Source organism: Anolis carolinensis, chromosome 6 (assembly GCF_035594765.1).
Source record: "Anolis carolinensis isolate JA03-04 chromosome 6, rAnoCar3.1.pri, whole genome shotgun sequence".
Lineage (NCBI taxonomy): Eukaryota > Metazoa > Chordata > Lepidosauria > Squamata > Dactyloidae > Anolis > Anolis carolinensis.
The window spans coordinates 37,366,008-37,428,602 of NC_085846.1; the positions used below are offsets into that span (position 1 = coordinate 37,366,008).

At 42.7% G+C, this 62,595-nt stretch overlaps 1 protein-coding gene and 2 long non-coding RNA genes across 4 annotated transcripts; 2 read left to right on the plus strand and 1 right to left on the minus strand.

The window, feature by feature from the left end:
- Positions 1–12,677: 12,677 nt before the first annotated feature.
- LOC107983001 (uncharacterized) lies at positions 12,678–22,960 on the plus strand. Its single transcript, XR_001730452.2, has 3 exons — positions 12,678–13,243; positions 17,214–17,263; positions 22,392–22,960. It is a non-coding gene; the product is annotated as an uncharacterized LOC107983001 (long non-coding RNA).
- Positions 22,961–39,158: 16,198 nt separating this feature from the next.
- hexim1 (HEXIM P-TEFb complex subunit 1) lies at positions 39,159–42,292 on the minus strand. Of its 2 annotated transcripts, none has more exons than XM_008113230.3 (2): positions 42,211–42,292; positions 39,159–40,997 (listed from the first exon to the last, which is right to left on the minus strand). In XM_008113230.3, exon 2 carries the CDS (start codon positions 40,661–40,663, stop codon positions 39,647–39,649), a length of 1,017 nt encoding a protein of 338 aa, XP_008111437.2. In that variant the 5' UTR covers positions 40,664–40,997; positions 42,211–42,292; the 3' UTR covers positions 39,159–39,646. The 2 variants fall into 2 exon arrangements, with proteins under 2 accessions (XP_008111437.2, XP_003222575.3); XM_003222527.4 differs by lacking the exon at positions 42,211–42,292 and adding an exon at positions 41,934–42,155.
- A 48-nt stretch (positions 42,293–42,340) lies between these two features.
- LOC134299891 (uncharacterized) lies at positions 42,341–52,797 on the plus strand. The gene is made up of 2 exons (XR_010007141.1): positions 42,341–42,987; positions 48,994–52,797. It is a non-coding gene; the product is annotated as an uncharacterized LOC134299891 (long non-coding RNA).
- Positions 52,798–62,595: the final 9,798 nt, after the last annotated feature.

The window sequence follows — 62,595 nt, forward strand, 5'->3', positions numbered from 1 at the left end:
AGTTCGATCACTTGAACTGCCATGGCTCAATGCTATGGAATCAGGGGAATTATAGTTTGGTGAGACACCAGAACTCTGGCAGGGAAGGCTAAACTGTAACTTACCGGATTCCATAGCCTTGAGCCATGGCAGTTAAAGTGGTGTCTAACTGCATTAAGTCTAAAGTATAGATGCACCCTGATATGTGGAAAATCCAAAGCTAGATCTTCACTGTAGATGTACCCTCAGATTGCAACTGCTCAGATGTTTTGATTACAGAGGAAGCTCTTATATCAGGTCTTTTTCATTCTGCACAAGGGCAGCACTAGATGCGCCGAGATGAACCATAGCCTGCTTCATTATACATGTGTTATTTAACACATTGGGAAGCCAATGTGTCTGCCTGCCTCAGAAATTGCCAGCAATCTCAGCTCTCTTCTATATAGATGCTTCTCACAAACAGCTAGAAATACATTCTTCCTGCCTACACACTGTGCAGCACATAAGTAATATCCTCTATGTGCTTATTTAACTCAAAACAGATGAAAGGCACGAAAAATCCAGTCTCTATGGATAGCTGATTGGACCAACCTCATTGCAGTCCATTTCTGCTTTGAATTTGCTTGTGAACATATGTATCCCTTTGGTATGACTGCGTTAATCTGTTTATTTTGTTTTGTAGATTTCACCACTTACATCTGTGAGTAAAATAAAACACACTGCATAAGAGGATGGCTTATACCACCATGGATCTTTTCTAATTTTTCCTCCAAGTCATTGTTTAGCCTGTAAATAGTGCCACCTAGTGACAAAAGATTGCCTTACATCTTAGATTTAAGCAACTAAAGAGCAAAGAACGTTGCTCAAAAAGATTCCCTTTCCAAAAACAAGGATATGAGAAGAATCTTACTTCTTGATATATATTTACTAGAAACACCATTCCCTTGTGCTCCAATAAGAAGCTTGATGGATTTAATTCACCTTACCCAGCTGCTTGCTCTTAAGTTAGTGGTGGAATGTATATAATCGTACAATAGTGCATGCATGTTATCTTCAAAAACAACTGTCCTCATGGGGACTCCCATGAATTTTATGTCTTCTTAGGCAAGGAATACACAGTAGTTTTGCCTGTTCATCCCTCTCTAATATAGCCTCTGTAGGTTAGGTAAAGGTTTTCCCCTGACGTTAAGTCCAGTCATGTCTGATTCTGGGGGTTGGTGCTCATCTCCATTTCTAAGCCGAAGAGCCGGCGTTGTTGGTAGACACCTCCAAGGTCATGTGGCCGGCATGACTGCATGGAGCGCCGTTACCTTCCCGCCGGAGCGGTACCTATTGATCTACTCATATTGGCATGTTTTCAAACTGCTAGGTTGGCAGAAGCTGGAGATAACAGCGGCCGCTCACACTGCTCCCGAGGTTTGAACCTGGGACCTTTTGGTCCGCAAGTTCAGCAGCTCAGTGCTTTAACACACCGCCACGTGGGGCTCCTTTGTACAGCACCTGATATTTGTTAGTGGTCTCCCATCCAAGGGCTAATAAAGGGCTGATCCTGCTTAGCTTCCAAGATCAGATTGGATCTGTTGCCTTTAGGGTATTTAGGACTGGATAGTATTACAGAGCAGTTACAGCTCTGTAATTCTAAGGCTGGATCTGCACCGCCATATAATCCAGTTTCCCATTCCAGATTATCTGCTTTGAACTGGATTATATGAGTCTACACTGCCATATAATCCAGTTCAAAGATGGTAATCTGGATTCAGAAACTGGATTGTATGGCAATGTAGATGGGGCCTAAATTACAAGTTGTCACTGCACTACTGAATGCCATCCCACATTTTAAAAGTCTACATGCACATAATGACTTTATCCATTCATGGTGTCCCTCTCCGTTTCCTTTTAATGGACAAGAAGAGTTATAGAGAAATTAAAATATTGATTGCCCAGGCTTTCTTTCTGTTCTGACAGCTGCCTGAGGATATGAAAAGCTGCTCAGAATAGTAAAAATGTAGCTTCATCACAACCTGGGAAGGCAGAAACAGACCAATCAATTAGAAATACATTTCCTGTGGTTGGGATATTGTGGTGGAAGGAGAGAATAATTGCAGCCATAACACAAAGAAAAGCCTTTTTCCACCCATACAAGATTTAAGTCAATGACTCAAAAGATGTTTATTTATTTCGTGTCAAAAGCACTGGTACAGCAAATACATTTCAAATAATGGAAATAAAATAGAAAAGAAAAGAAATCACAAGCAACTAAATAGTTTTGGACCAAAAGCGGGCAACAGCAACCGCATTGTCTGTAGCTTTAAACAACTCCTCCTCCGTACATGAGGCAGGGCATTGTGGGCAAGCATACATATGCTGAGTTGTTTGTTCAGCTCCACAGTCACACAAGGTGGAGGATTCCTCCAGGTAGTGCCACCTTGCCAAGTTGTCTTTTGATCTGCCCACTCCACTTCTGAGTCTGTTCAGGGACTTCCAAGTTGCCCATTCCTGGTTTGCCCCTGGAGGAAGACCCTCTTGGGGGGCCATCCAGTTAGAATTGCCAGGTTTAGCTGCCCAGAGGGACACCCTTGCTGCTGCTGGAGGAACATCAAGAGGAGTGGTGGTTCTCATGAAGCCCTTCCTTGATTTGAGTCTGGTGGGAGGAGGGTGATAGCCATGCAGTGGGTGGCTTTCACAATGTTCAACCTTTTTTCTCTCACCGTTAGCAGCAACTTCCCGTCGCACGTCAGGAGGGGCAATGCCAGCTAACTTGTAGAGTTTATCAACAGATGTAGGTTTAAGGCATCCCGTGATGATTCTGCATGTTTCATTCAGTGCTATGTCCACCTGCTTTGCATGGGCAGACTTGTGCCAAACAGGACAGGCATACTCTACAGTTGAGAAAGACAAGGCCAGGGCTGATGTTCTTATTACTTGTGGGTCTGCTCCCCATGCGCTGCCAGTCAGTTTCCACAGGATGTTATTGCGTGCAGCTACTTTGTGCTTGGTGTTCATGCAGTGTTTCCTATATGTTAGTGTTCGATCTAAGGTGACACCAAGGTATTTAGGATGGAAACAGTGTTCGATCTCTTGGCCTTCCCAAGTAACTTTCAGTTTCCTGTTGGCTTCGCGGTTACGTAGGTGGAAAGCACACACTTGTGTCTTGGCAGGGTTAGGCTTCAGGTGGTTCTCTTTGTAGTAGCTGGAGAGATCTTTCAAGGCATTGGTGAGTTGCTTTTCAACTGTTTCAAAATCTTTTGCTTGTGTTGTAAGGCCAAGGTCATCAGCATATATAAAGCTCTTTGTGAGTGGTGGTAGTGGCTGATCGTTCGTGAAGATGTTAAATAAAGTCGGTGCAAGAACGCTGCCTTGGGGTAAACCATTCTTTTGCCTCCTCCATATGCTTTTCTGGCCCTGAAACTCCACATAGAAGCTGCGGTTTTCTAAGAGGGTCTGGACAGTTTTTGTAAAGTCAAAGTCCCGGGTGATATGGTAGACTTTATGCAGCATTTTTCTATGTTGCACTGCGTCATAGGCTGCCGTAAGGTCCACAAAAACTGTTCCCGTGATGCAGCCTTTCTCGTAGCCTTCCTCGATATTTTCAGTCAGATGAAGAATTTGACCTGTACAGTTTTTCCCTGGTCTGAAACCTGCTTGTTGTGCAATAAGCTTGGGTTCGATAACAGGTTCTAGTCCATTTAATAGCATCCTCTCATAGACTTTATATAGATGACATAAGAGGGAGATTGGTCGATAGTTCCTGGCATTGGAGGCATCTTTACCAGGTTTTAAGATGGCAATTATCTTAGTTTTCCTCCATGCTCTGGGAATCTGTTTGTGTGCCAGGCATTGATTATAGAATTTCAAAAGCCAGTTTTCAGCTTTGGCCCCCAAGTGTTTGATTTGCTCCATCATCAGGTCATCTAGGCCAGGTGCTTTACCAGTCTTACATCGTTTGATGGCTTCTCGGAGTTCTTTTAGGTTTAGAGGAGAAGACAACTGGTGGGTTTCAAGTTCTGGCACCCTGTTGATTTTCATCTTTATTCTGCTGCAGTTGGTTTTCCCATTCTGAATTAGCTGGTGAGCTATCTGGTCTGGTGTCACATTCGTGTGTCCAGGGTTGACCAGAGGGTCGCTATCCAGGCGTCTCAGCAATTGCCAGGCTTTTCGGCTACTCTTGGACATGTCCAGGTTCTCAAGCACCACTCAAAAGATAAGTGGGACAAGGTAATCAATGTGGGTCTTCAAAGACACCCCCCTAAGGACAAATGCTTAGTTCCTATACCTAGAACAGCTGTGCAAGAGGCAGCTGGAGAGAATAATGCTTTTCAGGTATTGTTGGGTTACAGTTCCCATCAGTTCATCAGGAATTAACAGTGACCAGGAATGATGGGTTTGTGGTCCAACATGTTAGAGGGCCAGGATACTGGTGAGTTCTTGGGTATGGGGAAAATGTTAACCAGTACTGCTCATATTTCTTTTAAAAACATACTGGGAATTAAGCTTTACAAACTTTAACTCTTCACATCAGCCAAGAAGGTAGATATGGAGAAGGGGTTTGGAGAAATGTAATGGTCTGGATGTCACTGAAATAAAAATAAATCAACAAATGAAGTGAGATGGACTAAAAATGCATTTAAATGTAAATTAGCTGTAACAATCATTGATAATAATTCAATTGTTATAAAATATGGGAATGATCTGATTTATCTGCTTTAAATTAAAAAATTGATAAAATTATGTAACTTTCTATGGGGGTGAGGAAGAGATGGAAAGAATGAGAGCGAGATGGTCACCAACACTTTATTTGTGTATGTGCTTTCAAGTTTCCTGTCAATGTATTGTGATGCAATTAATTTCAAAGGGCAATTAATTTCTTAGGCAAGGAATACTCATATGTGGTTTTGCCAGTTCTTTCAAAATAGACTAGAGCACATGGTATTTCTTGGTGGTCTCCCATCCACTAACCAGGGCAGACCCTGCTTAATGTTCAAGATCACTGGGGATCTGCTAAGGTAAAGGTTTCCCCTGACGTTAAGTCCAGTCATGTCTGACTCTGGGGGTTGGTGCTCATCTCCATTTCTAAGCCGAAGAGCCGGCGTTGTTGGTAGACACCTCCAAGGTCATGTGGCCGGCATGACTGCATGGAGCGCCGTTACCTTCCCGCCGGAGTGGTACCTATTGATCTACTCACATTGGCATGTTTTCAAACTGCTAGGTTGGCAGAAACTGGAGCAACAGCGGGCACTCACTCCGCTCCCGGGATTTGAACCTGCGACCTTTCGGTCTGCAAGTTCAGCAGCTCAGTGCTTTAACACACTTCGCCACCGGGGCAAAGGTTATTTAGGCACCATCAACTCTTTATATATTCAATGGTAAAATTAGTTCTATATTTATTTATCGTGTCAGAAGCAAATTGAGGGTACAAGTTCTAATGTATTTGAAAACATGATGTTTAAAAAAACCTTGGCATTATACTAAATGTCCTTTGACCAGTAGCTGGCTACTTGGAGTGCCTCTGGTGTTGCTGTAAGAAGGTCCTCCATTGTGCATGTGCTCAGACTGCATTATAATAGGTAGTCTGTAGTTTGCTCTTCTCCACACTTGCATGTCGTGGACTCCACTTTAGCCCCATTTCCTAAGGTTTGCTCTGCATCTCGTGGTGCCAGATCGCAGTCTGCTCAGCGCCAAGTCACCCAGTCTTCTGTGTGCCCAGGAGGGAGTCTCTCATCCGGCATCAGCGACTGATAGAGGTCCTGCCACTTTTGGACTCTTGCTTGCTGAGGTGTTCTTGTATCTCTGTAGACATTAGAAAACTATTTCTTGATTTAAGGTGTTGGCGTTCCGGCTGATACCCGAACACGGGATGAACCGGAGATGTCAATGGCTTGGTCCTTTCATTATTGGCTGCTACTTCCTGACAGATGTCAGGTGGTGCAATGATGGCTAAACAGTATAATTTCTCCAGTGGTGTGTGGCACAGACATCTTGTGATAATGCGACATGTCTCATTAAGAGCCACATCCACTGTTTTATCGTGGTGAGATGTATTCCACACTGGGCATGCATATTCAGCAGCAGAGTAGCAAAGCGCAAGGACAGATGTCTTCACTGTGTCTGGTTGTGATCCCCAGGTTGTGCTTTCGTATGATGTTATTCCTAGAGCCCACTTTTTGCTTGATAGTCAAGCAGTGCTTCTTGTAAATCAGGGCATAATTTGTTCTATGATAACATCCTATTCCTGGAGAAATTCAGGTCCTTGTAATATGACCTTTTTAGTCTCTACTACCACCTAGTGGAAGGAAAGACCAGCTGCAGCTCATTCTTTTAAAATAAAACACAATAGAGCACATTGAGTGTATATCACCCTACAATTAAGCAAAGTGGATCCCCATCTACACTGTCATATGATGCAGTTTCAAACTGCATTACATCACAGTGTAGATGGGACCAAGGATGTATAGGGTTGCCTCTGGCAACTTAAAGACTCCTTCCCATACTTTTCCTGAGGGGTATCTTTAAATTTGATTCTATGGGGTGTACGTCCTACTCTTGAAATTCTATACTTTAGGCAGCAAATGTTTTACAAGAAAATCCTTTCTATATATGCTGTAAAAAAAAAATTAAAATGTAATGCCATTTTTCAGACATTGAGCTAGATTTCTTTGCACCTGTGGATTTCTTTGAGAAACAGATGACTTCCAAACAATGAAGCGAGGTTTGGCTTTCCAAACCTTGAATTGTATCATCAGACTTTGGACTTGGCATCTTCAGACCTCCATCTTGGGCAGTATTGGGTTTCACTTGTATGGTGCTTCTACCATGGTGGTCACTGCTGGGAGATTTGTTCATGTCAAAACCAGTTATGTTCTTCCTACACTTGTAGGGAATACTGGTGCAGTGTGGATAAATTGCCACTTGTAAACTGCATGCAACCTTCATGGCTGTTTTTATAGGGTTCAGAACCCACAAGTAATAAGAATATCTTTTGTCCCCAATATACCCTCGATTGTGGAGGGCTTTTCCATCATGTTTGGCCCTCAAGTCTATTTTTTGTTGCTGAAAAACTCTTTTTCATTTTTAAAATCTCAAATGTTGTGAAATACTCATTGGAGGCATAGGGGTATTTACACCACATCTCCCAGCTAATTTAGTCCAAAGAAACTTGTAAAAAACTGAGCTCGTGGTGAAATGCCCTCAAAGGGGTGTTTAGAAGCATTGTGGCGCACTTTTTGTGGTGATATTATTACTTGCAGGAGGTTTAAGTGGAGAAGTGCCACCTTCCAACATCCCTCTGTGAACTAATGCAATCCTCTTGCATTCCCCATTTAAAGAACATTAAGGAACGACAAATTTGAAAATTGGGGAAACTTTTCTGTGGAAGGTTTAGGTTGACAGATCAAATCTTACTACACAAAGTGGTGGTTCTGGACCAGTATCAGTTCCTAAGCCATGCAATCACTTCAAACTCTCCATTTTATTGCATTTGTTTCTCCCAATTGTAGCTTTGTTACTCTCTAGTTTTAACCCCCAGTGCGCCACCACTGCCTCCCCACTTGGCAAGTGCCATCTATTTGCACATTTTCCCTTGTGGTCTGCAGGACCTTGTCGAGTGGATTACACTAGAGCAGTCTTCAATACAGAAAAGAGAATCTATCCGACAAAATGCTTCATATAATTTCCAAACCTGTTTCAAACAGCAATCTGGGTCCCTGTTGTGAAATATTGATTTCATAGCCAAAATGCTAGCTGGTTTGTCTTCAGATGGCAATATCTCTATCTGTGATAGAAGCTGAATTTTGCAGCTTTTACAAATCTTATTGTTTAAATGAAAGGTACACCTCTCACCAATCAAAGCTACCACCCCACAAACTGAGTATTTTACTTTCACCATTTTCAAACTACAGTGGGTTCATGGTAACCACTGAAATCTGTTCCAGGACACACACACACACACACAATCCCTGGATACCAAAATCTGTGGATGCTGAAGTGAAATCATTTTGCTGTAATGGTGTAGTAAAATTGCTGAGGATCAATGAAATGCAGGGAAGCAGTTACAGCAGGGTCTGCCTACACATCAGCATAGTGGCTTTTTGTTTGACAAAATCAAGGTTTGCTTTTGGAGAGTTTTCCCTTTTTCGAACATTTTCAAACCACGGTTAGTTGAATCAGTGGAAGCAGAACTTATGGATAAAGGAGGACAGGCCGCACAGAGTCTTTTGCTTCTTTGGCTTTTGTTATTTACCACACCCTCTGCACCCAAATGATATGTAATCCTTTCCCCTTTCTCATCATTTCATGCATTCTAAGAGTTGATCTCCCTGTAGGGAATGGAAAATATCCAGCAGGCTTTGAAAAACATCAGCAAAGTTATGATTTTCAGCTACTTTCACACTAGCTCCCCCCCCCCTCCCGAACTGGCATAATTCAATCAGGTTTATGGGGAATCCAGATATTTTGGCCAAACCATTACATACCAGTGTTTTCTGATTTTCTTTACATCTTTTCCCAGCTCTGATTTCTAGTGGTTTTTACAATTGAAATTGTAATGGTACTGCTACCCTGTCCAAGTCCAGAGTAGACCTCTACTCATATTTCTGGCATGAAGAGCAGCCCTTTTTGAAAGCTAAAATTTACTGAGGCAGGGAAATAAATCATTTTTCTAACCAGTTCCTTTGATCATGAGTTTGGGGCCAATTCCCTTCTTCCTCAGAAACAGATGAAATGGAAAGGTCTCTTCCCCACTATTTGCCAAATGGCAAAAGAAACCATATTTAGATTATCATGGGAGATTTTTTTTCTACAGCCAGCTTTTGTATGTAACGTGCCAAAGCACAGGAAATTCAGGAGAGGAAATTTTATTAGAGCCTAGCTGAAAGAAAGAAAAATACTTGCAGCTAAGATGATCAGCAAAGAAAAAGATTTTGGCAAGTCTCCTGTTCTGGTCCAGAGGACAGAATTATTGAGCAATTTAGCGCCGAGGAGCTAAAGACAGTCAACAATCTTAAGAGAGAAATCAGAGTGGGTGTGTTTTCCACCTGTAATATACAATGATCTTGAAATTGTAGGATGTTCCTTTGGCTTGTGGCTTTTTTCTATTTCCACCCTCAAAGCTGCATCTCTCCGCTTAGTTACCCACTTTAACTAGAGGTTAGCAGGCATGCCTTCCCCAGCCCCTTCCGGTTTCATCAATGTTTCCATTGTGCAAATTCCCCATATTTCTCTCCACTGGCTGGCTTTCAAGCTACTAACATAGGTAGGAATTTGGCAGACCATAGCTGAGTCCACTAAAGAGAGGCAACTCTTGCTGGACTCCGGGTGACATGGGTTTAAAAAATAATTTTAATTGTTTGCTGTTAATTACTTATTTTATTTGTCTGATTCCTTATCCAGAAGGCTCTTTAACCACGAAAAAATTCAATTTCCTTAACAGCCATAGAGTCATAAAATGCATAGGTTTGGAAGAGACCATTGGGGCAATCTAGTTCACCCACTTGCTATGAAATACAATAATCATAATCTATACAATTTTGATGAGCAAATCTAAAGCTCCACCAACAGCACTGTTTTAGTAAATAAAGTTTGGGTAGGTGTCATAGCTAATGATGTGACAGAACTGTTTTAATATTTGTATATTTGTATAATTTAAGATGTATTGAAATGCTTTTAGTTGTGAGCTGCTTTGAGTCTCAGTATGGAGAGAAAAAGCTGGATATAAATAAACATAATAATAATAACAATAACAACAACAACAACAATTATATTAATGACTGGTAACATTAACAGTGCAACTTATCCCCCAAGTAGTTTAATCTTAAGAGTTCTGGTGTTCATCCTGACAATCTCCATAGCCTTGCCCCAAGAAGGCTCCAAAATAAAGGGAACTTCTGTTGACCGTAACATAACATACCTCTTCCTGACAATTTTCAGGTCTTTTGAAAAGTGACTGGGTCTTAATTGGCCATTCAAAAAGAGTCGTCCCCCAAAATACTTCCTATAATAATGAATGCTCCCAAAACATTATGACTTAACACAGAAAGTGAGGACTGTATGCTATTATATGGGATACTCTGAGGGGGGAGCAATGACTCCAAAGCACCACAGCCTCCAACTCTTTTTTGGTCTGTGGCAACAGTTCCAAACACACTTATGAGAAGCTTTTCTCAACCACTAATTTCCACGACAGGAAGGTCACACTCTCTCATCTTCAGAGGAAGGCTATGGCAAACCTCTTCTGAGTAAATCTTGCCAAGAAAAACCTCTGCATCAAGGCTGCTATTGATGAAACGTGGCAACAAAAACAAACCCCATGTCACAGCTGTCATCTGTGCTTCCACTGAATTAGGCCGTTCATGCAGCAGGAAGGTTAAGTACAGCATATAGAAGATGCCAGTCACAGGGGAATGCAAAATGTCAGGAGAAAATGCTGCTAGAACATGGCCATACAGCCCAGAAACCACAAAACACTCCAAATTTAGAGTTTATAAGAAAAGAAAAGCAAATGGGTGTGTATGAAGAGGCTAATACTTGCTGGGGCCATTTGTCCACTAAGTCTGCTCCCGAATGTTGTCATTTTTGGGGTTCATGGGGCAAAGGTCTCTCTTACACAATCTAGTGCAAGCTTCAGGAACGCTTGTGATCTTTTAGCCAGCAGTGCCACCGGACACTAAGATTTGGAACAAACCTTGTACTTTTAGAATCTCTGCTCCTTTTCTCTCTGTGTTACACCATTTTAAGAAAATGTGTACCATCTGTTCCCCACTGCACACATCTGCCACAACGTTGATCGCCCTGTTCTAATTTTTATTCCACTACGATTATGGCGGCATCTCCTGACACATCTCACCACCCACCCTTTTTTTAGAGGGAAGATGCATTCTAGGCCTGGAGGAGTTTTCTTCCCAAAAAGCCATTACTGTGGATCTCTTAGGCCCCATGTACACTGCTTGAAACTTCATTATATAGGTTGCTGTGTTTTCCAGGCTGAACGGCCATGTTCCAGAAGCATTTTCTCCTGACGTTTCACCCACATCTATGGCAGGCATCCTCATAGATTGTGAGGTTTGTTGGAAACTAGGCAAGTGGGGTTTATGTATCTGTTGAATGGCCAGGGTGGGGGAAAGAACTTTTGTCTGTTTGAGGCAAGTGTGAATGTGGCAATTGGCCAACCTGATTAGCATTTCATAGAATCACAGAGTTAGAAGAGACCTCGTGGGCCATCCAGTCCAACCCCCTGCCAAGATGCAGGAAATCGCATGTAATGGCCTTGCAGCTTCAAAACCTAGCTGCTTTGTGCCTGAGGGAATCCTTTGTTGGGAGGTGTTAGCTGGTCCTGATTGTTTCTTGTCTGGAATTCCCGTTTTCTGAATGTTGTTCTTTATTTACTGTCCTAATTTTAGAGTATCCAGATTTTGTTCATTTTCATGGTTTCCTCCTTTCTGTTGAAATTGTCCACATGCTTGTGGATTTCAATGGCTTTTCTGTGTAGTTTGCAAAGCCATTCAATGAATCATAGAATAGTAGAGTTGGAAGAGACCTCATGGACCATCCAGTCCAACCCCCTGCCAAGAAGCAGGAAATCGCATTCAAACCACTCCTGACAGATGGCCATCCTGCCTCTGCTTAAAAGCCTCCAAAGAAGGAGCCTCCTTCTTTGCTTCAATGCTAAGAAAGGTGGCCAATTGCAACATTTACACTTGCCTCCAACAGGCAAGAGTTCTTTCTCCCACCCTGGCCATTCCACAGATAAATAAACCCCACTTGCCTAGTTTCCAACACACCTCACAATCTCTGAGGGTGCCTACCATAGATTTGGGTGAAACGTCAAGAGAGAATGCTTCTGGAATATGGCCATGCAGCCCAGAAAACTCACAGCAACCCAGTGATTCTGGCCATGAAAGCCTTTGACAATGCATTATATGGTCAGTGTAGACTCATATAACGTGTAATAGTTTCAAAATGCATTATTCAGCAATATAGACAGGGCCTTGCTTTCTTATATGCCTAAAGCAAATATGTAGGCTTATACGGGGGAAATTCCAGCGCACGTGTCCCTAAATCACTTCATTGCTTTGTATTCACCTCTGGCCAGCCATGACTGACTTCCCTTCAATTCCTTACCTTTGTGTTATTTTTCCATGGCCTAAAAATACTACTTTTCCACGACCTGACCCTACTCTTCCTCCATGAAACAATGAGACACTATGATTGATTGACTGAATTAATATCCCACCTGTCTCCTGAAAGGCATCCTGTCTTCCTTTTAACTCCTTTCTTCCTTCAAAGGCCATAACAGATTGATCAAGTCGATTAGACCATGGCTCATAGATGTGTTGTCTAGAAAGACTTGGACCTGATTTCAACCCCTTCCTCTGAGAGGCTTCAACTCTGCATGTCTGCCTGCCAGCGAAGCTTTAAAAGCAAAAGGACGGGACAAGGCTTGATGGAGAATTTATTCTTCTTTCTTTCAAATCTTGGGAAAAAAGAGAAAGTAAACACTCCTCTTTCCTAATTCTCTACAGCGCTTAATTATTGGCAGGCACCCACTCGCTCAGCGCGCCCAAAATGGCGGGCAATTTTCCTCTCTTCTTCTCTCCGCACCCTGTTCCCAGCATGCAATTCCCTGCCAGCTCGGGTTGGGACAATGCATGCCGGGAAACGTAGTTTCCCCACTGTGTTAGCCATTTTGAGCGTGACGCCGATGCACTGATGGAAACTACGCTTTCCGACATGCATTGCGCCAACCCAAGTTGAGGGCAATCAAGCCGCCCTACCTTGCCTCAGATAGAGACTGTGAAGGCTTGTCTGCAATCAAAGACATAAACTCCACAAAATAAGGGAGAAGTGACCCTCTGTTGTTAAAACACACCGAACACTGAGTAAAAATGTGATATTAATGCAGTTTTATGGGCTGGGGCACACAAGCAAATGACTGAAACAGGTGAGAACCAACTTAGGCCCCTTGCAGACAGCTGAATAAAACCCCACATCTGCTTTGAACTGGGATATATGGCAATGTGGATTCAGATAACCCAGTTCATATTGTGGCGTTTTCTGCCTTGATATTCTGATTATATGGCTGTGTGGAAGGATGTGGGTGAACTACAACTCCCCCAAATCAAAGTGAATTTTCCCTAAAGACCTCGAGTATTTTTTGCTGGTCATGGGGGCTCGGTGCCAAGTGAATTCCAGGTTCATCATTGGTGGAGTTCAGAGTGCTCATTGATTGCAAGTGAACTATACATCCCAGTACCTACAACTCCTATAAATCATGGTAAGTTCCGTTGCTGATCAATTCCTCTGTTTGCTGTGTGCCATAGAAAAGAATAGGAAAGGGTTATGGGAGAGGCAGCGAGCGGGGTCATGCAAATTCCACACCAATTGAGAGAGTAAGAAACATTGGAATGTCTGTGGTGGAGGAAACACATAAAATCTAGGATGAAATTGTCCCCACATGAAAGCCTTCACTTGGGTGGTGGGCAGTGTGGTGTTTGTGGAGGACATTAGCAGGGCTCTTGGACGTGTTCACCGTGCTCGCTATAACCTGAAATGTCATTGGAGGGAGAGCCTTGGTGTCTCCTGCGTAGTGGGAGCTACAGTAGAATCTCACATTCGCTTATCCAACATTCTGGATTATCCATCACAGTCTGCCTCCCGTTTGGATCCACAGCAGTTTCTCTAGGCAGCATGGACTGAACTTTTTACGGATTAAATTTCCGACAATGTTACTGTAAGTTTATTTTATGCAATTCTATCTTTATTTGTAGTCAGTTTGTTAGTAGCCAATGTTTTCGTAGTCAATGTTTTCAATAATTTCGATGTTTTGCTTCTAAATTCGTAAATATAGTCGTTACTCCAAAATGTTACTGTGCATGGAACTGCTTTTTCTCTCCATTTGTTGTAAAAACATGATATTTTGGTGCTTAATTTGTAAAATCGTAATATAATTTGAGGTTTAATAGGCTTTTCCTTAATCCCTCCTTATTATCCAACATTTTTGCTTATCCAATGTTCTGCCGGCCCGTTTATGTTGGATAAGTGAGATTCTACTGTTTAGCTATTTGTGGAAGTGGGAGCTTGTCTGTGTCAGTGGACACCCCAGCCACATACAGACCTACATATTTTCACTTTTATTACGTGTATAGATAGATAGATAGATAGATAGATAGATAGATAGATAGATAGATAGATAGATGGCATTTGTACCCTGCTGTATAGCTGGAAAGGCTCTCGGGGCACATGACATACACTAGTAAATTTGGAATCGCATGCCCTCACCAAGTCATTCTAGTTCCAGAAATTCCATGGAGTGTCTAAAAAATTCAAATCACAAATGCAACTTCAAATCACAAATGCAAATGAAATACGGTGATGTTAAGGCAAAGTTATTATAAGGTTTTGTGCTATTGCTTTCCTCTAAGGCTGAGAGAGTGTGATTTCTCCGATGTCACTCAATAGCTTTCCATGAATTATATGTCAGTGTAATCCAGTTCAAAACAAAATAATAATCCCTGTCCTAGGATTATAATCTAAAAAGATACAACAGAAAGGGAAAGGAACCCCAAGAAATCTTCAACAGCTCTCATGATTCCAGAGCATTGAGCCATCACAACTAAAGTGGCATTAAGCCGTAGTGTCAATGCACCCAACATCTTCCATCTCTGAAAACAGAAAAGGTTGAGGCCCCTTCTACACTGCCATATAAAATCCAGATTATCTGCTTTGAAGTGAATTATATGGCAGTATAGACTCATATAATCCAATTCAATGCAGATAATATGGATTAATTTTTGCCATCTTGACAGTTCTTGACTGGACTGGTATTGGCTCTGTTTTCCTTGCTTCTGTTAAACTGATAGAAAAAGAGGTAGTTAAAAGAGAACTTGAGGTGTCAGAGATACCTGATGGAAGTACTGCAACTGAGTTACTAATAAGTAATTCAATCCTGACTCCTAATTTCCACTACCATTTATAGTATCTGCTTGTTTTTTCCTGTTACAAATTGCTGTTTGGTAGCTAGGCATTCCCCCTGCTGTGCAAATTTAGAGCTGGAGTGTTCATCCAGTATTATTGTCATTATGAAGAATTGTGAAACAGCCAATGCTTGTAGAAAATTAGATACAGTGAGTGGGTTGGGAGTCCTATGGTACTATAGAAGTACACCAGGTATGGATTTGATAATTGCCTCTCACAAAGCCACACTTAGTTGTTTTTTTTAAAATGAATGACAGGTAGGGCACAAATGTAAGGAGCACTCAACTTGACCATAATGTGCACTTTCAGTGTACTCATTCTGGCTTGGCCTTGCTATCGTCTCCTTTTATTGATTGAGTTACTCTTGTAGATGACACTCTGATGCTCAGTTAGGTCTGATGTGTACCTATTACTGACACCACAGGGTCTAATTTCTGCAAGGTCAGACACCTGGCTGAATGTTTTGGCCTTGACAGAGGAAAGGGAGTAATCTTGTCTGGTCCTTTTTCAAGGTTACATTGGGGGGGGGGGGCTAGTAACTCTTACCTCCTGTTGTAAATCACCTAATATTCCTTTTATTATGTGCAGCACCAGGAAAATACTGAACCTTCAGTTGTAAGCCAGATGCCAGCCTTTAATCTAAGATGCATAATAGAAATCTCAACCATTAGATTCAGAATCAAAGCTACCACAACTAGTAGAGGGCAGATCAGAGAAGCTGTCCCGAGAGCAGAGGATAGACCTTTATAATGTGTTTACATGGCAACTCCCATCAACAGTAGGGAATAAATAAGGGAGCATAGTTCAGGTCCCTTCTACACTGCCTTATATTCCAGGATGTGATCACAGATTATGTGGCAGTGGAGACTCATATAATACAGTTCAAAACAGATAATCTAGGATGATATCCTGGGATACAGAGCAGTGTAGATCCAGCCTTAGACATATCTGAGGGCCCTTCCAGACAGGCCCTGTATCCCAAGATCCGAACCCAGTTTTTCTGCTTTAAACTGGTTATATGTGTCTGCACTGCCAGATAATAATAATATTATAATAATAACTTTATTTTTGTACCCTGCCTCTATCTTCCCGAAGGGGAAGATCCTGGGATATAGGGCCTGTCTGGAAGGGCCCTGCGAGACTTGAGTTAACTGATCATGTCCTAAAGCAGTGTTTCCCAAACTCTGCCCTTTGAGATGCTTTGGACTTCAGCTCCCAGAATTCCTAGTCATTGGCCAAGGCAACTGAAGCTTTTGGAAGTTGAAGTCCAAAACACCTGGAAGACCAAAGTTTGAAAATCATTGCTCTGGATCTTTGAGCTCCAAGGAGCTGAATGCCTGGTAAATCACGGCTCCATAGCACCAGCTACAATTGTTTTGACTTAAACAAGCCTTTCTCCCAGCTTACCCAACAACTGAGCATTCAGAAGACTTTCCTGAAAGGTCATACAGATCCTATCCACTTTGCCAAAATAAATGTCAGAAAAAATATGCAAACTACTTGAGAGGATTTTGGCATACAACTCCTCTTTGGCATTCATTCTGATCTTCTAGAGTACACCGAAATCCAGCTCTAGTTTTAGAACTGGAGGATCTAATATAGTGGTAAGCCACCTAGCTCCCTCTCAATGTTTTGGGAATGTTTTGAATCATTAATCTCAATGTTAATGTATTATATATATATTTTAAAATACCTATGATTTTAATGATTTAATGCTTTGTATTCTTGGTCTGTGACTGTTACAATACAGTTCATTCATTCATTCAACATTTTGGGGTACAGCTTCCATAAACTTCAGTCCCTTCATAATGGTTTGAATTGATAAGAGCCCTAAAGAAGTGCAGGGTGCAGGGCGGCTTATCACTATATTATGTAGGTTATCCAGTTCTTAGCAATCTTCATAGTTAACTTGAAAGCACAGTTACTTGACAGTGTTCAAGTAAATGTTCACAACATGGGCTTGGAAGAAACAGGCATTGCTAAAACTGATCTGAATCAGGATCTGAATCAGATAGAGCTGGCCCCAATAGCCATTCTTTTATGTAAGTTATCACGATAACAACAGCCAGGTTTGGAGATCAATTTAGGCCAAGAGTGGGAATTTTGTGCCTTCTCTAATAATGTTAGATTACAACTCCCAGCATTTCTCAGCATTGGCTACTACCGTAGATATAAATTGTCATCCAACATGTGGAGGGTCATATGATTCCCATCCACCATCTATCACCATAACAATGTTTTAATCTTCTTCCTAAAATCTTTTTGTTTAGGCAGTGTTGCTCAGCAGTAAGTCCAACTACGACTAGCGTCCTATGTCCAGGTAAGTGTATATAGTATTTGCCTACTGTTTATTTTTATATTTCTGTTGTACTGCTTTTTCTTCTGGTGTTTTTATCTTCTTTTAGTAGCTTGTTTTGATTAGGTTCGTTTGTGCTGATTTGTAAGAATATATTAACTGGTATTTGAATTTCGTGTGGGTGGGATGCCTTTGGTCCCAGCTGTTCAAGGGGACTAAGAGATCCAGTTAATTAATTGATACAGATTTGTGAATAAACTTACAGAAGTTACTAGTTTTCAAAAAAGAAAAAAACCCTGCCTGCTGAGATGTGGACAGAGGATTCTTATCCTACCAAGCTAGCACTGAGTTAATACTAAAAAATGAGTTAATATTGGAAAAACCTTCTTAGAAGATCATTCATAGAGGTTCAAAGGCCCAAATGAAATTAAACACACTTCATACATTTTTTGCTCACAGCAGTTGGACTATATCAACTATTAAGAAATCCCCCACCCCAGTGTCTTTGAAGCAGGCCACTCATAGATTAAAGTGTGTGCTGTTTGGTCAGTACTGTATTAGATCTTTCATCTCCATTAGAAATAACAGGCTGTACTAGTCAGCCAGCTTGTCAAAAGGGCTCTGTGTCCAAATAGGATTTCTCAGAAACCTATCAAAATGAAACAAGGAAAAGCCAAACATTCTCAATGATAGGGCAGCCTGGTGCTTTCCAGCTGTGCTGAATGACAACTCCCATCATCCCCAGCAAGCATGAGGTCAAGAAGGCTGCCTTAGGGGCCAAATTACACTTGATCTGATCATGCTGGCTAGCAGAGTCTAGGAGTTATATTCTTGCCCTGAAAGCTTTCCCTAATTGTTAACAGAACAAATTGTCCAGATGGTGAGGCTGGAATAAGGAACACTCCCTTGGGAATTTTTAAGGAGCTGTATCTGAACTTCTCCCATCATATTGTTCTTGAGCTTTAATGGCTCCCAAAGATGTTAGCAGTTCAAAACTGATACCTGTCTATTTCTCCCTCTGCAGAACTAGAGGGAAAAGAGTCTTAACCCATTCCCCATTACCATTTCTCTGCTAAATTTATTTATTGTTTCAGAAGCAAACCGAGGGTACAGTTGTAATGTATTTAAAAACACAAACAGAGTTTAAAAACTTGGCATTATACTAAATGTCCTTTGACCAGTAGCTGGCCACTTGGAGTACCTCTGGTGTTGCTGTAAGAAGGTCCTCCATTGTGCATGTGGCAGGGCTCAGACTGCATTGTAATAAGTGGTCTGTGGTTTGCTCTTCTCTACACTCGCATGTCATGGACTCCACTTTGTGGCCTCATTTCTTGAGGTTGGCTCTGCATTTCATGGTGCCAGAGCGCAGACTATTCAGCACCTTTCAAGTCGGCCAGTCTTTCGTGTTCCCAGGAGGGAGTCTCTCATTCATTATCAACCATGGATTGAGGTTCCGGTTTTTAGCCTGCCACTTTTAGATTGTCGCTTGCTGAGGTGTTCCTGCAAGTATCTCGATCTTAGGAAACTATTTCTTGATTTAAGGTGTTGGCATGCTGGCTGATATCTGAACAGGGGATGGGCCGGAGATGTCACTGCCTTGATCCTTTCATTATTGGTTGCTACTTCCCAACTGATGTCAGGTGGTGCAATACCGGCTAAACTGTGTAATTTATCCAGTGGTGTGGGGCATAGACATCCTGTGATAATGTGATATGTCTCATTAAGAGCCACATCCACTGTTTTAACGTGGTGAGATGTGTTCCACACTGGGCATGCATTCTCAGCAGCAAAGCAGCAAAGCACAGGAGCAGGTGTCTTCACTGTATCTGGTTGTGATCTCTAGGTTGTGCCAGTCAGCTTTCGCAGGATATTGTTTCTAGCAACCACTTTTTGCTTGATATTCATCAGTGCTTCTTGAAGGTCAGAGCACGATGCAGGATGCCTCCCAAGTATTTTGGTGTCCTGCAATGCTCCAGTGGGATTCCTTCCCAGGTAATCCTCAGAGTTCAAGATTCTTGTCTGTTCTTAAGGTGAAAAGCACATTTCAACTTAAGATGGATTAGGAATCAACTGGTTTCCCCTGTAATAGGCAGTAAGAGCACCCAAAGCTTCGGAGAGCTTCAACAATTTCAAAGCTCCCTGCTTGGGCGTTGATGGCACGATTGTCAGCATAGATGAAACTCTCAGTTCCTTCTGGCAGTGGCTGATCATTTGTGTAAATGTTAAATAATAATGGAGCAAGCATGCTCCTCTAAGGCAGGCCATTCTTCTGTTTTTGCCATCTGTTTCTCTGGTCCTGGAATTCAACGAAAAAGCTCCTGTTATGTAGCAGATTTCCTATGAAACGGGTGAGGTGGTAGTCCTTTGTGATATTATAAGTTTTTCTTGGGAAAACTTTTTCTGCTAAAAAGAAATCTAAAGAACAGCTTTCCAAGCTTTTTATATGTGCATCATTTCACAACACAGTAATTCAGCTTTACTAGCAAACCTGAAGAAACTAACCCTGTAACAAACACAACAACAACAACAACATTTTATTTATATTCCACCCTTCTCCCCAAGAGGACTCATTGGATACAGCATATATAAACAGACACAGGCAAACAGTCAATGCCTTGTTAAAATGGCATACAATGAAACACAATACACAGACAAAGGCAAAGGCATCTCCTTTCATTTCAAGCTCTGGGGGCGGTGCTCGTCTCTGTCTCTGGGGGAGGGCTCTTCTCCATTTCCAAGACGAGGAGCCTGCATTGTCCATAGATACTCCTGGTTGTGTGGCCAGCAAGACTGCTTGGAGCATCTTTTTGCTTTTTCCCACCGAAGCACTACCTATTTATCTACTTACATTTGCATGTTTTTAAACTGCTAGGTTAACAGGAGCTAGGGCTAACAGTGGGAGCTCATCCTGTCCTGCAAATTCGAACTGCCAACCTTCATGTCAGCAATTCCGCAGCATAGTTTCGGACTGCCAACCTTCATGTCAGCAGTTCAGCAGCACAAGGATTTAACCCATTGTGCCTTCGCAGCCTTTTATAAGAGATTATCTCCATATAAGAGATATGGACACATGCACAAATGGTAATAACCAAGTGTATGGGGATACAACATATCTCATGAAAACATGCCATGTACATTAAAATATATATGATTTGTAAGATAAAAAATACATTTGCAAGATTTTTATAATTTCTCCTGACACTAACCCGATGAAACACGCTTACATGTTGCAGCTGACACACTAACGTGTCGCAACACAGAGTTTGGAAAGCTCTGCTGAAGAAAATCCAGATGTGTTAGACTACAACTCCCAATACACCTTGCCAGCACAGGTGTGGTGATAAAGAGTTTTGGTCGTTGTAGTCTGACACATCTGGATAACACCAGATTGGAGGCAGTAGCCATAAAGTGTTTTCACTCCAAAAGCCTGGTATCAAAGTAAATCTTTCTAACCTTTTATTTAAATATAACATTTGTAACTTGTTCTACAGTCAGAATGACTCCCAGAATGGCATGTGCAAACAGCGAAATAGCCCCTGCCCTCCGGCTTACAAAAACAACACAACAGAGAAGAAAAGGCAAGTAGACCTAGGAAAGTTTGGGAGGAAAGCACAAGCTTCTAACGTTCTGAAGCATGATTTTAGGAAACCATTTTCTGCATGAGACTTATAGAATTCTGTACTGCAAGAAAGATGACACAGAGAGCAGAGACAGCAATCATGCAAACCTTTAGACTCTGGTAGGTGTAAACTCCCAGTAGTCCTTGGCAAGATAGCCAGTGGTGAGGAATGGTGGAAGTTGCAATCCAGCATCATCTGGAGGATCTCACAATTCCAGTCTCCGGTAAAGGCATTAGAAAAGGGGAGGGAGGGACAAATAAAAGACTGTTTTTCCTTACTCTCTGCTTGTAGGGTAAACTACAACTCCCACTATGGTGAGTTAGTCCTGTCAAATCCATCCAGTACGTTGTGTTAGTCATGGGGGTTCTGTGTGTCAGGTTTGGTCCATGTCCATCATCGGTGGAGATCACAGTTTCTCTGGTTGTTGGTAAACTACCACTCCCAGAAAGGAGGGTCAGTTTCCCCAAACCCTTCCTGTAATCAAATTTCAGCATATCAGGTATGTGTGCCAAGTTTGGTCCAGATCCATCGGTGTTTGGGTTCACAGTGCTCTCTGGATGTAGGTGATAGGTGAACTACAACTCTCTCAAATCAAGATGAATTTTCCCCAAAGACCTCCAGTATTTTTACTGGTCATGGGGGCGTTGTGTGCCAAGTGTGTTCAAATTCTATCTTTGGTGGAGTTCAGAGTGCTCGTTGATTGCAGATGAACTATAAATCTCAGTACCTACAACTTCAAAATGTCTAGATCAATTCTCTTCAACCCCCATCAGTATTCAAATTGGGGCATATCGGGTATGCATGCCAAGTGTGGTACAAATCAGTCATTGTTTGGGTTCATAGTGTGCTCTGGATGTAGATGAACTACAACTCCTATAAAATCCTTCCAAAAACCACCAGTATGTTTTGTTGGTCATGAGGGTTCTTTGCGCCAAGTTAGTTCCAGGTCCATCATTGGTGGAGTCCAGAGTGCTCTTAGAGTGCTCTATAAATCCCACTACCTACAACTCCTATAAATGATGGTGAATTCTCCCCAAACCTCTCTAGTATGTTCAGTTGTTGATAAATTCTGTTTGCTGTGTTCCATAGAAAAGAATAAGAAAGGGTTATGGGAGAAGTATTGAGTGGGGTCATGAAAATTTCTGTGGTGGAGGAAAATCAGAAAATCTAGGATGAAATTGTCCCCTATGAAAGCCTTTACTTGTGTTGTTTGTGGAGGACATTGACAGGCTCTTGTGCATGTTCACAGCACTCGCTATAACCTGCAATGTAATTGGAGGGAGGACCATTGGTGTCTCCTGAGTAGAGGGAGCTAAATCTGTTTGTGGAGGCAGGAGCTTGTCTGTGTAAGTGGATACCCACTTATGTACAGAAGGTTTGGTCTGGTCATATTTGTTTTGCAGCTGGTTTACCCCTCCTCCTTGCAGAGTGAGGAATGATGGGAGTTGTAAATCTGGGGACCCCAACTTTGGGGGGACACCCCAATTGGAGAGAAAACCAGTAGTTAACTAAACCTTTCTCTTTTTAAATAGGAGACAGATTCAACTGGCTGGAACAGCAGACTAGCTGAGATGCTTCATAACACTCCACTAAAAGAAGAAAAGATGTGTTGCAGCCGGAAAAAGCAGATCCTTTAACCAAGATCAGTGACCTGCAAGCAGCATTCATGATGCAGATGTACAGAAGGGTTGGTTTGGAGTCATGTTTGTTTTGCAGCTGGTTTTCCCCACCTCCTTGCCAGCAAAAACTTCCTATACCACATTTCTAAATGTTAGTGTGCCATTTCAAGCCACAAAAGCAGAACCGCTAAGAGGACTGGCAGTACTAGTTGTTTCCTATAAGAGTGTTTGTCAAAGCAGCCTTATTGTGAAAAATTAGGCATGTTTTGGCAGTGGGTGAAGTTTGCACTAGGACTGGGAAATGAAAGTCTTGAGGGGAAAAAACAAAGCAGGAATATGGAAAAGTTATTGAGTGGGTAATGGGACACAACTCCCAGAATATCACAATCTACATAGCCATACCTCAAACATTCAGTGAAATTAGGGGCACAGAACACCCATAAAAGTGAAAAACAGTGAATAAAGAAAAATTTTAATTCGAAGGATCATCTCTCTAGGAATTTGTCTCCTGCCATAATAATAATACACTTTATTTATATTCCGCCCTTCTTCCCTAGGGGACTCAGAGCAGATTACAGCATTTACATACATAGGCAAACATTCAATGCCGTTGCATTTACAAGAGACACGCAAACACAAACAAAGGCAAGGCTTCTACTTTCATTTCTGGCGTCTGGAGGCAGTGCTTATCTCTGGCTCTGGAAGGTGCTTTTCTCCATTTTTTTTCAAGCCGAGAAGCCTGCGTTGTCACCTCTTGTCATGTGGCTGGTAAGATTGCTTGGATTGCTCTTTGTCATTTCCCACTGAAGTGGTACTTACTTATGTACTCACATTTGCATGTTTTCAAACTGCTAGGTTGGCAGGAACTAGGGATGACAGATGGGAGCTCACCCTGTCTCACAGATTCGAACTGCCAACATTTAGGTCAGCTGTTCAGCCAACCTTCAGGTCAGCAGTTCAGCAGCACAAGGATTTAACCCATTGCACCACTGTGGAGTGATTCTGTCATGAATCTTTGGTTGAATTTCATTAGAAGTTCACCATATAATTTCACTGGAAGGCCTAGAACAGAGATTTCCAAACATTTCATGTTGGTGACATACCATTTTTATACATGCATCATTTTGTGGCATATTAATTCAATTTTACTAGCAAACGGGTAGTTAAACCAAACCCTTCTAAGAGATATGGACACACATATAAATTAATAATGAAATCTATGGGGAGACAACAAATTTCATGAAAATCTTTAATTTATATTTTTTAAAATATATGATTTATTACTTATTTCATATAGTCACAGAGGTTTCTCATTATGTTCATGTGACACATCTACACACTACAGACGACACGCTCATGTAAGGATCTTCAAATACTTTAAGCAGAAGGCCAGTTCACGATCCCCGCCTAGACTGTTGTGGGTGGGTGGTCTATAGTTTGGAAAAAAATGAATGAATTCCTGTGCACACTACACATATCTTATCTGTCGTGCAAAAAAAAAAAAAACATAAAAGAATAATACAATATTTAAAATGAAAAACAATTGTAGCCAACATAAACCTACCAGTATTTCAATGGGAAGTGTGGACCTGTTTTTAGCCGATGTGAGAGTCAAGTTAGAATTGTTGTTGTTCTGTGCCTTCAAGTCATTTCGGACTTAAAGCGACCCTAAGTCTAAACTTTAGGACAGGGGCCAGGTAAATGACTTTAAAGGGCTGCATTTTGCTTGCGGGCCTAAGTTTGGGAACCCCTGCACTAATGTGTCACGGCACACAGTTTGAAAATCTCTGATCTGGAGAGTCCAAGAGATGTGTTCTCTCTTGAAATCTCTATGTTCTCCAGAATGATGGAAGAAAGGGGACCATCAAATCACACTGAATAATAATAATAATAATAATAATAATAATAATAATAATAATAATAATAATAATAATAATAGCAACAACTTTATTTGTAGCCTGCCCTATCTTTCTGAGGGGACTCTGCTTTTATCACAAATATATAGCGGAAGGGAGGAAGAGGTAGGATTTAAACCGAGAAGGGTTTTCCCCAATTAGCAGAACTTTGTTCTCTGAACTATTTCTCCCACACAAACTCCCCCTTATGAAAATGAGTCCAGAAGAAAGTTCACTTTTGCACATCCATTGACATGATTTTCTGTTTTCAATCCATGACTTGTGGCAGAAACTGAAAACTGAGTGATTCCATTGAGAAAAATCATTTTTCGGTAATGTTAAATGATTGATTCGGGGCTAAAATTATGTTGTAGTAACCTTTCAAAGCCTGGCACCCTCCCATTGTTTTGGAATGACAGGAACAAATATCCCCCAAAAAAGATTACCATTGGCTCTGCTGCCTGGGAACTACAGAAGTTGCTATCAGAGGCTGTAATCCAGTTAGTGACAGATACATATGGAAGTGTGACTTATGCACAGGTATGTCTGTTTTAGATAGAGAACAATGTGTTTCGATAGCCCTTTGGCAGATGCAAAATGTTCCCTCTCGGATATTTGAAGTCCTGTACTAAAGCTGCTTCTCAGTGAGGAGGGGAGAGAGCAAGGATGCAATTCAGCCGATATAGTTTTTAGGGAAATAGGTAGGAGGGAAGCCTTAGAGCAGTGGTTCTCTACCTGTGGGCCCCCAGATGTTTTGGCCTACAACTCCCAGAAATCCCAGCCAGTTTACCAGCTGTTAGGATTTCTGGGAGTTGAAGGCCAAAACATCTGGGGACCTACAGGTTGAGAACCACTGGCTTAGAGTGCATCTACACTGTAAAATTGCTGCAGTTTGACATCACTTTAACTACAATGGCTCAATGCTGTGGGATCCTGAGGTTGTTTGTTTGATGAGGAATCAGCACTCTTTGGCAGGGAAAGCTAAAGACATTGAAAAACTTCAACTCCCATAATTGGATAGCATTGAGCCATGGCAGAAGTGTCAGACTGCATTCATTCTACAGCATAGCTGCACCTTCAGTCTGTGAGCACACTTCCATGACTGAATTGCTTTTGTGCTTTCTCGAGATCATTTAAATTCCCTCTCTGGTCTTTCTTCCTCTCACCAGTAAGCAGCCTAAATAAAAGGCTAGAGAACAGTCCCATGGTCTTAGTCCAAAAAAGTCAAGACACAGAACTGCGAGGTCAAAGGCATCTAGTTGATATGGGACGTCAAACCTAGACCTCTGGAAGCTGCCAACTTCAGGGAAATTTTCATTGGCGTCATCTGATGCTGCATTCATGGGATTTTTTAATGCTTATATTAATCCACCCACAAAGGAACTGAGAAAGAGTGGTTGAGCACTTTTGATGGCTATCTCAGGAAGTCGATTATTTGTGAGAAAGAACCCTAGAGGAGGTTATGGTGGCTTTTGAGGCAATGAGGCTGTAACATGGCAGAACAGATATCAGCCAGTGAAGACACCAAGTAGTAATAATAATAATAATAAAACTTTATTTATACCCCGCCACCATCTCCCCAACAGGAAGGGAAGACAGTAAAGGAAGACAGCTTTGGATGGTTATCTTCCATACACATAATAAAAGGAAAAATATTTATGTGTGTATGTGGCTGGTCTGTCCACTTACACGGACAAGCTCCTACCTCCACAAACAGCTATAGCTCCTACTGCTCAGGAGACACCAATGGCCCTCCCTCCAATGACATTGCAGGTTATAGAGAGCGCCATGAACATGTCCAAGAACCCTGCCAATGTCCTCCATAAACACCATACTGCTCACCACCCAAATGAAGGCTTTCATACTGGGACAATTCCATCCTGGATTTTGTTTTTCCTCCACCACAGGCATCCCAGTGTTTCTTACTCTTTTCATTGGTGTGGAATTTGCATGATCCCGCCCACTGCCTCTTCCATAACCCTTTCCTATTCTTTTCTATGACACACAGCAAACAGAGGAATTGATCAGCAACTGAACATATTAGGGAGGTTTGGGGAGAATTCACCATGATTTATAGGAGTTGTAGGTACTGAGATGTATAGTTCATCTTCAATCTAAGAGCACTCTGAACCCCCCAGAATGATGGACCTGGAACTAACTTGGCACACAGAACCCCCATGACCAACAAAAATACTGGTGGTCTTTGGAGGGATTTATAGGAGTTGTACCAAACTTGACATGCCTACTCGATATGTCCAGATTTGAATACTAGTGGGTTTTGAGGGGAATTGGCCAGGACATTTTGGAGTTGTGGGTACTGGGATTCATGTTCACCTGCAATCAATGAGCACTCTGAACTCCACCAAAGATGGAATTGTATCAAATTTGGTACACAGAGCCCCCCATGACCAGCAAAAATACTGGAGGTCTTTGGGGAAAATTAACTTTTATTTGGGGAATTGTAATTCACCTACATCCAGAGAGCACTGTGAACCCAAACGCCGATGGATCTGGACCAAACTTGGCATACATACCTGATATGCCAAAATTTGATTACTCGAGGGGTTGTTGGGTATTGACTTTCCTTTCTGGGAGTTGTAGTTCACCCACAACCAGTGAAACTGTGACCTCCACTGATGATGGACTTGGACCAAACTTGGCACACAGAACCCCCTTGACTAACTCAACCTACTGGCGGGGTTTGAGAGGACCGACTCACCATAGTGGGAGTTGTAGTTTACCCTACAGTTAGAGAGCACGCTGAAGTTCACCGATAATACATCTACAGCAAACTTGCCCAACATAACAAACTTTAAGTACTGATGGAGTTTCATGAGGTTAATGTGGTATGATGCCAGTTGTAGTTGATCCACATCCTATGCATTTTGTACAATTAAAATGACTTTTTCAAATAACCAGGGCAATATATGGTACCCAAACTAGATACATATAAAAACCATGATATCCTATGTTTGAGCCTTCCAATATATGAATGTAAAAGTAATATTGAAGCAGATAGACTTAGATCCCGATAGCAAGGTAACAAATAGAAAAAGAGTTTGGAAAAATTATTTTCAATTGCAATTCCCAGATTGCTCCAATCAGTATTGCCACCGGCCACATTGCCTGGGGGATTATGGGAGCTGTAGCCAGCCTCACATCAATATTTTTTTCAAGTTCTCGATCCATATCACAGCTCAATATTTAAGTGGGAGCTCTGTGGAAGTATCAAGGAAACTTCTAAGGAAGTGGTCTGCAAACACTTAGAAACAAATGCGGTCATTGCTAATAGTCAACACGGATTTACCAAAAACAAGTCATGCCAGACTAATCTGATCTCTTTTTTCGATAGAGTTACGAGTTGGGTCGATACAGGGAATGCCGTGGATGTAGCATATCTAGATTTCAGTAAGGCCTTCGACAAAGTCCCCCACGACCTTCTGGCAAACAAACTAGTAAAATGTGGGCTAGACAAAACTACGGTTAGGTGGATCTGTAATTGGCTAAGCGAACGAACCCAAAGGGTGCTCACCAATGCGTCGTCTTCATCATGGAAAGAAGTGACAAGTGGAGTGCCGCAGGGCTCCGTCCTGGGCCCGGTTCTGTTCAACATCTTTATTAACGACTTAGACGAAGGGTTAGAAGGCACGATCATCAAGTTTGCAGACGACACCAAACTCGGAGGGATAGCTAACACTCCAGAAGACAGGAGCAGAATTCAAAACGATCTTGACAGACTAGAGAGATGGGCCGAAACTAACAAAATGAAGTTCAACAGGGACAAATGCAAAATACTTCACTTCGGCAGAAAAAATGGAAATCAAAGATACAGAATGGGGGACGCCTGGCTTGACAGCAGTGTGTGCGAAAAAGATCTTGGAGTCCTCGTGGACAACAAGTTAAACATGAGCCTACAATGTGATGCGGCAGCTAAAAAAGCCAATGGGATTTTGGCCTGCATCAATAGGGGAATAACGTCTAGATCCAGGGAAGTCGTGCTCCCCCTCTATTCTGCCTTGGTCAGACCACACCTGGAATACTGTGTCCAGTTTTGGGCACCGCAGATGAAGGGAGATGCTGACAAGCTGGAAAGCGTCCAGAGGAGGGCAACTAAAATGATTAAGGGTCTGGAGAACAAGCCCTATGAGGAGAGGCTTAAAGAGCTGGGCATGTTTAGCCTGCAGAAGAGAAGGCTGAGAGGAGACATGATAGCCATGTACAAATATGTGAGGGGAAGTCATAGGGAGGAGGGAGCAAGCTTGTTTTCTGCTGCCCTGCAGACTAGGACACGGAACAATGGCTTCAAACTACAGGAAAGGAGATTCCACCTGAACATCAGGAAGAACTTCCTCACTGTGAGGGCTGTTCGGCAGTGGAACTCTCTCCCCCGGAATGTGGTGGAGGCACCTTCTTTGGAAGCTTTTAAGCAGAGGCTGGATGGCCATCTGTCGGGGGTGCTTTGAATGCGATTTCCTGCTTCTTAGCGGGGGGTTGGACTAGATGGCCCTTGAGGTCTCTTCCAACTCTACTATTCTATGATTCTATGATTCTATGATTCTAAGTTTAAAATTATTCCAGTCTCAGTGATTTTTACTTCAATTTGCCGTTAAGACAAGTTTCTGTTTTGTTGTACCAGAATCTATATTTTCCTCTGGAGGTGTCTTGGAAGCACCATTCCCATTGCCACAATTGAAACGTTAAACAACTTGTTTGCTCATAATAGAAAAATGTATGCCATTACTTGTTTTGAAAGGACTTTGGCCAAGAACGTTGGGGAGTCAAGACATTTCATCAGTGCCTGAAGAATCCATCTCTGGCAGATAGAAGATTTCCATGGATTTTTAAAACAATATTTGTTTTCATTCTTGTTGCTACCAAGCCATTTCATGCTGTCGTGTACATGACACAGAATGACATATACTTCTTCAGACTGGTAGTAGGAAGGACTATGTTTTAAAGCCTCCCTCTGTTATAAAGGGGGAAAATGAATTATCTCACATTATAAAGAATCAATGAGATATTTCCTTTTCCCTTGCTGAACCATTTAATCGCATTCAGGAAGTGGTTGCTGGTTGTCTTCTTTTTAAAAATATAGAATCATAGAGTTTGGAAGAGACCTCATGGGCCATCCAGTCCAACCCCCTGCCAAGAAGTAGGAAATTGCATTCAAAGCACCCCCGACAGATGGCCATCCAGCCTCTGCTTAAAAACCTCTAAAGAAGGAGCCTCCACCACACTCTGGGGCAGAGAGTTCCACTGCTGAACAGCTCTTACACTGAGGAAGTTGTTCCTAATGTTAAGGCAGAATCTCCTTTCCTGTTAGTTTGAAGCCATTGTTCTCCAGGGCAGCAGAAAACAAGCTTGCTCCCTCCTCCCTATGTAAAAAGGTAAAGGTTTCCCCTGACATTAAGTCCAGTAGTGACCGACTCTGGGGGTTGGTGCTCATCTCCATTTCTAAGCTGAAGAGCCAGTGTTGTCCATAGACACCCCCAAGATCATGTGGCCGGCATGACTGTATGGAGTGCCGTTACTTTCTCGCCGGAGCGGTACCTATTGATCTACTCACATTTGCATGTTTTTGAACTGCTAGGTTGGCAGGAGCTGAGGCCAACAGCGGGTGCTCATTCCGCTCCGGGATTTAAACCTGGGACCTTTTGGTCCACAAGTTCAGCAGCTCAGCACTTTAACACACTGTGCCACCTCCCTATGACTTCCCCTCATATATTTATACGTTGCCATAATGTCTCCTTTCACCCTTCTCTTCTGCAGCTTAATATGCCCAGTTCTTTAAGCCGCTCCTCATAGGGATTATTCTCCACACCTTTGATCATTTTAGTCACCCTCCTCTGGACGCTTTCCAGCTTGTCAACATCTCCCTGAAATAGTGGTGCCCAGAATTGGAAGTATTCCAGGTGTGGTCTGACCAAGGCAGAATAGAGGGGTGGCATGACTTCCCTGGATCTAGACACTAAACTCCTATTTATGCAGGTCAAAATCCCATTGGCCTTTTTTACTGCCACATCACATGGTTGTCTTATGTTCATCTTCCAGTCCATGAGGATCCCAGGATCTTTCTCACACGTACTGATGTCAAGCCAGGTGTCCCTCATTCTGTATCTTTGCATTTCAGTTTTTCTGCCTAAGTGGAGTATCTTGCATTTGTCTTTCTGGAACTTCATTTTGTTAGTTTTGGCCCATCTCTGTAATCTGTTAAGATTGTTTTGAATTCTGCTCCTGTCTTTTGGAGTATTAGCTATCCCTCTCAGTTTGGTGTCATCTGCAAACTTGATGATCATGCCTTCTAACTCTTCATCTAACTCTTCATCCCTGCATCGACCCAACTTGTAACTCTATCGAAAAAAGAGATCAAATTAGTCTGGCATGACTTGTTTTTAATAAATCTATGTTGACTATTAGCGATGACCGCATTCCTTTCTAAGTGTTTGCAGACCACTTCCTTAATGATCTTCTCCAGAATCTTGTCTGGTATCGACATGAGGCTGACCGGATGGTAATTGTTTGGGTCATCCTTTTTTCCCTTCTTGAAGATCAGGACCACATTTGTCCTTCTCCAATCTGTTGGGACTTCTCCTGTTCTCCAAGAGCTCTCAAAGATGATTGCCAGTGGTTCTGAAATAACTTCCGTTCATTCCTTCAATTTTCTTGGATGTAATTGATCAGGCCCAGGGGACTTGAATTTGTTTGAATCATATAAGAGACCCCAAGGGGCCTCCAGTTCACCCCCTGACATACAGGAACGCACAATCAAAGCATTCCCAATAGATGGCCATCCAACCTCTTCTCAAAAACTTCCTAACAAGGAGACTCCGCCACACTCCAAAGCAACATATTGCATTGCCAAACAACTCTTACTGTCGGGAAGTTTTTACTAATGTTTAGGTGGAATCTCTTTTTCTACAGTTTGAATCCATTGCCCCATGTCATAGTAATCAGAAAACAAACTTGATCCCTCTTCAATGTGACAGCCTTTCAAATATTTCAACATGGCCATCATGTCGCTTCTCAGTCTTCTTTTGTCCAAGCTAAACATTCTCAACTCCCTAAGCCACTCCTCACAGGGATTCCAAACTTGTGATCATTTTGGTTACCCTTCTCTGGACATGTTTCAGCTTGTTGATATCCTTGAATTGTGTTGCCCAGAACTGAACACGGTATTCCAGGTGAGGTCTGACCAAAGCAGAATTGAGTGGGACTATGAGTTCCCTCAATCTAGACACTATACTCCTATTGATGCAGCCTAGAATCACATTAGCTTTTTAAGCTGCTGCACCACACTGTTCCCATGTTTAGCTTGTGGTCTACTAAGACTCCTAGATGATTTTCACATGAGATTTCTAGCTTTGTAAGCTATTTAGAATTCTTTGCCAGGCAGCTCAAGTTCCATAGTTCAATTCTACATATTTGCCAAATTACAGATCCCATGATTCTATAGGATGGAGCCACACAACAAAAAAGTGGGGTTGTAAAAGCAGTCCTTTGTACAATCTGGAAAAATGAACACAAAACTAAGCACTTGGAATTGTGTCCAGGAACAAGTTGGGAGCAGGTCCTGATCATTTTACAAGCAATTCAATGTTGCGGCTCCCTGGCTGTCCATTCTACAGTGGTTTACACTAACCTCATGTAAACATTACCAGATTGAGGTGACCTGGGTCAATTTTTGGATTTCACAGAAAGGGCACAGCTGGCATATCAAAGTTGGCGCCCTAGATTCCACCTGCACATCTATCTCTAGCTATGTTTGGCACCAAGATATTCCTTAAATCTGCTGAAAGACAGAATTTTAGCCCCCTCGTTTTGCATGTGTGCAATGGTTCTATACTACATTGCTACAAATGGGGCTCCTATCCTTTCTAAGGTAAAGCTCATATTAGTTTTTTTCAGAGAGCCTTTCAGAACAATGAATGCTTGTCATTGGGGATTATTTCCTATTTACGATCTATACAATTTGGGTAAACGTATATGACATCTTATTTTCAGGTTCTTGCAAAGACATCCATAGAAGTTATGAGGTCAATGTATTAGCATCCCTGCTTGGGCACTTCTGGTGTGAGAGAATCAGCCGTTTACAAAGACGTTGCCCAGGGGACAACGGTTGTGTTACTATCCTGCAGGGAGGTTTCTCTCATGTCAAGGCATTGACATCTCTGTCCCATCCTCTGTTTGCATATCAGCCAGCATGCCAGTAACTTAAATCAAGAAACAGCTTCCTAAGATCTACAGAGACACTCACAGGAACACCTCAGCAAGCAAGAGTCCAAAAGTGGCAGGCTAAAACCCAGAACATCAATCAGTGGCTGATACCAGATGAGAAACTCCCGACTGGGCACACAGAAGACTGGGCCACTTGGAAGGCGCTGAACAGACTGCGCTCTGGGACTACAAGATGCAGAGCCAATCTTAAGAAATGGGGCTGCAAAGCGGAGTCCATGACATGCAAGTGTGGAGAAGAGCAAACCACTTACTACAATGCAGTCTGAGCCCCACCACATGCACAATGGAGAACCTCCTTACAGTGACACCAGAGGCACTCAAAGTGGCCAGCTTCTGGTCAATGGAATTTTAGCATAATGCCAATTTTTAAACTTTGTTTGTGGTTTTAAAAAATATATTATAGCTTTATTCTCAATTTGCTTCTGGCTTGATAAATAATTCCCTGCTTTGTTACTTAGGGATAGTTCGTACTTGCTGAAGCTGTATGCATTTTAACAAGCGCAGATGCATCTCTCTGGAATCCTTCAATGTCTTTAAGGCATTCTGAGTAATTTCATATTGTGCCTTCCTTCTTGGCAGGGGATTGGACTGGATGGTCCTCTTCCAACTCTGTGATTCTCCGCTTACATACCTTGCCCTGTTATTAAAATTAATGGCTTTTGCATAGTTAACTATTTTATAGCATATTTTAAAAAAAGAAATTGATTTTTTGTTAATTCAACTATGTTAACATCTGTACTGTGCACCAATTTATTTATTTATTTATTTGCCCTATTTATACCCCACCTTTCTCTACCCCGAAGGGGACTCAAGGCAGCTTACATGTGGCAACAATTCAATGCCATAATACATACAAAATTAAGCTTAAAATAGATTGAATTAAAAATTAATACATATTAACATTTAAAAACATTACATTCAATATTAAAACTACGGCATCCAAAAATCATAGTCTGAGGCTGTTCCATAGTCATTGCACATGTGCCGAATCCATTATTGCTCTAAGCTATTCTCTGAAAGCCTGACCCCAGAGCCAGGTTTTTACTTTCCTTCTAAAGGCTAGGAGGGAAGGGGCTGATCTAATGTCACTAGGGAGGGATTTTCACAACCAAGGGGCCACCACTAAGAAGGCCCCGTCCCTCGTCCGCACCATCGCGCTTGCGAAGCAGGCAGGACCGAGAGCAGGGCCTCCCCAAATGATCTTAATCTCCGAGATGGTTCATAGATGGAGATACATTTGGATAGGTAAGCTGGACCGTAACCATTTAGGGTTCTAAATAATAGGGTATCAACAGCCAGATAACCACAAAAGCATAGTCTGCTTTTTCCTTCAGTGTCTGAACATGGGGAAATTGAGTATAGCTCCCCTATTCTGTTGATAGAAATGAATATAGTATTGAAATCTAGTAGCATGATTAATTTTCCATTGCCTCTCATTCTCTCCCTTATACAGAGTTACAGAAGAAAGAGCATTGATTAGATTTCAAGCCCCACAAGATGAATTTGTACATGGGTTTTGGGTGTCTTGAAAGATCTCTTCCTCTTTTGTCACTCTTCTTCGTCTCTGGCCAAATTCTGGAATAATTCCTTCTGTCACTATGAAAATGACAATATCTGGTCTATCCCCCCCCCCCCCTTATATTTTCCTTATTGAGCTTCCCATGTGGTGAAAAGGCACCGACAATAAGAGAAAAGCTTTGAGCAGAGACAGCTGTTTCTAAGTGCCAGAGAATAAAACCGAGGGGGAGAGAGAGACATTATTACTGGAACCTCTTTTAAAGTGACATGAAAATAAGAGTTACACAGAACTCTTAGTATTATTTGTCATTCCAAAGCACACTCCGACCCTCTCTTGGAGCTGAAGCTTTAGAAATATCATTTTGACTCCTCTTAGTACTCAAATCCATGGGTAGATGTAACAAGGAATTAAACCGGGATTTTAAAAAACCCAACAGCTTGTGCCTCGAATTAATTTCACCCAGCCCTTTGCCACAAAGTACACACCAGCCACACAATGATTCCCACATTTTCTTGCTCTGGAAGCTGCGAGATAAAAATACTACTTCTTTGTGGACTCAGAGGCACCTTGACAATTCGCAAAGCAAACACTTAGAGACCTTTTTCTGTTGCACCAGCGCAGCGGCAGTCTGTGTGCTTCAAGTTCTTACTATTATTTCCCTCTTTCATTGTGACAGCGTCAACCAAATGACAGCCTCCTGCTCACTTCCATACTTCTCTGCAACTGTGCTGGCTCCTGAATTTCCAAAACCTTTCTTCCTGATAGCTTATGGTGGCAGCAGGTGGAAAGGTCCCTCCAGTAACAGCTTTGCCGCTTTCTCAGCAAGATGAGGTCTCTGGATCTCTCTCATCGTAGGTACCCAGATAGCATCATTTATGTACTTATCCTATTTACTCAAATCTAATGCTCACCTTTTTTTGGCTAAATTACCTTGCCAAATGTGCATTAGATTAATGTAATACAGTAATCTTAGTGCTGAGCCAAAGCAAAAGGGGAAGGTGCTTCAAGAGCGCCTGGAGCTCCTATTTGAGAGATGTCTAATTTAATAGTCATGGCTCAATGCTATGCAATCCTGGGATTTGTAGTTTGGTGAGGCAACAGCATTCTTTTCAGGGGAAGCTCAAGATCTTGTAAAATTACACTCCCCGTAACTCTATAGCATTGAGCCAGGCCTGTTAAAGTAGATTCATTCTATAGCATAGATAAATGGTCCCCAACCTTTGGTCCTCTAGTTGTTTTGGACTTCAACTCCCAGAAATTCCAGCTAGCTTACCAGCTGTTAGGAATTGTGGGAGCTGCAGTCCAAAACACCTAGAGGACAAAAGGTTGGGAACCACTGGATGCACCCCAAAGTTTTCTTTTCTGTTGCTGGAAACTTTGGTGTTCTAAGACTTTTGTTTTTGAAGAAGGAAATCTATACACGCAGAACTGGAATGTGCATCTATTTTGGCCAAATTACAAAGAGTGCACTTTTTGCTGCTGAGCATTCAGCATCAAAAAATTTTTTTTTGGTTTCAGGTTTTTGAAAATTGAGTTTTGCATAAAATTCAAAGGCACATTAGACTTGAGTAAATATGGGTATTTAAAAATATTTGTATCCCATCTTTCAAGAACACCTGACTTGGCTCGTTCAGACTCCACTGTCTCATCCCTGAAAGAGTGCCCCACCACAATATACAAAGATAGCACTACGATTGCACTTTAAGTGCCATAGCGGCAGCATATGAAATAGTCTGGCTTGTAGTCTGTTGAGGCCTTACTGGTGCACATAACCAGTGGCTCTCCTGGTGTTTGGACTTCAGCTCCCAGACGTCCTGATCATTGGCCAAGCTGGCTGGGGCTTCTGGGAATTGGAGTCCCAACACCTGGGGGGCTACAGGTTGTGTACCATTACCTTAGAGCATTGGTTCTCAACCTATGGCCCCCAGATGTTTTTGGCCTACAACTCCCAGAAATCCCAGCCAGTTTACCAGCTGTTAGGACTTCTGGGAGTTGAAGGCCAAAAACATCTGGGGACCCCAGGTTGAGAACCACTGCCTTAGAGCTTTCCCCACACTACAAATAGCAGGACTCCATAGGGTAGCACCATCAGGGCCATAGCCAGAAAAAAAATTTGGGAGGGGTTTTGAAAATTTCGGGGGGGGGGGGGGTTTGAACCCCTAGCACATACCCCTCCCCGCTACAAACCTGTCAATATCTGCTTGAGATAGTGCCTGGAGGGACTCTTAATGTTTTGCATCTCATAGACTTAGCATGGGGATTTAGTTAACCAGTTAAAATTCATGAGTAAACGAGATTTTTTTTATAACTTGAAAAATTTCAGGGGGGGGGGGTTGAACCCCTAACCCCGCCCCCCCTCGCTACAGGCCGGAGCACCATGGATGTTGAGGGGAAATCAACAGCCATGGTGACTGGGTAGTGTGAGAGGTGCCCAGGTCTGTGATCCAAGCATTTTCATATGTGCTTTTGGTGATCATACAGCCCAAAATGAAGATACGGCCAGCATTCCACATTTGTTGGTGGTAAGAGTGCAAGACCTTCATGAAAGCAGGAAGAAATGCAAATAAAAATCCATCTTTTTCACCTGTATAGGAATCTCCAATTCCTCCAGCCTGATTCTATGCTTAATGTCTGCCATGATTGTGCTGGAGGACATTCCTCAAGAGAACATTTTAATCACATCCATGAGTAATCAAACCCACAAATGTGGAGGGCCAACTGTGTTCTCATTTTCTTAGGGAAGATGGGTGTCTACAACCAGAGAGGTTCTGCTGCTGAAAAGGGTTGTGTGCAAGAGAGATAAGGTGCAGAGCCCAGAAGGGATAAAAAAGGCATTTTCCAGCTTCTTGCTGTGGAAACACAGCTCCTTTCATTGAAGAAGCCAAGGTGTGCTTTGTCCCACCTCCCAAAGGAGGCGTCTTTTGTGGCTTCTCATCAGGAATGCATCTCCTATTACACAATGCAATTCCTATGGCCTGCCCTGTGAAAATTGCAGTTTGGCCAAGTTGTTGAGAATGATGTCTCAATCACTAGTCTGCCTAGTCCAGCATGAAGGTGATCAAAATTTCTGGAGGGGAATTGATTACAATTAAGACATTTTCAGCCTACACAGTATAGAAACCTCCTTAAGGCTTATGGTAGCAAGGCAGCCACGAAGACATCGATCTCACATGGTCCCTGGCAGAGAGAATCAAGAATCAGATTGGGCAGCATTAAGGACCTGGGAGCACCCTGCAGACTTGTCTATTCCTGGCTTTTTGCACATGTCTTTCTGCCTCCTTTCTGCTTCTGAAGCTAACCAGAGTGCTGCATTATGTGTGTACCAGCATAATGGTAACTGTAAGCACCAACTGATGAGCCATTTTAAAGACAGACTAAAAGCAGCCTTTTTGCATATTGATAAAAAGTGGTCTGTTAAAACAAATGGATCATTTTTGACCATTTATACTATAGGCACAAGAGCAGTGTTACAGGCTCCATACCCCCATGCTAAAGTCCTGATATAGGTTAGGCCCACTGTATTTATTCAAGAGTAAATGATTAAAGGTGAGGCTGCTAGATACATCTGTAAAGTATTATAGATTTGAAAAACGCACCCCTCGGAGGCCACTTGGGAGGTTTGGTCACTATGTACACAAGACAAGATCTCTTTTGTAATGGCATCCTCATTGAGGAATTCCCTCTCACATTAGCCTTGGCTTTATCATGTTCCGGACACCCCTCTGTTTTGTAATAAAGACAATTCCAGGTCTTCTTTATAGTGGGTGTTTGATTGCATTTTATGTACTTTTTAAACTATTCAGCACATTTCCTTGGGTACCCATTGTACAGAAGGGCAAGTTGTGCATCTGCATAAAAAATTTGGTTTGGATCCAACCATGATCATCAAACACACTGATGTAAATAGCAGAATGTTTGGCTTCAAAAAATGGAAGGGGCAGATTTTTTTTTTTTAAAAAAGAGGGAAAACAGTACACAACTTCACAGAATGCCTCATAGTCCACTCTAGATGAGCCCTTTTATGAAACGAACCAACGTATCTGCTTGATAGCTGCTTTGAGATTCAGTTTTAAAATCAATTTCTTCAACTGCCACTCCAAGGCCTTAATTGTCAAAAGACAAGCCTGCTTCTGCAACATTTAGTAAAATAATCCCCCCACTGCATCTTGAAACGTAGATATTTGTAAACACCGATTCGCTTAACAGCAACTATAATAAGAGGCTTTGCAGCAAGATCCTATTGATATCTCCTTGGGCCTATAACTAAAGAGGGATTTGTTCCAGAGGAAGGGTGTACAGTGTTACAATGGCAGCATTCAGCTAGATCCTAACCAATTCTTTCACATATTTGCCTCAGCATGAACTGCCAACAGTAAAGAGATCAACAGGGCTGCTGCAATGGAAGCTGCATTATTTAGATGGCTCAGGTAAGTGAGTCAAGCTGCAAAATAAGGTGAGGTCAAAGCAAGTGAGCGCAGAGCACACACACCCAACTGTTCTTGTTGCTGAACAGCGGAGGAAAAAAGGCTTAAACATTTCTCATTCCCATATTCTCATCCCAATGCATCACAATTAAAATAGTAAATTGTTGAATGCAGGAAGAGCTGGTAATATTCACACTGAGATGCTTGACAAGGGACCCAAATTGGAGTGCTAGGCCACAGGATTTCAGGGCCCCACCATGACTGTTCTGCCTTAGGCAAGTCACACTTCCCCATCCTCTGACTCTTCAAGAGTAAAAATAGAAGCAACAGAGACCTACCACACAGGTTTGCAGCAAGGCCAAGCAGAATAAAAGAATGATGTACACAACAAAATAATCAGTGATAAGGCACAAAGGAAATAAAGTGTTCTAATAAAGAATCTTGTTGAACCAATGTTTTTTCTGTATTATAATAAACATAAAATGTCTGTCTCTTCTCATCAGGACCTTTTTAAAATGTCATCAAAACATTCCCTGGAAAAATCATTCACAATATTCTCTATCAAAGAAAATATTTTGAATTATTTTTCTAGAAACCACACCAGAACTATTACACACACACATCCTTCAGTTTATTAGAACTCTTCAGCATTAATCTGCATATATTTTTCCAGAATGTGATTGGTTTACAACTGTGTCACTTTCCTTTGCCCTTACCCACCCCCACCCCAGCTGCTCCTTTAAAAGAAACACAAAACCCAAGTTTTGGTAAGTCAGGTGTATTTTAAAAAGTTCCCTCACAAATGCTGGATGTTGGTTCTGTTTTAAAAAGCGCCCCAGAGACCCCTTGATTATACATACTTTTAAAAAAAGAGCACACAGTATGTTAGAGCTATCTTCAAAAACAATGCGTGATTTGGAATTTATTCTGATTACCGTAAATCATCAAAAGAGAAAAAGGTCCATTTGTCTTATATATATTTATATATGTACACACACGCACACACACAAAATATGGATATAGATCTTGCATTCTCATCCCGGGAAGGTGTTCAGTCTCATTCCACTTAAAGTCCCCAGGCAAGCCCCTGCTTTTTCACTCGCCCAGTTTAGAGACAGATTTCTCCTGCTGTCTGCCGAGTTCATTTTCTTTCAAGAGTTTTTGATTCTCAGCTCTCAACCTGTCCAGTTCCTGCTCTAACTGACTTACCCGGGGGTCCTCTGTCGAGTCCCCTGAAAACTTCTTGTTTTCCATCCGCAGGCGGTTGTTCTCTTCCTCCATCCGGGAGAGACACTTCTCCAGCTCCAGGTACTCTTGGATCAGCTCCTGTTTGCTCATGTTTTGCAGGCTCTCGACATGGAAGCGCTCATAGGTCTCCGAAAAGTCCTTCTGGAGGAACTCACTGCCGTCGCCTCCCATGCCGTCACTGCCGCCATCCTCCTCTTCCACAAATTCTTCCTCGCTGGTGTCCTCAGGCTTGGCAGCTGCCTTCTTGGGGCACAGGCCGGTCTTGAGATCTGGCTCTTCTTGGTCGTGGTCCTCCATAAGGAACTGCGTGGTGTTGTACGGTGCCACCGGCTGCCCCTTAGCAAACATTTCCGCCCGCAGCCGGGACGCTCGCTGGCTCTGTTTCTCATCAAACTTCTTCTTCTCCTCCCAGGTGAGCTTGTAGTACGGCTTCCAGTGCCTCTTCTTCTTGGACGGGCGTCTCCGATGCTTCTTCTTGCCCAGCTGACGCTCCTCTTCCCCGGCGGCTTGAGGCCTGTACCTTGGGCCAAAATATTCCCGACAGGGCAGAGCCAGCGATGACCTGTCACTCGCAGCTGTGTCACAGTTCTGAGCCACCGCCACCTCACCTTCCTCGACGGGAGAAGCTGCCTGTTCTGCACCGAGGCAGGCATCCTCTCTGCCGTCCTGCTGCTGTGTGGCCTCTCTCGGCTGCCACCTGCTGCCCGCTTCCTCTCCGTGGAGCAGTTCCTGGTTGGAAGGCGGAGAGGCCAGAAAAGGTCCCCCTCCATCACCATCTCCACCACCTGCACCCAAGCAGAGGGAGACAGGAGATGATTTGCCGTTGGGTTGCTGCTGACTGGAAGACACAGCAACATCCGCCATGGCTGGTTCGAATTTGTTGTCAAATCACTTTTTTCTTTATGAGGCAAAGATGTCACCAATTTGCAATGTCCTGTCAGTTGGGATCCTCCAGATTTTAATGTTTCAGGCACTGATCTTCCTTAAGGACCACTCACAGTGCTCTACAAACAGATGATCAAGTTAAAAAAAAAACCTCCACTCTCAGAAGAAGAGCAAATGCTGCCAGTGTCACCCTTGGAGCAGGAGAGACAATCACTCTACGGATACAAAGAGTCCGATTTCAGCTGTCTTCCTTGTCTCACCGCAGACCAACGTTCCCCATCTGCCAATTTATCTTCAGAGCCACTTTGCACATCTGGAAATAGAAGAGATATTATTACCCTGGGATCCCGATCTCTCTCAAGTAACAATTTCACAAGTTGGGCTCAAAAATAGCCCAGGAGTCCAATAACGAAGTGGGAGTCAAAATTACTCCTGGGTACTTAAATGGTTAACTATTATTTATTTATTCACTATATTTTGACACCCCCCCCCCCCGGCTCTTCTCACCCTGAAGGGGACTCACAGCAGCTTACACTTTGGCCACAGTGCTCACCGCAAATACACAGTGTATAAATATAATATAATACAAATCAAAGCAACTTTTAACATAGAACCCAAGACAAAAATTTATTTATTTATTTACTACATTTATATCCCACCCTTCTCACCCTGAAGGGGACTCAAGAGTGGTTTACAAATTATATGTACATTCAATATATTATATTATTAACATAACACAATATTATCATTATATATTACCATATTGTACTAAACCACTACACTGTAATATTATTAGTACTATTAAATATAATATATAATTAATATTATATTGTATTATTATTATTATTATCAATATTATATGTATATACAATATATTGTTATATATTATACTGTATATTATATACAATATGTTATCTATAGAGAATATATATTGTATCATTAGCATAGCATCACACAAAGCATAATAACATCCATAAATAAATAAATATTAAGCATTAAAAACATTTTAAACCAGTTAAAATTATTGTGGAGATTCATCCATTAAAATAGTATATTTCATTAAGTTCAATCATCAGTGAGAAACATGAGCCCCAAGAAAATTAAGAGAAGTCTCCACAAAATAAATAAAAATAAGATAAAATCTGAATACAAAACCAGCGTGCATTATTATTAATAATAATTATGATTATATTATCTCACAAGGGATTAAAGTTGTCCCAATCCAGGCACTCAAGGGTTAAAATCCTACCAGTCCTGGCATCAAAAGGTTAAAAGTAGTCCTGATGCCAAGAAGTGTGTGCTCTCTTCTCTCTCAGAGCTCCCTCCCTTTCTCTTCTCAAGCCAAATCCCCAATAGTAGGAAAGAGAAGCTTTCCTAGTGGATGGTCCAGCAGACCATTAAATCTAGTCCCGCCCTGAAAGGGTTAAGAAAGCCACCGGGCAGGAAAGGGTTAACCCGGGCAGGAAAGGGTTAACTCCCTCGCGCCCGCCCAACGCCCGAACACACACACTCACTCCTCTACCAACCTTGCCAACCCTCACCCAAGCACCACCCGTTCTCAACTGCTGCTCCCAGCGCGCTGCCTCGCCTTATATACCCACGCCAGCCCCCACCTCTCAGTGCGCATGCGTTTCCCAGCAATCTCGCCCCGCGCGATCTCGGGATTTGTGGTCTTCCCCTCCGATCGATTGCTCAGTTCCCGCTTTGGAGATTGACTACAATTCCCAGAAGGTCGGCGCGGCCGCGTTTTGTAGCCAATGAGCTTTCGGGTAGAGTTGGACGGAAAAGAAACCACTCTCTGGTAGGCTCTCGAAACAGCCCGGGCATGAATGGTTCGAAGGAATGTCTTTCTTGAGTGGCTCAGCCAATGAGAGGAGGCGATGGAGGAGGCGTGTATTGAAGCATATGGAGCATACCATTATTACACACGGGGGCCTTTTTTCCCTCCCAAGAGTGTCCAGCCCTCTTTTGAAAATTCTGACTGAGCGTATCTTTAAATCGCGTGTCAGTTTATACTTTTTGTCTTTCACGACTGAGGTGGTGTGAAATATTCAGTCGGCTCTCCCCGGCGTGGAGAGAAATGGTCGCGTCCAAGAAAGTAGTCCCAACGCGAAGCTGCAGATTTAGAGCAGTCCGTTCATGGCTCACTCGCTTACGGCTGCGGAATAGCACTTACAGATGGGATATGTCAAAAGGGAAGGGATGTCATTTGGTGGCGAAAAAGATCTGAGCAGCGGAGTCAAGTAGGAAGTCGTTGCTGGCGGAAGGACACGTCGTTTTGTGAAGAAACAAGTCCCCAAACGGTGAGTGTTCCGCGAGGAGGGAGTTGTAAACAAACCCAAACCAGAAATGAGTTCCGTCTTAAAGGGACAGACGCAGGCTTCCTACTGAAAAGCAAGTGATGTAATTGAAGGCCAGGGAAGGGGATTGAGATTGAAAACTGAGGAATGGACTCTGGCTTGCTGTTGTGGTTTCCTCTAAGGGGATAATATATGAGTTGCAGCAGATTAAATTACACAATTACAAAAATTAGGGGAGAATATGGAGGAATTCCATACCATCCTTGATTTGGAGGGAGGGAGCAAATACACTTTGCACATGCTCAGAGGCCCATGTAGCTTCACTATGACGTCACACATTATAAATCCTGGGGCCATTCACATTCAGTATTCCCTGATGAGCACCTTAAGAAGAAATAATACAAGGGAGATATGTTAAATTCAGTATATTCCTAGTATTTTTAACATACAAGGCAAACCATGGGAGGATTTTGCTTTTTTAACTATGATATGACTGAATATGGATTGGATGGCTCTTCCTTTATTTAGAAATATTTGGTGTCTTGCTCCCAATGTTGCAGTCAGGATATGTGGGCCCTGTATCCCAGGATCAGATCCTAGGTTTTTATCCCAGATTATCTGGCAGTGAGGACTCGTGTAATCCAGTTTAAAGCAGAAAACCTGGGATATAGGGCCTGTCTGGAAGGGCCCAAAGTGAGCGGCTAAATGCCCCATCTACACTGCCATATAATGCAGTTTAACCTGGGATATAGGGCTGATCTGGAAGGGCCCAAAGTGAGTGGCTAAATGCCCCATCTACACTGCCATATAATGCAGTTTAACCTGGGATGTAGGGCCGATCTGGAAGGGCCCAAAGTGAGCGGCTAAATGCCCCATCTACACTGCCATATAATGCAGTTTAACTGCATTGAATATGGAAGTGTAGACTTGTATAATCCAATTCTGCGCAGTTAAGATGTATTATATGGCATCTTAGGCTGGATCTAGGTAAAGGTAAGTTCAGTCGTGTCCAACTGTGGGGGTTGGTGCTCATCTCCATTTCTAAGCCGAAGAGCCGGCGTTATCCCTAGACACCTCCAAGGTCATGTTGCCGGCATGATTGCATGGAGCGCTGTTACCTTCCCGCCGGATCGGTACGTATTGATCTACTCACATTTGCATGTTTTCGAACTGCTAGGTTGGCAGAAGCTGGGACTAACAGCGGACACTCATTCTGCTCCCCGGATTCGAACCTGCAACCTTTTGGTCCACAAGTTCAGCAACTCAGCGCTTTAACATGCTGCATCACCGGGGCTCTTCATATAGGGCTGGATCTACACTGCCCTATATCCCAGGATCTGATCCAAGATTATCTCCTTATCCCAGATTATCTGGCAGTGTAGACTCATACAATCCAATTCAAAGCAGATAATCTGGGATCAGATCCTTATCCCAGATTATCTGGCAGTGTAGACTCATACAATCCAATTCAAAGCAGATAATCTGGGATCAGATCCTGGGATATAGGGCACTGTAGATCCAGCCCTAAATGGGGCCAAAGAGATCAAGGAAGGCAGGGGCTTTGCATGCAGTCCCCATGAAAGGAAGCCTGCAGATGCATCCACACTATAGTACTAATGCAGTTCGACACCACTTTAACTGCCATGGCTCAGTGCTGTGGAAGCATGAATATTGTAGTTTGCTGGGGCCTTAGTGCTCTTTGGCAGAGAAAACTAAAGACCCTTTAAAACTGCATCTCCTAAGAATCCATAGCATTGAGCTGCAGCAGTTAAAGTGGTCTCAAGCTGCACTAATTCTGCAGTGTAGATGCACCCCTAAAGAAACAAAGGGCAAGGGCAGGCATATGACTTTTCCTCCAGGTCCCAAATGTTACACTATTTGAAAACTTCACCCAAGCATTTTTCTTGGTGTCTTGGTTTGTAGGCCTGTTCCTGGGGTTGTCTGGGCACTGATTCAGAACATTGCATTGGATAGACTTCATCAACTCTAGATATAGTTATCATGGCTTTCTGTGAGCAATTGGTATATGGCATATGTTCTGTATCTCAAAAACCTGAGCAGATAGGGGAAAACTGGTGCAATTTTTGGAATCAAGAGATCACATATACCCAGGAACAGGGCCATTGCTTTCGGTGTCTGCCAGCAAGTATTTTGAATAAAATCAATTTGAACATCTCTACGGGGAGAAATTGTTCCAAGACACACGGAGATTGGAAAAACTAAGGACCAGGAAAGCACATCTGCTGTGCTATATATTAACCTCTTTGCTTAGTTTTCTCCATACCTCACAACCTCTGAGGATGCCTGCCATAGATGTGGGCGAAACGTCAGGAGAGAATGCTTCTGGAACATGGCCACACAGCCCGAAAGACATACAACAACCCTGTGATCCCGGCCATGAAAGCCTTCAACAACACATTGAACATCTCTACGGGGAGAAATTGTTCCAAGACACACGGAGATTGGAAAAACTAAGGACCAGGAAAGCACATCTGCTGTGCTATATATTAACCTCTTTGCTTAGTTTTCTCCATACCTCACAACCTCTGAGGATGCCTGCCATAGATGTGGGCGAAACGTCAGGAGAGAATGCTTCTGGAACATGGCCACACAGCCCGAAAGACATACAACAACCCTCAATTTGAATTATTATAAAATCCAGATTATCTGCTTTGAACTGGATTATATGGCAGTGTAGACTTATATAATCCAAGCAGATAATGTAGATTGATAATCTGGATTATATGGGAGTGTAAAAGGGGCCTGGGAGACCCCCGTCATTCTTTCATCAGCCCTACTCAGGCCTTTCAAAGTCATGGCTTCTTTGATTAAATCTATCCATCTGAAATATAGTCTTCCTCTTTTCCTCCTATGTTCTTCCTTACTAAGTTATTGTCTTTTCTAGTGAGTCATGTTTTCTCATGATATGGACAAAGTACAATAGCCTCAGGCCCCTTCTACACCGTCCCTCTATCCCAGGATCTGATCCCAGGTTATCTGCTTTGAACTGAATTATATGAGTCTCCACTGCCAAATAATCTGGGATAAACAGATAATTTGGGATCAGATCTTGGGATATAGGGCAGTGTAGAAGGGGCCTCAGATTAATCATTTTGGTTTCTAGGAAGACTTCAGGCTAGGTTTGCTCTAGGATTTATCGTCTTTGTCTTTTTAGCATTTCTCCATGGTATCTGTAGTATTATTTTTCCAGTATCACCTAAACTAGTTGATTTTCTTTCAGATCGAACATCCCTAAACTGAAATCTGAAATTCAAAATACTCCAAAATTGTCCACATGGGCAGCAGAGACAGTAACACCTTTGCTTTTTGATGGTTCAGTGTACAAAAAGTTTGTTTCATGCAGAATATGGCCTTCAGGCTATGTGTATAAAGAGCATATGAATTTTGTGTTTAGACTTGGGTTCCACCTCTAAGATAATCTCATTATGTATTAATATGCAAATATAAAGTATTCCAAAATCTGGGGGGGAAATCCAAAACACTTCTGATCCCAGAGATTTTACATAAAAGGTAGCTTTCCTTATTATCCAGCTTTTGCAACTGTACGTAGAAACTATAAATTTGAGGACAGTTGGAAAAATCTTATTGGGGAGCAGAAGCGTAAAGGGGATCGTCTTCGTTTATTGCCACCTTATTCAGCTGCACCTGGGAACATGAGACTCTTCAAGTTGGAGCATCTACACTGTAGAATTAATGCCGTTCGACAGCACTTTAACTGCCATATTTCAATGCTATGGAATAATGGGAGTTGTAGTTTTGTAAACTCTTTAGCCTTCTTTACCAAAGAGATTTGAAGGTCTCGCCACACTAAAACTCTCCAAACTACAGCTCCCACGATCCCATAGCATTGAACCATGGCAGTTAAAGTGGTGTCAAACTGCTTTAATTCTGCAGTGTAGATGCACCCTAGGATAAAGTGTCTTGAGGGATATACTGGTAATACAAGGGAGAAAAAGATATATTTGGGAGCAGGGGCTGGGAATCTTCGAGGGCTTGGTTTCACACTCACTGCTTATACAGTAGTTCCTTTTTTTTCTTATAGTGACAGTAACTCCGTGAGAAGATGAAATAAACTTGAAATGGTAGTGTTGTGTCTGTAACTATGGATCTTAACACTGCAGTGGTTTTCTTTATCATAAAAGAAGATGGAGAACTTTTCTGCCAGGGAGTGCTTTATTTATTCATTAGGGTCTTTAATAATTTCATTGTGCAGTGCACTGATATTAAGTTAGAATGATTACTTTTTTCCTGAGAGAAATGTGAAATCCAATATGAAAACACTCGCATGTTGTCAAGGTTCAATTCTCGGCTAACATTATTTTAAAAACACACCAGAGCAATTCTTAGGTTTTTTTCCAAGCAGCTAGATGATGTTTGGACATTATAATAAAGTCACAGAATCATAGAATTGGAAGAGACCCCAGGGGCCATCCAGTGCAACCCCCTGCCAAGAAGCAGGAAAATCACATTCAAACTACCCCTGACAAATGGCCATCCAGCTTCTGCTTAAAAGCTTGTAAAGAAGGAGCCTCCACCACACCCCGAGGCAGAGAGTTCCACTGGTGAACAGCTTTCACAGTTAGGAAGTTTTTCCTAATGTTCAGGTGGGAGATCCTTTCCTGTAGTTTGAAGCCATTGTTCTGCGTCCTAATCTCCAGGGCGGCAGAAAACAAGCTTGCTCCCTCCGCCCTATGACTTCCCCTCACATATTTGTACATGGCTATCATGTCTCCTCTCAGCCTTCTCTTCTGCAGGCTAAACACACCTGGCTCTTTAAGCCGCTCCTCATAGGGCTTGTTCTCCAGACCCTTGATCATTTCAGTCGCCCTCCTCTGCACACATTCCAGCTTGTCAACATCTCCCTTCAACTGCGGTGCCCAGAATTGGACACAGTATTCCAGGTGTGGTCTGACCAAGGCGGAATAGAGGGTAACATGACTTCCCTGGATCTAGACACTATACTCCTATTTATGCAGGGCAAATCATCAAAGCAGATAACCCACATGATCTGCTTTGAATTGGAGTATATTAGTCTGCACTGCCATATAATCCAGTTCAAAGCAGACAATCTGGATTTTATATAGCAGCGTAGAAAAGGCCTTAGAAGTTGCACACAAATGACAGCAATAACCCTTGGGCTTGGTGCTAGACCTGAGAAAAAGCCTTCCTCCACAGAGTAGTGGCTTTGCTATGAAAGATACTGTACAAAGGAGGTCTTTTTTCCCCGTAAGGATATCATTCATGTTATTGCAATAAGATTTAATGGTAGATAAACATTTCTACTCAATTTAGAAGAATCCCTTGTCCCATGCTATTCTATAGCAAACAAACCCAAAAGGGGTCTCCTTACCTCTAAGGCGACAATAAAAGGTTTCTGCATGCCATCCATTTACACAAATGTGTTAGCAACAATGTGTAGCATTTGCAGTAGACTTTGCAGAAAATGCTTCAGCTGTACTCCACAAAAAGGAAAATCAGCCTGTTTAGCAAACCTTGCAAATGCTGATTTATTTTCAGTAAATGTTTGATTTTATATGTATAGTCTAGTCTCACTTATCCAAGACTCACTTTTCCAAGGTTCTGGATTATCCAAGGCATTTTTGTAGTCAGTGTTTTCAATATATCGTGATATTTTGGTGCTAAATTTGTAAATACAGTAATGACAACATAACATTACTGCGTATTGAACTATTTTTTCTGTCAAATGTGTTGTATAACATGATGTTTTGGTGCTTAATTTGTAGAATCATAACCTAGGTAATGTGATGTTTAATAGGCTTTTCCTTAAGCCCTCCTTATTATCCAAGATATTTGCTTATCCAAGGTTCTACTGGCCCGTTTAGCTTGGATAAGTGAGACTCTACTGTACTTATATATCGGGGGGGGGGGTGTAAAAATGTCTTGGGCTGAAAGGGTTTGTGAGTGGAAAAAGTTTAAGAAGCCCTGTTCTATGATGCCAAAACAGTACTTGTTTTTCCCTCCTTTCAGATTACTACTTTTTAGAGAAGATCCAGATCTCTTTCTTTCCAAAGAGGCTAGATATCGGTATTTCTGATGGCAGCTTGGAACGCATTTTCCTTCTAGGTTGCTCCCAGAAGATTGGCCCGGTTCCTATTTGGACAGTCTGTTCCCCCTTGGAGTGGACAGCGGGAACACCAAACAAACAGCTGAACTCCACTAGAAAACTGCTCCTGCTGACAATGCTGCCAGCTCTTTATTTTTTCTTGGTGTCAAAGCTTTCGTTCATGAAAGGTAACGTAGGGTCTAATCCATGCGGTGGCCTCTTTGGGCTATTTATTTATTTATTTACTTGGCACCCAGCAGCTCTATCCTTGCCAAAAAAAATCCTTGCTTTGGAGCAGTGGGGACTATGTAGAAGGGCCTGGCATAGGTTTGGGTTCAGAAAAAACTCCACCAAAGATGGAATTGGACCAGAGCCCCTATGACCAGCAAAAAATATTGGAGGTTCTTGAAGAAAATTCAGCTTGATTTGGAGGAGTTGTAGTTCACCTACATCCAGAGAGCACTGTGAACCCAAACGCTGATGGATCTGGACCAAGCTTGGCACACATACCTGACATGCTGAAATTTGATTACTGGAGGGATTTGTGGGGAACTGACCTTCCCTTCTGGGAGTTGTAGTTCACCCTCAACCAGAGAAACTGTTACCAGCAATGATGGACCTGGTCCAAACTTGGCACACAGAATCCCCATTACTAACTCAACCTACTGGATGGGTTTGAGGTGACTGACTCACCATAGTGGGAGTTGTAGTTTACCCTACAGCCAGAGAGCACACTGAACCCCACCGATGATGCATCAAGAGCAAACTTGCCCAACATAACAAACTTTAAGTACTGATGGAGTTTTTCGGGGTTAACCTGGCATGATGTCGGTTGTAGTTAATCCACAAACTTATGCATTTTATACAATTTAAATTTTGACTTTTTCAAATAGCCCGGGCAATGCCCAGTACCCAAGCTAGTCTATAAGTAAATATGACACGTGAGGATTATGGAAAGAATAATGGCAATTTGTTTTAACATCTTTAACTAGTATGGCTATACATCTCCAACTACATCCTATACAGCAAAAATCACTCATTTGGGTATATTGGCCATCACAATATCTATTCAAGAAAGTGTTTTCAAAAGTAGCATCTGCGCTGCAGAATTAATGCAGTTTGATATTTCTTTAATTTCTGTGGAATCATGAGAGTTGTAGCCCTCTTTGGCAGAGAAGACTACAAAACCTTGTAAAACTGCAACTCCCATGATTCCATATCATTGAGCCATAGTGGTTATATTGGGGTCAAACCACATTCATTCTGCAGTGTAGATGCGCACTAAATTTGCAAATTGATGGAGATACAATGTTGCAACTGCTTCTTTAATTCATATGTTTGGAGTTGTCCCATAGTAGCTACATTTTGCAAGGAAATAATTCTACACATAAATTTGGAATGGGAAAGTTCCTTCATATACAGCGACATGTATGACATTTTGAATTATATACCTGTTTTTTGGAAATTAAACAAATGGCCATCAGAAGTGCATTTTTGCACCTTTTTTTTCTGGATCTACACCACCAAATAATCCAGTTTCTGAATTCAGATCATCGGATTTGAACTGGATTATATGAGTTTACACTGTCAGTTCAAAGCAGATAATCTGGATTCAGAAACTGGATTATGTGTCAGCGCAGATGGGGCATTTGACAACTAAGACTGATATTTAATTACTGCAAAGATAATTTCCCACCACATGTGTTTTAATGTATAGAAGATCCAGCAATGTTTGCAATATTTGGAAGAATGATGTATTTACACTACAACTAATGTTATTTTCCCTCCTTTTGTTTTTTTAATTTGCTTGCTTTTGTTATACTGGAACAGTATTGTAGGTAAGTGAAAAACCTTAATGATGGGAATAATAAGTAAAATATTTGGGACCTTGCAAAGTTTGGATGAAACCATGACATCTGCAAGAGCTGCCAACTGCCTTGGCAAAAAAGTGTAGTTTTCCCTTGTGCCTTTAATAAGAGACGGTGGAGAAGAAATCGGACAAAGAAGCTTTGCACAGTAGGACAAAAACGGAAGAAGCAGTGGTCATTTCACACTACACAATTATAGCTCTATGGTTCTACCATAATTTCCATGGTTCCTTCTATGGAATTGGAGATGGGTATTTTGAATTCTCAACCAGAGAGCTCTACCACCTCACCAAACTACAAATCCCAGGGTCCCAAAGGATATAGGTATGGAAATTCAAGTGGAATCATCATGCTATAATGGTGTTGTGTGAAGAGTCCCCATCTCATATGTCAGCCTGGATGTACACTGCTATATAATACACTTTTGAATCTGCATTATATGGTCAGGGTTTGCATTATAGTAAAGGTTTTCCCCTGACATTAAGTCTAGTCATGTCCGACTCTGGGGGTTGGTGCTCATCTCAATTTCTAAGCCGAAGAGCCGGCGTTATCCCTAGACACCTCCAAGGTCATGTCGCCGGCATGATTGCATGGAGCGTCATTACCTTCTCGCTGGACCGGTACCTATTGATCTACTCACATTTGCATGTTGTCGAACTGCTAGGTTGGCAGAAGCTGGGGCTAACAGCGGGAGCTCACCCCACTCCCCGGATTCGAACCGGTTTGCATTATATGGCATTGTAAATCCAGCCACCGTTACAGTAGTTGTGTGGGAAGTTGGCAATCCTAATTTCAGCTTCTATTTCTTCCTGTGTACCAAAATGACAAACTACTTGTGTGGAAACTGGCTGGCTCAAGACTTAGCAATTCTAATGAATCCAATGGGACGAAAGTTAATCATGGCCAAATTCCTATGTAGCTCCACACAAAATATTATTGCCTATGTGAGAGAAGGGGGATACCAGTCTCTGTCCCTCCAAAGCTCACACTGTGCACTTTTCTATTGTCACGGCAAACTCTAGGCACTTTATACACAATGTTGTTGTTGTGTGCCTTTACATTGTTTCTGAGTTATAGGGACTTTAAGGTGAACTTGTCACAGGCTTTGTTCTTATTAATTGTCTAATTCTATTTTAATGTTGACTTTTGTATGTTTTTAACAGCATTCTAATCATTTATTTGTAAACTGCCTTGCATTTTAGTTTTGGGAAAATGTTTAATCGAATTCCAGACAGGAAACAATCAGGGCCAGCTGACACCTCCCAACAAAGGATTCCCCCAGGCAGGAAGCAGGCAGGCTTTGAAGCTGCAAGGCCATTCAATGCGAATTAAGGCGGCCAATTGCAACATTCACACTTGCCTCAGACAAGAGTTCTTTCTCCCACTCTGAGCATTCCACAGATATATAAACCTCACTTGCCTAGTTTCCAACAGACCTCACAACCTCTGAGGATGCCTGCCATAGATGTGGGCAAAACGTCAGGAAAGGATGCTTCTGGAACATGGACATACAGTCCGGAAAACTCACAGCAACTCAGTGATTCTGGCTATGAAAGCCTTGGACAACACATTCAATAGAATATTTTGAATGTATTTTTATATTACTTGTTTGTAATCTTGTTGCAATTAACTTTAGGTCTTTTGTGCACAGCCCTATATCCCAGGATCTGGTCCTAGGTTATCTGCTTATCCCAGATTATCTGGCATTGTAGACTCATATAATCCAGTTCAAAGCAGATAATCTGGGATCAGATCCTTAGATATAGGGCAGTGTAGAAGGGACCTTAATGTATAAGCCATCTTGAACCCATGTCTTGGGAAAATGCAGAGTATAAATAAAGATAATAATAATAATCATCATCATAAAATCCATTGTTATTGTTATTTCAGGCCCCTTTTGAATCCATAATTACATTTTGTCGCAATGCATTCGTAACTGTGTGAAGACATACTTGCTTTCATCTTGCTTGATCTTCCACCAGTTTCAATGGATGATCCTGACTTTTAGTATTTTGAAAGTTTGTCGGTAAATGGCTTTTTCTGCTGCACATATACTCGTAATTATCTATGCTTCTATTATATTTCCTTGCCTTTTCCCCCTCTAAAAGTCAGCAGACCCAAATGTTGCAAGATTTCCTTGTAGGGCACTTGCTCCATCTATTGAGTGAATCACATACTAAAAAACATCCAGATGCATGAAAGAAGTTACCTCATCTGGACTCTGGCTGAGAAACCATGCCAGTATGTCTAGTCTGATGTAGATCAGCGTTATACAAAGCACTGTTTCAGTGCTAGTACCTGGCACATTTCCAGGAAGGCACAAAACAAGTATATGGGCACAAAAATGGAGAGGGTCCCTAACGCATTGGGGGGAAATAATTGCAAGCCTCGCACATCAGAGAACCTCACAAACACTGGTGTTCCCTGGTGGCCAAAGAAAAAAGGCAGCAAAACGCAGTCGGCACAAAAGAAGTAAAGCACCGGAAAAACAGGTTGCTTGGAGCCAGCAGGGTTTGTTTGCCTTTCCTCACCATTATTGCACAACCTTGGATAAAGTTCAATGGCTAATGCAGGAGACTGGAGGAACTCCAGCCAATACTTCCATTGTGAGGGAAGGCATATGATTGTGAGACCATAGCTCTGTCTGGGTGGGACCCAGAGTTGTGTAAGAAGTATTTTTCACCAAGTGTTTATCATGGATGGGGAAACGGTGGCCCATAGGTTTCATGAGATCCTAAAACCCCAGCCAACTCTACCAACTACCACAATGTTTCTGGTGGAAATGAATTCAGCCGTGCCCAAATACACACCTGCTATGTGATCAACACCTTCTTTGCCTATATTCGAGCCAAAATGATCTCCAGACCTGACATTATGTCTCTTCTGGATGCCGTTTTGGCTGTGATACGGCAGACGGAAAGACCCGCTTGGCTGCATTTGTAAGCCTTGCAGGGGAAGATTGTTGGCCCTTGATCCCCAAACAGTTGCCCATTCTTTGTGGATCGCCAGTGACGTTGGTGAGGCTCTCCATTCCATTGTATCTGCAGGGCTTTGGTACGAGAAATTGGTATCGAGCCAGTTGTATCAAGGTTGGAATGTGGATCAGAATCACAATACAAAGCTGGCATGTGGAAGAAGAATGCAAATATATCTCCTTCAAGAGGCTCAAGCTTTCATACTCTGGTTCCTGTCTTACAAGTTTTAGCTGGGGAGCCTCAGTCAGCTGCCATGGTTGAATGGCTCACATGCTATTTGCTTTCCTGACGTTGATTTTTGTCATTTTGGAGCCTCACCTATTCTGGATGTCGCCATTCCCTCTGTCTCCTGACTTGCAAGATGCTGCTCTTGAAGTCTCAGTTTCTCCTGATAAAGCCTTTCTCTCTCTGCCAGCTGCTTTTTGGTCTCAGATAAATCCCTTCTTTTAATACAAGCAATTGAAGGAATGCCAGCTTTCTCATAGATAGGGAGCTCTGCCCTCTAGTGACTGAAGATCCTTAAGCTACTTAATGTGGAGGATGGGCAATTTTTCCCCCTACAACAGGAGTCACAAAACTTTTCAAACAGGGGGCCAGTTCACGATCCTTCGGACCATTTGAGGGCCGGACTATAGTTGGCCACCAAGCAATAATAATAATAAAGAGGGTTGGAAGAGACCCTTTGGGCCATTGAGTCCAACCCCCTTCTGCCTTTGTGCACCAAAAGCACAAGCAAAGCACCCCTGACAGATGGCCTCCCTGCCTCAATGTTAATACAGTAATAACAACAACAAAGAGGGTTGGAAGAAATCTCTTGGGCTATTTAGTCCAACCCCCTTCTGCCTTTGTGCACCAAAAGTACAAGCAAAGCACCCCTGACAGATGGCCTCCCAGCCTCAATGTTAATAATAATAATATGTTAATAATAATCCATCGGGATTAGTAAAAACGCTGGCACCTTCATTGAAAACATGATGGAGCACTGGAAAACTGAACTGTTTGTTGGAAATGAAAGTTATGGACTTGTCAACATCAGGAGAGGAATTTTCCAGGGAGACTCATTGTCCCCTCTGCTTTTCATTATTGCCATGATCCCTCTGTCAACAATCTTACAAAAAACAAATCTCGGCTACCAAACATCTAAGAATTCTCACAAAATTTCACATTTGATGTACATGGATGACCTGAAGCTATATGGGAAAACGGAAACTGAAATCCAATCTCTGACCAACACTGTCCGAATTTTTAGCACTGATATCAACATGGAGTTTGGTTTGGACAAATGTTCAACAGTGGCATTGAAGAAGGGGAAAATAATTGAAAGTGAGGGCATCAATATGCCCAATGGCCAAACAATGTGTCACCAGCCAGAGGCCTATAAATATCTGGGCATATTACAGCTGGACAACATCAAGCATGAAAATGTGAAGACTGTGGTCAATAAAGAATACACACAAAGGGTCAGAAAAATTCTCAAAAGCAAGCTCAATGGAGACAACACCATCAAGGCCATAAACACCTGGGCCATACCTGTCATAAGATATACTGCTGGCATTATAAATTGGACACAGGTGGAACTGGACAATTTGGACAGAAAAACAAGAAAACTCATGACCATTCATCATTCACTGCACCCTCGCAGTGATGTTGACCGGCTGTATCTGCCTAGAAGATCAGGGGGCAGAGGACTCTTGCAAGTAAAACAAGCAGTCAAAGAAGAAGAACATGCCCTGGCAGAATATGTAAAACAAAGTGAAGAACCTGCTTTGATTGAAGTCAAAAATCAGAAACTCCTCAAAGCACAGCAGACAAAAAACCAGTACAAGAAAACCGCACTACAAACTAGAGCTGACAGCTGGCACAACAAAACACTGCATGGAAAGTTCCTTGACAAAATTGAAGGAAAAGCTGATAAGGAGAAGACCTGGCTCTGGCTCACGAATGGGACCCTGAAGAAGGAGACAGAAGGCCTGATCCTTGCAGCCCAGGAGCAAGCCATCAGAACAAATGCAATCAAGGCCAAGATCGAAAAATCAGCTGATGACCCAAAGTGCAGACTGTGCAAGGAAACCGATGAAACCATTGATCATATCCTCAGCTGCTGTAAGAAAATTGCACAGACAGACTACAAACAGAGGCACAACTATGTGGCCCAAATGATTCATTGGAACCTATGCCTCAAGTATCACCTCCCTGCAGTTAAGAACTGGTGGGATCACAAACCTGCAAAGGTTGTGGAAAATGAACACGCAAAGATACTGTGGGACTTCCGAATCCAGACTGACAAAGTTCTGGAATACAACACACCAGACATCACAGTTGTGGAAAAGAACAAGGTTTGGATCATTGATGTTGCCATCCCAGGTGACAGTCGCATTGAAGAAAAACAACAGGAAAAACTCAGCCGCTATCAGGACCTCAAGATTGAACTTCAAAGACTCTGGCAGAAACCAGTGCAGGTGGTCCCGGTGGTGATGGGCACACTGGGTGCCGTGCCAAAAGATCTCAGCCGGCATTTGGAAACAATAGACATTGACAAAATTACGATCTGCCAACTGCAAAAGGCCACCTTACTGGGATCTGCACGCATCATCCGAAAATACATCACACAGTCCTAGACACTTGGGAAGTGTTCGACTTGTGATTTTGTGAAACGAAATCCAGCATATCTATCTTGTTTGCTGTGTCATACAACGTCGTTGTGTCAATAATAATAATAATAATAATAATAGAAGAGGAGAACCCTTGGGTCATTTAGCCCAACCCCCTTCTGCCTTTGTGCCGTGGAGGCCGGATAAATAGCTTTGATGGGCCGCATGTGGCCCCCAGGCCTTAGTTTGGGGACCCCTGCCCTACAACTACAAAGCGTCCATATCAATTCCCCTCAAAACCCACCAGCCTTCAAATTTGAGCATATTGGGTATGCATGCCAAGTTTGGTCCAGATCCATCATCATTTGGGTTCATAGTGTGCTCTTGATGTAGATGAACTACAACTCCTATCAATTCCTCCAAAGACAGCCAGTATTTTTTCTTAGTCATGAGGTTCTGTGTGCCAAGTTAGTTCCAAGTCCATCGTTGGTGGAGTTGAGTGCTCTTAGTTTGCAAGTGAACTATACATCCCAGTACCTACAACTTCTTTAAATCATGGTGAATTCTCCCCAAACCTCTCTAGTATGTTCAGTTGCGAATCAATTTCCTCTGTTTGCTGTGTGCCATAGAATAGAATAGGAAAGGGTTAAAGGAGAGGCAGTGGGCGGGATCATGCAAATTCCTCACCAATTGAGAGAGTAAGAAACACTGGGATGTCTGTGGTAAACACATAAAATTGAGGATGAAATTGTCCCCGTATGAAAGCCATCACTTGGGTGGTGGGCAGCATGGTGTTTGTGGAGGACATTGGAAAGGTTCTTGGACATGTTCATGGCACTCACTATAACCTGCACTGTCATTGGAGGGAGGGCCATTGGTGTCTCCTGAGTAGTGGGAGCTATAGTTGCTTGTGGGAGTGGGACCTTGTCTGTGTAAGTGGACACCCCAGCCACATACACACATACATATTTCCCCCTTTTAAAAATATGTATAGATAGATTGGATTTACATCCTGCTTTTACCCCAGAAAGAGACTGATTAAGTTATCCATCTGGACTGTGGTCTTCCTCTTTTTCTAATGTCTTCTACCTTATCAAACATTGTGACGGCGCGAGTGGCGCCATTTATATGTCAAACTATACGTTTCAAGATTTGAATTGCTGTATCATGCCTGATTTTGCCCTTACCCTGTAAATGTAGTTGGATTGGTTATTTATATCTGTCAATCAATGTTGTTTGTACCTGTTACATTGCTCACTCAGCAAAACTGTTTGGCTCCACCTCTTCCTGGAGTAGGACTGTGTTTCCTCCTTTTCATTCCACTCTATCGGATGGACGTGAAAGAGAGGCTTGGCTCTGAAAGCCCTTCAAAAGTTACCTCTCAGCACCAATTCTGAGGTTCTTACCCTTGGGACTCACACTTCATGTTCAGGGCCAACCTGAACAACGTTGAGGAGTCTCAAGCGCCTTCACATCAGTCCTTTGGCAACAGAGGAAGACTCTTGTCTTCAGATATAGGTCATTGGACTGAGGCTGAGTTTGCTCCGGCATTCACAGCCAGAGAAAGAGGGATCTGGACAAGCTTCATGGACTTAGGCAATTAAAGACTGTGGTGTATGTTTTCTTTTACCCCCTTTGTGAAGAGTGGACCCAGTTTTTGAGTTAACTGCAGTGTTTTGGTCCTTGGGAGTTCCAGTTTCCCTAAAGGAGGGCAAGAAGCAATCCCCTGGGGAAAGATGTCACGTCCATGCCTCTTTCACTAAGAGTTTACAGCCCCAGGCGCGACGGCACAGTGCTGAGAGGACCCTTCTTTTCCAGAAGTGCTGAGAGCAGCCTTCTTTTCCAGAAGTACTGAGAGAGAAGCCTTCTTTTCCAGAACTGCTGAAAGAAGCCTTCCAGAAGTGCTAAGAAGGGAAAAGAAGGAGTGAAAGGGCCTTAAATTTGCCAAGCCCATAGTCTCCTAAAGATAAAGAAGTCAAAAGAAGCCTGCCTTTGCCTCCAGAGGGAAGCCCAGCCTTCACAAAATTGAGTCATTTGCAAGCTTTCCCGCTCTTTTTGCATCTCAAGCCACCAGCAAATTGCTACATTCAGCTCTTGTAGCTGCAGCAAGTTCAAGACTTCTGCAAAGTTGATACATTTGCTAGAAGCCTAGCCTTTGCAAAATTGAGACATTTACAAGCTTTCCCGCTCTTTTGCATCTCAAGCCACCAGGAAATTGATACATCCAGCTCTTGCAGCTGCAGCAAGTTGAAGCCTTCTGCAAAGTGGATACATTTGCTAGAAGCCTAGCCTTTGCAAAATTGATACATTTGCTAAGTTTCCCGCCTTTTCTGTTTCTCAAGCCAGCAAATCGCTACATCCAGCTCTTGCAACTGCAGCAAAATCCAGGTTTCTGCAAAGTAGATACATTTCTCCAGAAGCCAGCCTTTACAGCAACCAAGCCTCTTCCAGAAACCAGTTTGCAAAGCAATAAATTCCAACCTTCTGCAGTTCCTGCCATTTCTTCAAAGCCTGCTGCAAGTTTATGAAAGCCCAGGCTTAACTTCTCAGTTAAGCAGCTGTTTTAATTGTCTTGTTTAAAGTATTGCATTGCCCTTTTTGTGTGCCTTTAATTGTATAGTTATATAGTATTGCATTTTTGTACTGTTTTAAACTTGGGATAAGTTTCCTTTTGAATTTCATAATGGCAAGTCATAGCAATGAGATTTTGCAAACAAGGGTCAAATCCCCCCTTGTAGAAGGTGCAGAAGAAAGGGTTCAAGGCTCCCCATGTGTAAGCCTTAGATCCAGTCTGCTCAAGATTCCATCTAATGATGCTAGCCTTAAATCCAAGCATTCATCTAGGCATAGCAGTTCCTCCCAATCCACACACTCATTCATCAGTACTTCTTCCAAAGCAGCCCACTACAACAGAGAGGCTGTCCGTTTGAAAATTAGAAAAGAGGTTTTAGAAGCAGAGGCGTCTGCAGAAATGGCTAGGCAAGACTTTGCCTTCAATGAAGAGGAACTCCTCCTTCAACAGGCTAAAGCCAAGCAGAAACTGCTTCTAGCTCAGGCTAGGGCCCAGCAAGAAGCTGATCTAGCGCAGGCTAGGGCCCAGCAAGAAGCTGATCTAGCGCAGGCTAGGGCCCAACAAGAAGCTGACCTAGCACAGGCCAGGGCCCAGAGAGAAATAGAGCTTGCAATGGCTGAAGCCAAGCAAGATGAGCTGCAACGGGATCTAGATCTGCTTCAAGTAAAAAGAGACACAGCACAAAAGATAGTCAGAGCTAACGTTCTAGCCAAAGCCCTATCACAGGAACTAACCCAAGAAAACCTTAGTTTCCTGCCAACACAAGAGCCTACAGCAAAGGTTTCAGCACACCTGCAACTGGCACCACCTGTAGTGCAGAGTCATATCTCCTTTTGCCACCTTGAAGATCGCTCATCTGTTCCAGTGTTCGCGACTTCAAGGCCAGCCCATTCCTCAGAAGTACAGCAAAGCACGGCCGGGAGAGTGCCATCTCTGTCAGAGTCCATTCCTGCACTTAGGCCTCAGAGATACCACCTGTCTACTTGGGAACGAATGGATGACGTCTTTCAACAACATCCAGATGTCCATCCACATTGGCAAGGCATGGCCGGGAGTGAACCACCACATTCATCCCTGCATACCAAGTCAATTCTCCCATCGCTGAAGATGAAGGCTTCAGAGGTGCTGCCTGCCAGCAATCTGCTGAACCCAGCATCGCCTACCATCGAGACAAGATGTGTTCAACCGAAGAACATTGACTTCGTCGGGCCACATCACACTCCTCAGATGTACCCTTACACACTGGAGTCTCAATTGGGTTCCCTCTTGAGAAATCCAAGAAGAGACATCAGAGACAAAGGCGTCCAGAAATTCACTGACCGACCGGATGACTACCTTCTGTGGAAAATCACCTTCATGAGGGCCATTCGAGATTTCAAGCTAGAAGCGGATGAAGAACTGTCCCTTCTTATGGCGTGGCTTGGACCCAGCTCAGCCGAGCAAGTAAAAAGACTTTACGCTGCTCATGTAGCAGACCCCCAAAGAGCTTTGTCCACAGCGTGGTCTCGCTTGGACCAGCGCTTCGGTGCGAGCACTGAGATAGAAGCGTCCCTCATGGATCGACTCAACAGGTTCCCATCACTGAAGATGAAAGATTGCAAACAGCTTTGGGACTTTAGTGATCTTTTACTAGAGCTAGCTTCAGCCAAAGGAAATCCAGAGCTGCCAGGTTTAGCATGTCTGGACCAGTACACGTCGCAGAGTGCCATTCTCTGCAAACTTCCTTTTCCTCTTCGAGAAGCTTGGGGGAAACAGGTGTTCAAGTACAAAGAGGAGAATGCAAATGTATACCCGCCCTTCACCTTTTTGGTGGATTTCGTCACTAGAGCAGCCCGTGAGAGGAATGACCCTCAAACAGGTCTTCTCGCTTTGTACCAAGACCTAAAGCCTGAAAAGACCTCCAAAGAAGACAAAGCCCAGGGCAAAGATCTTAGAAGGAACCTGAGTGTCAAGATGACAGACGCAACTCCTGCAGCTTCTGCTCAACCAGTCAGCAACAACACCATATCCTGTCCCATTCATCAAAGGCCACACAGCCTAGCTGAATGCAGAGAGTTCGCAAAGAAGCCTTACAAAGAACGACTCCAAATAATTCAAAAGGCCAAGGTGTGCTTTAGATGCTGCGGCGCCACTATTCACTTCTCCAAAGACTGCAAAGAAAAGGTTAAATGCCAACACTGCAACAGCATCAAGTATTGCTCTGCAATGCACAACTTCGATTCCCCTCAATTCAAAGCAAAGTCAAATTCTCCTGCCAAAGAAGAAACCAAAGAAGACCAAAAGCCTACAGAACCTCAGGTAGCCCTCAAGGCTCCTGCGGTTGCCTGCACCAAGCTTTGTCAAAATAGCCACAAGCCCAGGATTTGCCACCCAATCTGCCTGGCAGAGGTGTATCCAGACAAGCAGCCATGGAATAAGAAAAGGGTCTACGTCGCCTTGGATGCCCAAAGTGACGCATCTCTTGCAACCCCAGAGTTCTTCGACATGTTCGACCTTCATACAGAGACAATAGAATACACCATATCCACTTGTTCTGGAAAGAATAAGATGAATGGCAGAGTTGCAACAAAGTTCAAAATCTCACCTGTCGGACAAAAGGCCAGGTACGATCTTCCCGACCTTATAGAATGCAGCCTGATTCCCAGGAACAAAGAACAGATAGCGACGAAGGAGGTGGTACAAACCCATGCTCATCTCAAAGGTATTCAAGATCTAATTCCAGCTTTGGACTTAGAAACAGACATCGTAATGCTTATCGGTGCAAATTGTCCCACACTGTTCCGTGTTAGCAACCAGATTGAAGGTCCTAAGGGATCACCCATGGCCCAGCAGTTGCCTTTAGGATGGATGGTGTTAGGCCCAGTCTGCCTGAACAAGATGTTCCAGCCTGTCACTAAAAGGCCTTCACTAATGCAAGGATGTGCCAACCACATCTCAGTTTGCTGCCAGGGAGTAATGCCCGATTACTCTTCCATCTTTGAAGTCACAGAGAGAGATGAGCAAACAGCCTTCTCTAAAAATGAACAAAAGTTTCTTGAGATGATGAACAGCCAAGTCACTCAAGACCCTGAAGGGAATTGGATAGCACCTTTACCTTTCAAGCCGGAAAGACCATCTCTACCCAACAACAGAGATGTTGCCCTTCATCGTCTCCTGTCCTTAAGAAGAAGGATGCTAAAGGATCCGAAGGTAAAGACCCAGATCACCCAGTTTGTGGAAGACCTCTTCAGAAGCAACTACGCTGAACCAGCCAGCATGTGTGCGGAGGGAGAAGAGCAGTGGCATTACATATCCACTTCAGAAAATCCGGCAGATGTGACATCCCGAGGAACATCAGCCGCAAAGTTGTCCAAGTCATCCTGGATCACTGGACCCAAATGTCTTCAAAATCCTTCCTTTCCAGAAAGCATTTCCGTGCTCAAAGACACTGAGTTGCCAGAAATTCAGTCCTGCAAATCTACCATCGATGGCCAAGACTTATCAAGGCAAGGTTTAAATCCAGCCAAGTTTGAAAGATTTT

Bases quoted from the DNA above. Each gene is read 5' to 3' on its own strand.
- hexim1 (XM_008113230.3), bottom strand. From the start codon at position 40,663: ATGGCGGATGTTGCTGTGTCTTCCAGTCAGCAGCAACCCAACGGCAAA.